Here is a 62,039-nt window from a genome sequence, read left to right on the forward strand (position 1 = left end):
TTGTGAGTTCCTTTAAAAGTCAAGCGTACACCTACCATACAATCCAGACACTCCACTCCCAGTTAATTACCGAGGAGAAAAGGAAATACATGTCCACACAAAGATTTGTACACTAAGATTCATAGCAGCTTTATGTGTAATAGCCAAAAACTGTAAACAACCCAAATGTCCACCAATGGGTGAATGGATAAACTGTGGTATATCCATGCAATGGAATGCAGCTCAATAATGAAAGGAATGAACCATGGATACACACAACACAAATGAATCTCAAAGTAACTATTCCCAGTGGAAGAAGCCAGGCAAAACCCTGGAAACTGTAATGAGGTGGATGGACCTAGAGTCTGTCCTACAGAGTGAAGTAAGTCTGAAAGAGAAAAACAAATACCATATGCTAACGTATATATATGGAATCTAAAAAAAAAAAAAAAAAAAGGTACTGATGAACCTAGCTGCAGGGCAGGGATAAAGAGGTAGACATAGAGAATGGATTTGAGGACATGGGGTGAGAGGGGGAAGCTGGGACGAGGTAGAGTAGCATCGACATATATACGCTACCGAATGAAAATAGTTGGCTGGTGGGAAGCAGCCGCATAGCACAAGGAGATGGGCTCGGTGCTCTGCGATGACCCAGATAGGGAGGGTGGGAGGGAGGCTCAAGAGGGAGGGGATATGGGGACGTGTGTGCACATGGCAGACTCGTTTGTTGTGCAACAGAAACTAACACAGTGTTGTGAAGCAGTTATACTCCAATAAAGATCTATTAAAAAAAAAAAAACCCTGGAAAATACAAACTAATCTTTAGTGACAGAAACCGGACTTTGGGAATAATGAAGCTTTTCACTGTCTTGATCATGGTGATGGTTTCACAGCCATAGGATATGTCAAAACTTATCAAACTGTACACTTAAATATGTACAGTTTATTGTATGTCAGTTACACCTCAAGAAAGCTGCTTTTAAAAAGATGCAGAATCTGATTCCACAGGTCCAAGGTGAGGCCTGAAATTCTGTACTTCTAAATAACTCCCCAGTGAGGCCAATGCTGCTGGTCACACTTGCGGAGTATCAGATGTAGAGGAAGAGAATTAGTGAGCTGGTAGAAAGTACTGGATGCTCTTTTGATCAGGTGGGTGGTGACCTTGGCCTCAGGCACACGGCGCAGGACCACTGGAGAATAAAATGGAACAGGAGCTGAGGGAATTTTGTGCCCGCTTCTCCCTGCATTGCCTGGAGGCTACCAGGGCCTGGCTGGTCTCACTCTCACAGCCACTCCGGGAGCCTCAAGAGTGAAATCAGGGCCAGCAGGAGCCCTGAGTATGAGACACACTAAGAAAAACTGAGGGGAACGAACAAATCCCCAGCGGTCCTTCTGCAGCCTCCCCACCGTCACCCCCACTCCACCCGCACCTCCCCCACAAAAGACCCAGGGCTGGGAATTACAGTCTTAGGCCTGTCGGTTGCACACCCTGACCCACCAAGTTGTTCCAGGGTTTCTCATGCCCGGGGCGCTCCATCCGGGGTTCATCCACCCACCCGCCAAGCCCACTGGCCTCCCCCCACTATGGGAAGCCTGGCAGAGTATCTGATACCCCCCAGGGGAAATTGAGCACAAAGAGAAAGACATCCAGACACTTGAAGAACATGACTTTTCTAAAGGAAACCCACAGCCTGTGCTACAGATTCTACCAAAAACAAATTAGGAAAGATGGATCTAGAGTTTGAAATTAGTAACTACACTTAGCAAATGAGATAAAGGGAGAGATTAGCAATGCAAAATAATAATTGGAAAACATTTTTTTAAAGAGCCAAGCAGGGCTTCCGTCGTGGTGCAGTGGTTGTGAGTCCGCCTGCCGATGCAGGGGACATGGGTTCGTGCCCCGGTCCGGGAGGATCCCACATGCCGCAGAGCAGCTGGGCCCGTGAGCCATGGCCGCTGAGCTTGCGCGTCCGGAGCCTGTGCTCCGCAACGGGAGAGGCCACAACAGTGAGAGGCCCGCGTACCGCAAAAAAATAAATAAATAAAGAGCCAAGCAGAGATTAGGTATGAAAAACAGAGTTGAAATTAAGAACAAAATAAATGGAATGAAGAGCAGACCAGGTACAGCTGAGGAGCAAATCAGCAGATGGTAAGATCAGATGCAGGAAAGTTCCTAGGAGGAAGAAGGAATAGGAATAGGAAGAGAGAAATGGTGGGTACACACAGAACTGCTGACACTGGAACAGAGGAGATCCAAAAGGAGACAGAGATAAATATCTGAAAGAGTAAGGGAGGTAAATTATTTAAAGAAATAAATAAAACACCTGACATTGAAGACTCAGAGAGGGTCACAGGCCCACACCCAAAGACTTCCCTGGTGGCGCAGTGGTTAAGAATCCACCTGCCAATGCAGGGGACACGGGTTTCAGCCCTGGTTCGGGAAGATTCCACATGCCACGGAGCAACTAAGCCCGTGCACCACAACTACTGAACCTGTGCTCTAGAACCCACGAGCCACAACTACTGAGCCTGTGTGCCACAACTACTGAAGCCCGCACACCTAGAGCACAAAGAACAAATAGCCAAGACTATTCCAATAAATATGGGAAAATATATACTTATAGCAATGCAAAAGTAAAAGGCAGTCGTGATGAATTTGAGAGGAATCAAGGTTTTGGGGAGACCGAAGGATGTGAAGGATGTGAGTAGCTGGTCTGTCCTTGTCTGTTTAGGGCAGCACACAGAGATCGATCCCAAAAAGCCGAAAGAACTAAAAAGAATACAGAAAGGGATTTCCCTGGTGGTCCAGTGGGTGAGACTCCATGCTCCCAATGCAGAAGGTCTAGGTTCGATCCCTGGTCGGGGAACTAGATCCCACATGCCGCAACTAAGAGTTCACATGTGGCAACGAAGATCCCACATGCCGCGACTAAGACCCAGCATAGCCAAAATAAATAAATAAATAAATAAGTATTTTTTTTAAAAAAAGAATACAGAAAAACTGATCAAACTGATTAAAATGGTAGAAACTGGCCCCAATATATCAATAATTACAGTAATAAAAAATTGACTAAACCTATCAATCAGAAGGACAGGCACAGGGACTTCCCTGGTGGTCCAGTGGTAAAGAATCCACCTTCAAAAATAGGAAAGGTGGGTTAGATCCCTGGCGGGGAAACGAAGATCCCACATGCCACGGGGCAGCTAAGCCCGCATGCCACAAATACTGAGCTCGTGTGCCTCAACTAGAGAGCCCTCGTACAGCAGCTACAGAGCCCACAGACTCCGGAGCCTGCGCCACAACTAGAGAAGAGAAAACCTGTGCGCCACAACTAGAGAGAAGCCTGCAAACCACAGCAAAGATCCCGCAATGAAGATCCGCAACATCGGGTCTTTGTTGTGCCGTAACAAAGACCCGATGCAGCCAAATAAAGAAATAAATGGGGGCTTCCCTGGTGGCGCAGTGGTTGAGAATCTGCCTGCCGATGCAGGGGACATGGGTTCGAGCCCTGGTCTGGGAAGATCCCACATGCCACGGAGCAACTGAGCCCGTGAGCCACAACTACTGAGCCTGCGTGTCTGGAGCCTGTGCTATGCAACAAGAGTGTCCACAATAGTGAGAGGCCCGCGCACCGCGATGAAGAGTGGCCCCCACTTGCCGCAACTGGAGAAAGCCCTCACACAGAAACGAAGACACAACACAGCCAAATATAAATAAATAAATAAATAAATAAATAAAAAATTTTTAAAAAAAAGAAATAAATGAACAAATATTAAAAAAAAAAAAAAAGGACAGGCACTGACACACCGGTCTTTAAAAACATCAAGATAAATGCCGTTTGCCAAAGACACATAAAACCTAAGGGCGCACAAAGATTGAAAATGAAAGGTGGAGGTCAACACGTCAGGCAAATACTATCCAAAGAGCAGGTGTTAATATCAGATGACATAGACTTCAAGAAGAAGTTCTACTAGGAATAGGGATGGTCATTAAATAACGGAAAAAAGTTTCAAATCACCAAGACAGTAAAGTGATTTTAAACAAGTGTGTACCTGATAGCACAGCCTCAAGATCTCTGAAGTGAAGGCTGGGAGAACTTCAGAGAGAAATGGACGGAGCCAGCATCTTAGGGAGAGATTTCAACACATCCTTCAAATACTGATCCTTCAGATATTGGCAGAAAAGCAGCAAGGAGTTAAAAGGTCTGGACCAATGTACAATATGTAGAGAAAGAGAGGTTTGCAACCTGTAAAGAAAGAATGCACACAGGGACCCTTTATAAAAACCTGTCATGGGCTGCCATGTACCTGCCTGTCTTCTGCCTGCCCTACACAAGGTCCAGGGCGGCTTCAGAGTCCCTCACAGACCACAGGTCCTGGGGGTGGGGACAGCGGCCAGTTTGCCAGGATTTCCCAGAGCCAGACACTGGGGGAACGGTCACCCCGCACCCCGTGCCTTCCCCGTGTCCACCCTCCTGCCCCCTTGCCACGCCCTGACTAAGGCCTGTTTCCTCTTGTCACTGCTGTGGCCCCCTCCACATGTCCCTGCACAGGACACTGCTCCCCTGGGCCACCGCTCTGCTCGGAGCCTTCAAGAGCCCTCCCCTCCACTGGTTTCAGGCGCACACCTGCAGTCACACTTCAGGGGTGACACACCACTTCTTCCTCTCCCAGGAGCCCATGTCCTCCTTCTTCATTCTGAGCCTTTACACCAGCTGTTCCTTCTGCCTGGAAAGTCCCCCACTCTGTTCATCTGGCCCTTTCCTGCTCAGAATTTGGGGCTTCGTGCAACTGCTTCCCAAGCCAGCGCTCTGGACTCCCCTTTTCGCTGACTCATCAGGCTCACACTGGCCTCTTGTTTACATCCGTCCATGTGCTAATCTGTCCATACCCTGAGAGCAAGGACCACAGACATCTAGGTCATCGCTCTATCCCGGGGGCCTAGTACAAGGCCTGCACTTAGGAGGTGGCCGATAAATATCAATTACTTAATCAAAAGCAGTGACTACAACACAGCACACATGTCTCTCTTAGCCAGTGACCGCACCTTCCTTCCCAACACACTCTAAGACATGCCTGCAGCTGGCCGGGGCTACTCACATGCGTTCTAAATGCAGTCCCTGCTTTCACACCTCCACCTCCGCACATTTCCTGCTGCTCTTCACCACTCGGAGACAGATGCCAACACCCCTCCTTCTCCCTCCGCTGCTGGCACTCCTTTCCTGCCCACCCTGGCCCACAATGCACATTGCTTCTCTGAAGGCAAGGTATTCATGATTTACCAGTTGTCACGTCGCATCCTACATAGATAGTCAGTTTTCTTGGAGGCACGGGGTCTGGCACCGCATGCACGGGGGAGGCACTCAAGACGTGTTGCAGGATTAATGGGAGGCCAAAGCCACTAGAGGATATCCTTGAAAATTAGCATCAGACGCCGTCTTGGCCCGTTGCCCCTGCCTGACGCTTTCCTGAGGCGAAAAGCAGCTGGGGATGACTTTTTCACAGCTGTGTGAGCAGGAAGTGTGACCACGTGCCATTCCCTAAGGAGGCGACGGGGTCTCATCACTGACCCTGATACTCAGCACTCAGTAGCCGATGCGGCGGGACACTGCTCTGGGTGCCACAGCATCGCAGACGTCAATTGTAGCGTCCAATCACCAAGCGTCTGGCTGGAGAGCAACAGAGTATCCAAAAGAGGGTCAGAGGGACCTGCTGAGGGCACAAATGGAGCTGTGCTTCCCTTGGTCCCCTGCTAGCCCTTGGGAGGATGAAGCATGATTAACAGATCGTTTTGTTTCAAAGCCTAGGTCTCTCAAAGCAGCAAATTCTGTTGTTCAGGCTGGGAGGGTCATTGCCAATGGTGTTTCCCAAAAGAACAGCAGGAAGCTGCCAGGCAGATGTGGGGCTCCCTAAACAGGCCAAAACAGTCTATAAACAGGCCCCCAAACTAGGGCTCATCAAGGGGGAGGGGGGGACGCGGGTGTTCTCCAGGAGGCGCATGGCAAGAGCAAGACGGGGCGTCAGGGCAGAGAGAAGGCACACGATGTCACTGGAGGAAGATGTGGTGCCCAGGCCAGTCCAGGGGCAGCCGGGACCCTGAACTCAGGAGCACAGGCTCCATCCGAGGTGACCAAGCTCGACCGGCCAGGAAGCGACATCACGAGGTCACTTCGTTTGAAAGAGAAAGTGACCAAGGGCGGAGGCTGACTCCTGAAGGCACCCTGACCTGTGCTGGGACCGCCCTGGGGAATTCCAGCTGGGCAAGAGAAAGAGCCAGGAGTTCCTTAGTGGGAGGCCCGAGGTCCTGCAGGAGTCTCCACGGAGCCCCAAAAGTTTACAGAGCCCACCCTTCCCCTGCCCCGAGTCAAACCTCCACGCCACGAGCAAGTCAATACAATGAACACGGTGATACCGAGGACTCTGCCTCTTGAAGCAGAACATGAAAAAATGGCCTCCAGGACAGCCCTTTGGGCCCTGGGCATCCCCCCCCTGCACCGCACACCCGCCAGCCACGTGGTCAGACGCCATCTCTGCCTTCCCCCCGCGGTTCTGGGGTGGCTGCCCCACAAATCTTCCTTAACGAAGCCTGACCATAACAGTGGGTGTATTACTGCCCACACTCCAGGCACTGCGCCACCCGACTCCTAACCCAGCCCACGCGGGGAGCACCATGACTACCCTCTTCTCACTGCTGAGAAGCAGAGGCCCGAGGGGTTCCGTGGGCGCTGGGGTCACACATCAGTGAGCCGCAGAGCAGGGGTCAAACCCAAACCCTCCCAGCCTTCCGAGGCCCCGTGACGCCCAGCCCTCCACCCGCCCACCCGTCCTGCCGTCCTCCCTCCGGGTTCCTGGCTGTCTCTTCAGTCCCTGCTTCTCTTGGATGTCCTCCCTACCCCAGAGAGCCCTTCCAGGTTCTCCCCAGCCTGATGTGCCCTTGGCCCTTCAACTCCAAGCAGAGTATCTCGACCGTCTGTCACCACGACCCAGTTAGGGAAGAGTCTTACTTGACAGCGTGACACATGCACGTGTGCGTGTAATGAAACGAGTGATCTGTTCTACTTCCTTTCATTTTCTTTGAGATGCTCTTGTGTGTAGAATGTCCACCAAGAGTGAACCCCAAAGGAAACTGTGGACTTTGGGTGCTAATGATGTGTCAGTGGAGTTTCATCGACTGGAACAAATGTCCCACTTGGTGGGGGTGAGCACAGGGTGAGGGGAGAGGGGAGGGGGAGGCTTGCGTGTGGGAGGGGCATAGGGGAATTCTCTGTACTTTCTGCTCAATTTACTGTGAGCCTAAAACGGATCTAAATGATAAAAAGTAAACATTTAAACAAACGCTCTTCTCACCCCTCTACATTGCTTTTACTCCTGGCCACCACCTGCAGTGTGACCAACATGTCCTAGTGAACTTGATTGTTCTTTTGGCCCACTTTTTTTTATTCCACTTTATGTTATACCAAGTAATTTAGATAAAATGTGTGCCCCTCCCCAGGGTGACTAACTGTTGAGGTTGCCTGGGACCGAGGGATTCCCAGGATGAGGGACTTTCAGTGGGAAAACTGGGAAAGTCCTGAGCAAATTGGGACAAGTTGGTCCCTGGAGTTCCCCTCGCAGCCAAAGCTCTGTGGATTTTGACTTCTAACCCTCGGAAAGAACCTTGCTCAGAACCTGCAGGAGCTGAATAGATGTGGGCCACTGTTTTATGAAGATTACTCATGTCGATGGACCCCACAGGGCCTGACCATGGGGATGTTGCCATAGATGCTGACTGGCCTGCCCTGGGCCGGTGGTTTTAAATTCCATTGCTAAATAGGGGGTGTCCTGTGCAGCTCCTCAGGGCTCACCCCTCCCATGAGAGTACAGCTTCCCATGTTCTGGCTGAAGGTCACGTGGCACTCCTGAACATGGCCAGAGGCAGAGCAGGTGAATTGATCTGTACCCTGTCCAACAGGCCAAATCCAATGACCACACGTGAGGCCGTCCAGGCAAGGTCAGATGACACTCTTGACCTCTGAACACTTCTCCTGGAGAATCTCAGTTTGACAGTACTGCACTGTGATCTCCCTTGAGTGAGACAGATCGCAACCTCACCTGCCTTCAGGGGCCAGGGAGGGGCAGTGCGTGTGTGAAAGAGTCCTTAGTGGGAGAGTGGGGAGCATGCCAGACTCCCCAGAGCACACGATGACCTAAGGCATTTCATTCCCCTCCTCCCAAAAAATGGTAGCCAAACACGACACAGGTGCAGGGGCCATATTCATTCTAGGTCTGCCAGCTCATGCCCCTGGTTCAGAGTTTTCTAAAAATAATCTAAATTCTCACAGCAGATGTTAATAACCTGAGAGCCAGAAAAAAATCTATCTTTCTCTAGACATGTCAAATCTCACAGAAGGCCAGCAGAATCAGAGACATGAAAATGTCCACCAATGAATTCCTTTGGCATTTTAATCCAAAGAACTGAATACAAATAATTGCAATTTTAAAAGGCTAGTAGGCATATAGAAAGCACACCAAAATTTCTGCTGACGCTTGAGCGTTGGATTTTGTTGGGAAGTGGTAGCTGTTATTAAAATAGAAAAATACTAGGGGCTGACTTGATCTGGGCAGTAAGATGAAATTAAATACATTTACTTATGTTAAAATAAAGATTTGAATTCAAACTTGGAACGACACATTATCTGGGAAAAAAAAAAGTTTCTAGCCAGCAGTGAGGAAGAAGCCTGAAATGATTATCTAAGAAGTAGATTCTGGAGCAGTTCTTTCTAAAACAATCCATATCTTCAGTCATGATTTCCTCTTCTGAAAAATTAAGTGTTGGGACCAAAAGGCCTCCCATGTCCTCCCAGATCTAAAGAGTCTCTCACTCCAAAGCAGAAATTGCAAACTGGTGGCCCACAGGCTAGACACAACCCCTTCATGTTTTGTTTTGTCTGCATGAAGTTTTTGGTCCTGTTTTGTTTTCTTTTGTTTTTGTTTAATAATCTTTTAATTAATTTATTTATTTATTTATTTTTGGCTGCATTGGGTCTTGGTTGCTGTGCGCGGGCTTTCTCTAGTTTCAGCGGGAGCGGGGGCTACTCTGTTGCGGTGCACGAGCTTCTCATCGCGGTGGCTTCTCTTGTTGCAGAGCATGGGCTCTAGGCGCGTGGACTCAGTAGTTGCAGCACGGGGGCTCAGTAGTTGTGGTGCACGGGTTTAGTTGCTTTGCAGCATGTGGGATCTTCCCAGACCAGGGATCGAACCAGTGTCCCCTGCATTGGCAGGCAGATTCTTTTTTTTTTTTTTCAATATTTCTTTTTTAAAAATTTATTTATTTTTGGCTGCGTTGGGTCTTTGTTGCTGTGTGTGGGCTTTCTCTAGTTGCGGCGAGCAGGGGCTACTCTTCATTGCAGTGTGTGGGCTTCTGATTGCGGTGGCTTCTCTCGCTGCAGAGCAGGGGCTCTAGGTGTGCGGGCTTCAGTAGTTGTGGCACACAGGCTCAGTAGTTGTGGCTCACGGGCTTAGTTGCTCTGCAGCATGTGGGATCTTCCCAGACCAGGGCTTGAACCCATGTCCCCTGCATTGGCAGGCAGATTCTTAACCACTGTGCCACCAGAGAAGCCCCTGGCAGGCGGATTCTTAACCACTGCACCGCCAAGGAAGCCCCTGTTTTGTTTTTTAAATTGAGTGTGAATGCCTTTATACAAGAGATCTCCAGTTTGCCACAGTCCCTGCCGTTCCTTATTGCCTACTTCACACTATGCTATCACCTGCCAGGCCCTTGAAAGATTTAGGTTTACAACTCTTGCTCTATGGGACTGAGAATTTTCCAGAATTATTCTTGATTCCATTATACCTTAAACCCTACTGAGGGGTGATCTCAGTTTACTTTGGTTTCTACTTGTGTTGCAGAGTAAATTTCATGTCTTTAAATCTCCATCCCCCCTTGGTAGCCCTGTAGACTTAGCACTCCTAGTTTACAGGATAATAACAGCACGAAATGCTAAAAAGACTTGCACTAAGTCACAGAGTCAGTAAGTCAGAGAGCTAAAATTATTTGTATTTGCCAAGGAAGTTTTTAACTTAAAAAATGTAGAAAGGGCTTCCCTGGTGGTGCAGTGGTTGAGAATCCGCCTGCCGATGCAGGGGACACAGGTTCGTGACCCGGTCCGGGAAGATCCCACATGCCGCGGAGAGGCGGGGCCCATGAGCCATGGCCGCTGGGCCTGCGCGTCCGGAGCCTGTGCTCCGCAACGGGAGAGGCCACAACAGTGAGAGGCCCGCGTACCGCAAAAAAAAAAAAAAAAGTAGAAAAACACAAAACAGTAAACAAACTCTATAAAACTCTATGTGTGATTGTTAATAATATTTACAATGTATGTCATATTTAGTTGCAGGAATGGGAGTTTTAAAATATTTTGTATATATTTAGATATGTTATATATATATTATATATATTTAGAGTGGCTTAGGTTACTGTAGGGCTTTTTTCTTATTGTGGTAAAATATACATAACATAAAAGGTACCATTTTACCCACCTTTAAGTGTATCATTCAGTGGCATTAAGTAATATACATTGTGTGTAGCCATCGCCATCATCCATCTCCAGGACTTTTTCATCTTCCCAAACTGAAATTCTGTCCCTTTTATTTATTTATTTATTATTTATTTACTTTTAACGTCTTTATTGGAGTATAACTGCATTACGGTGTTATGTTAGTTTCTGCTGTATAACAAAATGAATCAGCTATATGTATACGTATATCCCCATATCCCCACCCTCTTGCGTCTCCCTCCCACCCTCCCTATCCCACCCCTCTAGGTGGTCACAAAGCACTGAGCTGATCTCCCTGTGCTATGCGGCTGCTTCCCACTAGCTATCTATTTTACATTTGGTAGTGTGTATATGTCAATGTTACTCTCTCACTTCGTCCCAGCTTACCCTTCCCCCTCCCCATGTCCTCAAGTCCATCCTCTGCATCTGTGTCTTTTTTCCTGCCCTTCCCCTAGGTTCATCAGAACCATTTTTGTTTTTAGATTCCATGTATATGTGTTGACATACGGTATTTGTTTTTCTCCTTCTGACTTACTTCACTCTGTATGACAGTCTCTAGGTCCATCCACCTCACTACAAAGAACTCAATTTCATTTCTTTTTATGACTGAGTAATATTCCATTGTATATATGTGCCACATCTTCTTTATCCATTCATCTGTTGATGGACACTTAGGTTGCTTCCATGTCCTGGCTATTGTAAATAGTGCTGCAATGGATTCTGTCCCTTACTAGACACTAACTCTCTACTACTCCTTCCCCTCAGACCCTGGCAACCACCCTTCTACTTTCTGTCCCCATGAATCTGCCTACTCTAAGGACGTAATGTAAGTGGACTTATACAGTATTTGTCCTTTTATGATGGGCTTATTTCACTTAGCATAATGGATGAAACTTGAAGACATTATGTTAAGTGAAATAGGCCAGTCATGGCTTTAAATTCGGACTGTGGTTTTAAGGTAGCAAAAGTGTGTGTTAAAAATAGCCATGAACTTTGTAAATACCTAGCAAGAGAGTATGGAATGTAAAGACCTAGCCCGAAAGACTTCTTTCTGCGTGAAATACCCAAACATACAAGCAGCCTTTATGAACTAAACTAAAAAAGGAACTGAGCACAGGCTCCTTTCACATAAAGCTCAGAATAGCTAAGCCTACTTACCAAGTATAACAGTACAAAATGTCATGCTGGGAATATTGAATGTGGGAGTTGATCACCAGAGGAAAAAAATCTCTCACCTAATTTAAGGAAACTCAAAATGAATCAATTCTTTCGTTCAGAACTCTGCATTGCAGAAGTCCCATCCGGTACTAACTATATGTACTTAGATAGATCAGTACCACAAGATAAAGGTTATTTAGAGCATACTGTTATAGCTTCTGAATGATTCTTCCATCTACGAGAGAATGCAACAGAGACACAGGAAATTGACACTAAATATGGACTAAATCTTGTTTAAATATAAGTGTAGAAACATCACTCTCTGGGTCAAGAAAGTAATCAGACCTTTTATACATCATGCAAACAGCCCCTGCAATTGCCCTGGGAAGTCCACAGAGCAGCAGGGCAGCCTGCTTCACCTCGCAGGGGGACTGTAAATGAGATAAGTACTAAGTTTCATGATGGTGGCCGAGATAAAGGCTAGCTTCAAACTGTCTGATGTCTGTATCACAAGAGGAAAAGCCTGATGGGGGAGGGAAAGTAGCTTGCTGAGCTTCACCCGCCCACTGGAACTCGCTGTTCTGTTTCCACACATGAGCTCTGCTCCCTTGGCGACTTTGACCACACAGTGTAACCTCTCTATGCCTCAATTTCCTCATCTACAGTGTAGAGTCACAACACAATCTACCTTGGAGGACTGTCTGAGGATTAGATGCATCAGTGTGTCTGAAACACAGAGACCACGGAGCCGTCTCACTGTACGTGCTCCAGAAAGGTTAAATTGTCACTGGGGTGCTTTGCTGACTTTTTAGGAGTCTTGTCTCCCCAAGTGGGTGATGAGCAAGGGCCATGTTGTAAATTTTGGATTGCTTGAGGGTTTTTTTTTTTAATGTCTGTAGTGAGTTGAATTGCATCCCCCCAAAAGAGATGTTGAAGTCCTAACCCTGAACAAGGTGAATGAGGCTTTATTTGGAGCTACTGTTTTTCAGATGTAATAGTTAAGATGAGTTCATACTGAACTGAGGAGTAGGGTGAGCCCTTAGTCCGTTACATCTGCTGTCCTAAGAAGAGAGGAGACACAGAGACAGGCACACATGGAGAGGAAATACCATGTGACGACAGAGACACTCGGGGGAAGAAAGTCACATGATGGAGGCAGAGACTGGAGGGATGCAGCTGCCAGCCAAGGAATGCCGAGGGCTGCTGGACACTACCAGAAGCTAGGAGAGAGGGCATGGCCCTGCCAACACCTCTGGCCTCCAGAACTATGAGAGATTAAACCTCTGCTGTTCAAGCCAAGCAGTTTGTGATACTTTGTTACAGCAGCCCTAGGAAACTACTGCAATGTCTTAAATGTTTAAATTCCCTAGAGCTGTCACATAGAGGGCATTTGATATATATTGGTTGAATGGATGAATAAATGAATAGGTGAGTGAAGACCAACAGAGGTGAGGCAGGCAATGGGAGTAACAGGACAGGTATAGGTGCAATGCACACCTGGATGGGGGAGGGGACAGTGGCTCTCATCCATGAACACTCAGAGCCCATCTTAGGCTCTGAATGACACAGACTTTGCTCCTGGAAAAGCTGCCACATGGGAATATGTTCCAGCATGCCAGGGCTTCCAACTTTCCAAAGAACCAGAAATCTGGATTTTTAGGTGAAATCTCCCAAGTTCTTAGGAGTCAGTTCACAAACAAAACAAGTGTACGAGCAGATACAGCATCTCCAGAAGCGCATCTGCATCTCTTATGTCTGAATCAGCCTTGGTCAGGAAGCACAGTGGTTGCCTGATGAAAATCAGTGGCATAAGATAGGTATCGTTCATAGCCTCGCAGAACTTTTGGGAACAGACAGGAACCTAAAGATAAGTGTGTCCTTCCTTTCTTCCTTCCTTCCTTCTTCCTATTGTCAACGAAAATAATCAATAAGCAACCTATAATAGGTATTAAAAAAGAGGTTTATTTGAGCCAGACTGAGGACTATAGCCCAGAAGCCAGTTTCCCAGATTACTCTGAGAAACTGCTCCAGAGAAGCATGGTTTTCAGCATAGTTTTATGTGTTGTCAGAACAAATAACATCAAACAAGTCAAAAATATCTTCCTTCAAGGTTTCAGAAAAACAGATCAGCACATACCCAGTGAGTCAGTATGGTCTTGGCACCTGGGGAGGGAGTCTTATCACTGAAAGAGTACAAGCACTGGTGTTCCAGAAAGGGAGGCAGTTAATCTTTGTTCTTAACATGGACGTTCTTTACTTCTGGCCAATGCACCCTTTTCTTTAATAGCTAAAGCAGATGTAGAAGTATGTTTGATAGGCCACAAACAGGCTGTTCTAGTCAGCATAAATTCAAGTTAACTCGTGTATAAGCCAGAATGACTTCCCCATATCTCAAAATGTAAAATTCTCTTTTATCATTTCTCCCATTTTGATTGTAAATCTTTCAATAGAAAGCACTGATTATCAAAATATTTGTCCCTGGACTTCCTGGTGGCACAGTGGTTGAGAGTCCGTCTGCCGATGCATGGGACACGGGTTCGTGCCCCGGTCGGGGAAGATCCCACATGCTGCGGAATGGCTGGACCCGTGAGCCATGACCTCTGAGCCTGCGCATCCAGAGCCTGTGCTCTGCAACGGGAGAGACCACAGCAGTGAGAGGCCTGCATACCGCAAAAAAAAAAAATTGTCCCTCAATGCCAGGGTGGCTGCTGCCTGCCCTGGGTCTATCATGTCCCTTGTTCCTAGGTCTACCTTTCCTTTATTTTTATTTATTTTTTTACAGGAATAGAGATGCCTAGTTATCCTCACTGCGGGGGGTGGTAATTGAGTGTAATGGATAAAAACAGAGCCATATATTGACATGGGAAGAATTTATAAGCTATACATATTACCAACCATATCGAATTGTCACACAAACATAGTACATGTGCTTTTATTTTTCTTTAATATTTTTTAATGTGGACCAAAAAAGACCTTTTAAAGTCTTTATTGAATCTGTTACAATATTGCTTCTGTTTTATACTTTGGCTTTTTGGCCATGAGGCACATGGGATCTCAGCTCCCTGACCAGGGATCGAACCAACACCCCCTGCACTGGAAGGTGAAATCTTAACCACTGAACAACCAGGGAAGTCCCTACATGTGCCTTTAGCAGTAGACTTAAAGCAAGCAGTGATACATGTCATGAGTAGCTGATAGTTAGGGAAAGAATGATAACATATATTATGAAAATAATAATCATTTGTAAAACAGAGTGAAAAAAATAGCTTATTCCTGAAGGGTGCCAATTAAACAGGTCACTTAAAGGGTCAGTTTTTCTTCCATCTTGTAACCACCTTGCCTTTGGGGAGGTTATTTCTAGGCACGTCTCAACTTCGCCAGTGGTATTGATATAATTACAACAAGTAGTATGAGTAATAGCAGAAACACCTCCTTGTTTAGCCAGTAGAACATCTATGGCAACCCTGTTATCTAACACAACTTTGGCTAAGGGATTTAGGGATGTCTGTTGTGTTGCAGTGTTTTTTGCAGTCTCTTCAGCTGTTTGATGAATGGTAGCTGATAGATTTCTAATCATCTCTTTGTTTACATATATTCCTGCATTAGGAACCAAAGGATCGTGCCACCAGATATCTTGGTATCTTGCTAACAGCGATCTCTTGCTTCTGTAATGAAGAGACAAAGGAGATTTATCTATTTCCTGATGTATAGACAATGAAGTAACATAATGTCCTAATAAACATAAACCTTCTATTTGTCAGCTATTAAGACATTTATGAACCCATCCTTGGGAAGGCAGGTCAGTTCCAATACCACATATGAAGACAAAACCTGGGTCCCTCCCAGAGTGCTATCATTGATAGCCTCATGAATTGGGAGTTTTGTCAACACAACTTTAAACTATGGATCACTTCTCTTGTAGGCTTTCCAAAAGTCAACTAAGTATTTGATATAAGGGCACTGCTGGCACAATTTACTCACATTTTTCTCTTTAAGACATTTTTCTTTTTTTTTTTTTAAGACACTTTTCAATTAAATAAGGAACAGAATGAGGGCATCCTGGGGTAAATTGTGTCCAGTCTCTAAGAACAGAGGGTAGTATCAGAAAAGGGATGGACACATTAATATGTTGAGGAATCTGAACCTGAAAGATTAGGTCAGAGGGAGGTTGGTCTGGGTGAGTGGTAACATTAGGAACATCTGAAAAGTCAGTGATAGATATTATGAGGGGATTATCCCAGTAGCTATACTTGATGAAAACTTTACTAAAGAATTTTCTTTCCATCATGAATACTGGGGCAAAAGTATAGCTAGAAGTAAAACAATAACTTTCAATTTTGATAGGGAGACAAATATTTGGTAAATAGTTCAATTAAACTAGTAGGATGGGTCTTACAGGTCTGGCCCAGATTCTTGGGTCAGCTGTCTACCACTGTTGTCATTTTCTTCTCATCCTGGTGAGGGTGCCATCTGATATTAGTTAGTTGAAACCAGGTGTCAGAAATAGGGGACAAAGTCCATTCAGGTGGAGAGGGCTTTTGTGTGTGTGTGTAAGTACAAAATTTGTCTTTTTAAATTGAAGTATAGTTGATTTACAATGTTGTTTTAGTTTCTGGTGTACAGCAAAGTGATTCAGTTATACATATATATATTTTTTAATTTTTCATACTCTTTTCCATTATGGTTTATTACAGGATATTGAATATAGTTCCCTGTGCTACACAGTAGGACCCTGTTGCTTATTCATCCTATATATAATTGTTTGCATCTGCTAACCCCAAACTCCCAATCCAACCCTCCCCCATCCCCCTCTCCCTTGACAACCACAAGTCTTCTCTATGCCTGTGAGTCTGCTTCTGTTTTGTAAATAAGTTCACGTTTGTCATATTTTAGATTCCACGTATAAGTGATATCGTATGATATTTGTCTTTCTCTTTCTGACTTACTTCACTTAATATGATAATCTCTGGGTCCATCCATGTTGCTGCAAATGGCATTATTTCATTTCTTATGGCTGAGTAACATTCCAGTGTACATATATATATGTACCACATCTTCTTTATCCATTCATCTGTCCATGGATATTCAGGTTGCTTTCATGTCTTGGCTATTGTAAATAGTGCTGCTATGAACATAGGGGTGCATGTGTCTTTTTGAAATAGAATTTTGTCCGCATATATACCCAGGAGTGGAATTGCTGGATCATATGACAACTCTGTTTTCAGGCTTTTAAGGAACCTTCATGCTGTTTTCTATAGTGGCTGCACCAATTTACATTCCCACCAACAGTGTAGGAGGGTTCCCTTTATTATTATTATTAATTATTATTATTATATAAATTTACTTTTTGGCTGTGTCAAGTCTTAGCTGCGACAAGTGGGATCTTCGTTTTGGCACACAGGCTTCTCTCTAGTTGTGATGTGTCAGTTTTTTGTGGGTTTTCTTTTCCCCTCTCTCTCTAGTTGTGGCGCATGGGCTTCAGGGCGCGAGGGCTCTGTACTTGTGGCGCGCAGGCTTAGTTGCCCTGAGGCATGCAGGATCTTAGTTCCCCAACCAGAGATTGAACCCTCGTCCCCTGCACTGGAAGGTGGATTCTTTACAACTGGGCCACCAGGGAAGTCCCCAGGAGGGTTCCCTTTTAGAGAGGGCTTTTTAAAATGAGAGATGTGAATCCCCGAATCTGTGCCTTCTACTTTGGTAGCACATGGATTAGTTAATAATACCTGGTAAGGTCCTTTTTAATGTGGCTGCAATGAATCTTTTTTTTTTTTTTTTTTTTTGCAGTACGTGGGCCTCTCACTGTTGCAGCCTCTCCCATTGCAGAGCACAGGCTCCGGACACGCAGGCTCAGCGGCCATGGCTCATGGGCCCAGCCGCTCCGCGGCATGTGGGATCTTCCCAGACTGGGGCACGAACCCACATCCCCTGCATTGGCAGGCGGACTCTTAACCACTGCGCCACCAGGGAAGCCCTGCAATGAATCTTTTATGTCTTTTCCAATAAACAAAATCTGCAGGCTGTAATCCATGATCCTTAAGGTCTTCATCTCCCAGGATCTCACTGTGAAAGAAGTTAGCTACTAATTTTTCATTTTCCTTAAGTGTTTTAATAAGACTTTGACAATACTGTAACGTAATATATTTCCTTGGAGTGAGGTTGGTTCATAATTCCCTCATCTAATCACATAGGCCATCTGTTATTTCAAAAGGACCAGCCAGTGTTTACCAAAAGGCATAGATCTAAGGTTGAGAAGCCCTAGAAGAAGAGCTTTTGGCCATGAGAGATGAAATGCTGCTGAACATTTTCCCAGTTGCATTTTGATAGCACCATTAGTCCTTTCTACCAATCCTGAAGATTAGGGATGATAAGCATAGTGAAAATGCCATATTGTTGGTCAAATGTCACAAACAGATTTAATTATTTGTCCAGTAAAATGAGTTCCTCAGTCACTGTGTAATTCAGAAGGAATTCCCCAAAGAGGAATTATCTTTTCTAATAACAATTTACCTACTGTTAAAGCCATTGCTCCCCTGCATGGAAAAGCTTCAACCCAGTGTGAAAACATGCAGATCATTACCAAGCTGTTTATTTCCTTGAGAGGGTGGCATTTGGACAAAATCCAATTGCCATGCCTCAAAGGGTCCCTTAGGAAGGGGAAAGTGGCCTTGTGACCCACGAAGTGACTTTCCAGGATTATATCTAGGACATATATTACAGCGAGCATATACATTAGGAACCATCATGGGAGAAAGTTTCCAAACGTACTGTTTTCCCCATAGAATCATTTTCTCAGGTGCCCAGTGAGTTAAAGAATGTATATGCTGGAGCAATGACAATGGGGCTCCAGCAGGTGCTATAGGTTTCTTATCAGGTCCAAGCCATATTTGTGTGACGGGGTTAAAAATTCCCCCTTTTTATTGCTATATCTGTTTCTCTTCTTCAGGGGCAATTTCTTGAGCCTGTAGAAGGAAATCCTTCTTTGAGTTGGCAGGGTTAACAGAGAGCAGTGGACATTCTCGAGACTGGACAGAATGATTATTTAGAGCTGCTTGCTTTGTGACGTCATCGGCAAGCTGATTTCCTTTAGCATCCATAGTCTTAGATTTGGAATGTTCTGGTGTTTTAATAATTGCTAACTCTTTTGGTAATTGTATAGCATTTAATAACTCTGCAATCTGTTTTCCTTTTTTTAAAAAATTTATTTATTTATTTTTGGCTGTGTTGGGTCTTCGTTTCTGTGCAAGGGCTTTCTCTAGCTGCGGCGAGCGGGGGCCACTCTTCATCGCGGTGCGCAGGCCTCTCACTGTTGCGGCCTTCTCTTGTTGCGGAGCACAGGCTCCAGACGCGCAGGCTCAGTAGCTGTGGTGCACGGGCTTAGTTGCTCCGCGGCACGTGGGATCTTCCCAAACCAGGGCTTGAACCCGTGTCCCCTGCATTGGCAGGCAGACTCTCAACCACTGCACCACCAGGGAAGCCCTGCTTTCCATTTTTTATAGGCTGTCTTGAAGAGGTTAAAAACCTCATTGTTGCCATAGCATCCCAGAGTCGTGTGCCACTCCAAAGGCATAACGACTGTCAGTACAAATATTTGCTATCTGGTCTTTAGCTACTTGACAAGCTCAAGTTAAAGCAATTAATGTGGCTAATTGTGCTGAGTTAATTTCTGGTAAATAAGAGCTTTCAATTACGTCCACTGTGGATGTTACTGCATATACAGCTCAGTTACGTCCTTGTTCATCTTTTAAGTAGGACCCATCTGTAAGCCAAGTTAGATCAGCATTGTCAATGGGAATTTCTTGTAAGTCATTACTAGAAGCAAGAAGATAATCCATCAGTAGAATGTAGTCATGGGTTTTTTTTGTTTGTTTTTTTTTTTTTGTAGTCATGGGTTTTTGATCAGCAGTCCTTTCTATAGACCAAGTCTAGTGCAGAGGCCCTTCTTAAGTAGAAGGTATAAATTTGAGTCAATTCCCCTCAGTTTTATTGTGCATGTGTTACTTAAGAGTATCTGAGAAGGGTCCTACCATCTAAGTTGGAGAAAGAGTCCTTTAAATGATGTATTTTCCAGTCTGCATAATCTCCCGGGTGCAGGTCATGGGGCATCTGATCTTCATCCAAGGATAGGTTACTGCGATCAGCTTCAGAAACAAGTTTAGAATATCCTCTTTAAAATTCAATTAAATACAAAACCTCAGTAGGTAGTATATATAAAACCTCAATACCCATAAAGATATGTTATTGAAACATAATTTTTTCTCTCTAAATTATCCTCTTTTTTACCAAATAGAGTCAAATTAAGACTAATTTGTTTAGTCTGGTTTCAATACACTTTGCCTGGTTATTTACATAAGTGTAATTGATTATATAGACTCTTTTAAATTTGGCTTTGTCGGAACTTTTCATAATTGATCTCAGATTGAGCTTATTTTTTGGCCACACCACACAGCTTACTTGCAGGATCTTAGTTCCCCAACCAGGGATCAAACCCGTGTCCCCCGCAGTGGAAGTATGGAGTCTTAACCACTGGACTGTCAGGGAAGCCCCACAGATTGAACTTTTAAAAGGTCTCACAAGGCCAGGAAAGTCATGCTAAGGATTTGCCACTAGATTCCACCTGCAATACCTACAGATTTAGGTGGGTCCCTCTCTTCTCAAGTTCCAAAATATCTTGAGGTTCTTTTTTATAAGCTTTTTAAATTTTTTCATTTATTTAATTTATTTATTTTTGGCTGTGTTGGGTCTTCGTTGCTGAGTGTGGACTTTCTCTAGTTGCAATGAGAGCGGGGGCTACTTTTCATCGCGTCGCGCAGGCTTCTCATTGTGGTGGCTTCTCTTTTTGCAGAGCACGAGCTCTAGGTGTGCAGGCTTCAGTAGTTGTGGCACAAGAGCTCAGTAGTTGTGGCACACAGGCTTAGTTGCTCAGCGGCATGTGGGGTCTTCCCGGACCAGGGCTCGAACCCATGTCCCTTGCATTGGCAGGCGGATTCTTAACCACTGTGCCACCAGGGAAGCCCTGTCTTGAGGTTCTTATATCTGCCAGGAGGTGGCCTTCCCTATTCACCTGGGAAGGCCACTGAGAACCTAAGAGTTTATAAATTCTGGAGGGATCAGGTAGAGAGAAAAGATAAATGCTTCAAATCTGTTTACAAATGTGTAATTTATCAAACTGACGTAGTTCATAATTAGCTTAAAGGGAAAGATTCCCTTATCTGGAAAATAAAGATGAAACGCCAGTAACACTTCAGATAAAACGTCATAGAAGTCATAGTCATGTTTATCAGTTCATTCAATTCTATGTAATTATTTTTTGTTCTGCTTGAGTCCAGTTTTTCCATCAGTTCTGTTGACCTTGCCTGATGGTTGAGGGTGATAGTGACGGTGATAATTTCAAGAAGTTTGTGAGGTTTTGGTTAAGGCTTGCATGATTCGCCCAGTGACGTGGGTGCCTTGATCACTGGAGATCGTGGAAAGTATACCCCAAGTGGAAAAGCACATTTTTCTCACAGTTTGTCATTGGAGGGCATCAGCCTTGCAGCAAGGGAAGGCTTTAACCCACCAAATGAAAAATAGTGCTTTCCAGGGAGCCAGGAAGAGCCAGGTGGCCGTCTTGGGTTTCCCATAGCCCCAACTATTTAATTCATAGCTATCGTTTACCATTTAATTTCTGATTTAGGAGCAGACTGTTGCCATGTTAAAAGCACATCAGGATGGCAAAGGCCTGACAAGGAGGGGTTAACTTTTTGTAGAAGCAGAACGGACTTTATCTACATGTGCTGCGATCTTTACAGATTCTGCGGTTGTTGCCATGGTGTGAAAGACAGCTAGGGCATTTCCCTAATACTTGGGTTCAGTCCCTTTAGTGGGAGCCTCAATTCTGATGACAGATAACATTTTATGTCAGGACATATAAGATTTCCAGGAATTTCATATAATTTCTGGAATACTTATAATACGTATACTTATATAGGTATAACATAAAGAAGGCTTAATGTCATCTCTTATTTGACAATGCTTCCCACATAATTTAGTCTACCAAATAATCCTAGTTAAATATTTTTCTGAGATGCCTCAGGGGCCCTCTGAAGCATCTCAAAGTTAGCTGGAGGTCAAAAGAACTTTAATTAGAATTTGATATTTTGAAAGTTTGTCAAAAATATCAAAAAGTTTCAAAACACTTGGTCAAACAGGATCATAGGTCACTGTGAAACAATACTTATTTACTTAACCAAAGTGACAAAAAAATTCAAATACAGAACACTTAAAGGCAAAGAAATTCATATAATCTGTTATCAAAAGCAGCATTCCAAGAAAACTTTGTTCTCTTAACAGAGAGAGGAAACCAAATCCAGTCTTGCTTAAGCGTACTTTTAATAACAAATTTTATTTATCTAATTAAATTCAATCTAATCTTAATTCTGACCATGTACAAAACTCTTTTCTCAAGTTTCCTTTTCCATAACCTTCCATCATTGTCTGTATCGATATTCTCTTGTTCCCCCCCTTTTTTTTCCATCCAGAATCAACCAGCTGTAGGACAAAATTATTCTCCTTTTTTTCTCTAAACAAAGATATTTACATTTTTATATCTTCTATCACTAACAGTATATAGCCTACTTTTTTATACCTGAAATGCTTACTTTATTATTTTAGTATCTTTAATTACATATATTGTAATTTTTAACCCTTAAAAAGTTTAATCTCTAGTGAATCAAGATATTACTCTGTCATATCAGTATTTCCTGATTAGCAAACTTAAGAACATGTTTCATAACCTTTAAAAACATACCTTTTCCTCATAGCATAATTTCTCTTTCTAATCCAAATATCTTCAGTTTTTTCTCTCATAAGAAGACAAAGTGGGGACTTCCCTGGTGGTCCAGTGGTTAAGAATCCTCCTTCCAATGCAGGGGACGCAGGTTTGATCCCTGGTTGGGGAATTAAGATCCCACATGCCGTGGGGCAACTAAGCCTGCGCGCTCTAGAGCCCACGTGCCACGCTCAGAGATCCCTCACGCTGCAACGAAGAGCCCATGTGCCGCAACTAAGACCTGATGCAGCCTAATTAATTAATTAATTAATTTAAAAAACAGAAGACAAAGTAGGTAAATTTAGACGTGTTTAGCAGTGAATGTTTCAGCATTTTTACCTTAATTGGAAATGATCTGGATATTCAATGAATTCCCATCATTTATCTCAATTGAACAAAACTCTAGAGTTTCAAATTACCTAAAATCTGGAGAAACTGTTTTTAGGTATGCATACTATTAAACATAACCATTCTTTAAGAGTTCACCTAATACTTTTATCCCATTTATCTCTACTTCATTACTTGTGAAAATATCATCATACCAAGTTAATTTTCTTGCTGACAAATTTTGTAACAGAGACAACATGAACTTACTGACTTTTAGTAAACCTAGGTACAATGAAAGTATTACATTTAATGTTGATGACCCTAAAAACATGTCTGTATTAATCAAACCAACAACTTAAACTTGTTTCCCTTTACTCAAGAGTAATCCTAGATCACATCATCCTTTAAGCATTGGATTAGTTTTTTCTACATTTAGAAATATTTGATTTTTAAGTGCTTACTTTTTTTAAATTGAGGTATTGTTGATTTACAACATTGTGTTAGTTTCTGATGTACAGAAAAGTGATTCAAAGATAGATAGATACAGAGTTACATAGATATAGGGATAAATAGATACATAGCTAGAGATATAGGTATATAGGTATAGATATATCATATATTCTTTTTCAGATTCTTTTCCATTATAGTTTATTACAAAATATGGAATATAGCTCCCTGTGCTATACAGTAGGACCTTGTTGTTTATCTGCTTTATATATAGTAATTTGTATCTGCTAATCCCAAACTCCTAATTTATCCCTCCCCCATTTCGCCCTTTGGTAACCATAAGTTTGTTTTCTATGTCTGTGAGTCTGTTTCTGTTTTGTATATAAGTTCATTTGTATCTTTTTTTAGATTCCACATATAAATGGTAACATATGATATTTGTCTTTCTCTGTCTGACTTATTTCAGCTGCACCAGATCTTAGTTGCAGCATATGGGATCTTCGTTGTGGCATGTTTTTAGTTGTGGCATGCAGGATCTTTAGTTGCGGCATGTGGACTTATTTGCAGCATGCGGACTCTAAGTTGCTGCATGCATGTGGGGTCTAGTTCTGCAAGCAGGGATCGAACCCAGGCCCCCTGCATTGGGAGGGCAGAGTCTTAGCCACTGTACCACCAGGGAAGTCCCGACCATCCTGCTTGAATTTTAAAAGGCTTTCCCCGCTCCTTTTCTTCCCCCCCCAACTTTGATTTTGGCTTCTACTAATTGAGCCAAGGCTGTAGTCTCAGGCAGTGTGGGCTGTGTTTGCATTTCAAGGACATGATGAGAGTTATAACTTTAAGCTTTCTCCTAGGAGTACTTATGTTCTCTCAGGGTTAGAATTTTGAAAAGATGTTTTATCAAGCTAGCTTTCTTTAATTGTGCATATAAAAATCAGTTTTGGAATGTCAGAAAAGTTTCCTCCTGGGCTTCCCTGGTGGCGCAGTGGTTGGGAGTCCGCCTGCCGATGCAGAGGACACGGGTTCGTGACCCGGTCCGGGAAGATCCCACATGCCGCGGAGCGGCTGGGCCCGTGAGCCATGGCCGCTGAGCCTGCGCGTCTGGAGCCCGTGCTCCGCAACTGGAGAGGCCATAACAGTGAGAGGCCCGCGTACCGCAAAAAAAAAAAAAAAAAAAAAAAGTTTCCTCCTGGCCATTTTAGGGTTAGAAAAGTACTTGCAAGTATTGGTTCCATACCAATTGTGGAAGCCAGCTGGAGTTCCAGTGGGTGGCTCCCTGTCTGGGAGCTGATAGGCTTTAGAAACACAATTTCCCCCTTTCTTTTAGATTCATTTTATTATAAAGTGCAAGTCTAAAATTAAATTTAAATTTCCAGTTTTAAGCCACATTAAAAAAAAAAAGTCAGCCAACACACTTCACTCCAAAATTCCTTCCAGGCCTTCCTGTATGGAAATTTCCTCTAGATCCCTTGCCTAGAAATTCCCTCTAGGTCTTCTTCATGTAGGTGATGTACTGGTACCCCCTTCAGACTCCAAGATGTGCAGTAGAGGCTAACACAACATTGTAAAGCAACCATACTCCAATAAAAATTAATTAGAAAAAAAAAGTTGTGGACCATCACTTAATACAAGGAGGTCCAGGGGACTTCCCTGATGGTCCAGTGGTTAAGACTGGGCACTTCCACTGCAGGGGGCACAGTTCGATCCCTGGTCGGGGAACTAGATCCCGCATGCCACATGGTGTGGCCAAAACAAACAAACAAACAAATACAAGGAGGTCCAGATATCAGGGAAAACTCACCAAATCACTTAAAGGGTGCTGTGAAGATGCAGGGGCTCAAGGGACCATGATTGTACCAAGTGCTGGTCCAAAGTAGACTCCAGGTGACCTCAGGTGCGTTTTTCTGATATCCTGCTGACTATGCCAAGTAACATTGACAAAAATAACCAATAAACAACCAGAGGCATAGAAAAGAGTTTCATTTGAGCCAAACTGGGGACCACAGCTCAGAAGCCAGCGTCCCAGATTATTCTGACAAACTGCTCTGGAGAAGCATGGTTTTCAGCACAGCTTTATGTCCTGTCAGAACAAAGAACGTCATACAAGTCAGGGATACATTCCTTCCAGCTTTCAAAAAAGACCAGATCAGCACGTACACAGTGAGTCAGCATGGCCTTGGCACCTGGGGAGGGAGTCATAATCACAAGTGGACCAGCATTGGCATCCAGGGAAGAGAGGCATTTCATCTTTATTTTTAACATGGACATTCATTACTTCTGGTCAGTGTACACTTTTCTTTAATGACTAAAGCAGATGTATAGTGTATGTTTGTTACGCCACAGACAGGCTGTTCTACTCAGCATACAATTCAAGTTAACTCAAGTATAAGCCAGAAGGACTTCTCATACCTCAATATGTGAAAATTTCTTTTCTTTCTTTTTCTTATTTTTTCTTTACTTAGCCCTGCACTGAGTATACAGCTGGTACCTAATAAGTACTTGCACAATAGAATCAAATATTTTTAAAATATTCAAAACTATAGAGAATGATACATTAAATATCAATGTATCCCCATGTAGAGTTAACATATTTCAATATCCTGTTGTCTTTGCTCCAGATCTTTTACATTACTCATGAAAGAACAAAGACAATATTCAGTTGAATCTTTTTTTTTTTTTTCTCAGCACGCGGGCCTCTCACTGTTGTGGCCTCTCCCATTGCGGAGAACAGGCTCCGGATGCGCAGGCTCAGCGGCCATGGCTCACGGGCCCAGCCGCTCCGCGGCATGTGGGATCTTCCCAGACTGGGGCACGAACCCGTGTCCCCTACATCGACAGGCGGACTCTCAACCACTGCACCACCAGGGAAGCCCAATTTTTTAATATGTAATGACATTGTTATCTTCTTCCTTAATCTCAAAGGCAGCCTCAATCATGGGTGTTATGTTTATTCTTCACACACATGTGTTATATTTAAATTAGACATTATGTATTTATTACATAATGTTTTGCATATATATATATATGCATTTTGTTTTTTATTCCCCATTATGTTTTTGAGAGATTTAGGCATATTTATATCATGTAAATTCTTTTAACTGCCATGTAATACTTCAATACATACACATACATCAATTTAATTAGCTCATACTGTATTGATGGATATTTTAGATTAGAAATTCATTTTTAGTTTTCTTTTATTTATTTAGTTAGTTATTTTTGGCTGCATTGGGTCTTCGTTGCTGCACACAGGCTTCCTCTAGTTGCGGCGAGCGGGGGCTACTCTTCGCTGTGGTGCACGGGCCCCTCATTGCGGTGACTTCTCTTGTTGCGGAGCACAGGCTCTAGGTGCACGGGCTTCAGTAGTTGTGGCACACAGGCTTAGTTGCTCCATGGCATGTGGGATCTTCCTGGACCAGGGCTCGAGCCTGTGTCCCCTGCATTGGCAGGCAGATTCTTAACAACTGTATCACCAGGGAAATCCCATTTTTAGTTTTAGAAACAATGAGACAATGAACTTTTTAAAAAATATTTATTTATTTATTTTATTTTTGGCTATGTCAGGTCTTAGTTGAAGCACATGAGATCTTCGTTGCTACACACAGGATCTTTCGTTGTGGCGCTCAGGCTTCTCTCTGGTTGTGGTGCGCAGGCTCCAGAGCACGTGGGCTCTGTAGTTGCGGCATGCAGGCTCTCAAGTTATGGCTCCCGTGCTCAGTAGTTGTGGCACACAGGTTTAGTTGCCCCGCAGCATGTGGGACCTTAGTTCCCCGACCAGGGATCAAGCCCGCATCCCCTGCATCGGAAGGCAGATTCTTAAACACTGGACCACCAGGGAAGTCCCACAATGAACTTTTTGTTCTGTACATTTGCCATATTTCTGGAATATATACCTAGAAATGGAATTTCTGGATTACAGGTAGATCATTGCTAGAATAATTTCCAATGTCATTCAGTAGATTTATACACTTATTGATGTCTTATAATAGTTTGTACTTTTCCATGATCTGGTCAACACCTGACAAAGCCAGAGTTTAAAATTGTTGATCGTTGGGCAAAGTGGACACTCCATTTTAGTAAGACTGAATATTTTCTCCTATTTTTATCAACCATTTAGATTTTTTCTCTTGTAAACCTACCGTTAGTATTCTCTGTCCATTTTTTAATTTGGTTGTTTGGCTTTTTCTTATTGATTTGTAGAAGATTCTTTGTATATTTTGAATACTAATCCTTTCCTATCTCTTTAGACTGTGTGTGTATGTGTGTGTGTGTTATTATGTGTGTGTAACAGTCCATTGTTTTTCTTTATTTTGTGTATGGTGACTTTTACTGAACAGAATTAAAAATTTTAATATAGTAAAAAGAAAAAAGAAAATGAGTGGCAAAAGGAAAATGTATCCTCAGCCCTCAGATCCCACCTCCTCACTGAAGTGTCTGAAGAAGAGCACTGGAGCCACTGAAATCCGACTAAATGAGGAGAAGCAAACTGCTAGAGTCTGGATACACCAAGCAGGATAAGTAGTCCCTACAATGTGGGAAAGGCCCTAAAGCTGGGAGTAGGGACACCTGACCCCAACCCTGGGGTAAATCTTCTCTCCAAGGCTCACTCTATCCAACCACCAGAGGAGGGGGTAACATGCATACTTGCCACCCCCCTGAGGTGTCAGGATGCCTATAAGAGAACTCGGGTGACAGGGCTCCGGCAGCAATGCTATGTCATTGGGACCATTATCATAATTCTAATGGGCGTGGTCAGTATAACGCAAAGTCTCCCGACAGCCAGTCCCATAACTTCACCATTAGGCCTAGTGACCACTGCTGCAATGCAGTCACGGGGCATTAAATTTGTTCTTCTTTACTTATTTTAATTCACAGACAGCCTGCCTGAATTACGGCATGTGGACTATCTCAAAAGAAAGCTACTGAGACTCTGGTGAGGGGAAAAGAGGTCCCTGGACTCCGAAGTCACATGGTCCCCTGGCTTTACGGCAAAGTGTTTCCTGGAACCAGTAGCACCTGCAGCCCCTGGGAATCTGATAGGAATCTAAATTCTGGGCCCACCCAGACCTACTGAATCCCAGTCTGGGAAGGGCCCAGCAATCTATGTTTTTCTAAGCCCTCCGGGGATTCTAATGCCCACCCACATTTGAGAACCACTGGTTTAGGAAAACCAGGCCATACACAGAGGAGCAGGATAGGCCTCCTGTAAGAAACACAGAGCCCAGAAGGTAACCATACATATTTGCTGTCAAAAACTAGACCTAGGGACTTCCCTGGCAGTCCAGTAGTTAAGACTCTGTGCTTCCACTGCAACGGGCACGGGTTCGATCCCTGTCCCGGGAACTAAGATCCCACATGCCACAGGGTGCGGCCAAAAAAACCCAGAAAACAAACAAAACAAAAACTAGACGTAGATGGCAAGTCTACCCAAAGTGGCAGCTGACTCAGCCGAGAATGTGCTTCCTTGGGGTGTGGGTCCAGTGCTTGATTACAAGGCCTAGGCCACGGCCCATCCGCACTCAGTGAGCTAACTGGCTGGCACTGTGCCAGACTCCCAGCTAAAGAGGACAGTGTGTGGCAGAGATGGGAACACGTTAAGATGTTCTCTCACAAAGGTTTGCAAATGGCTGTCAGGAATCAGAGCGGGAACCCAGGGTCTCAGCGGGAGAGCCAGCTGCAGGGCACTCCTGGGCCCCTTCCAGCCCTCTGAGCGCACACGCCTCGTAGGGCCACAACAGCACACTGCCACTAGAGTCATGCATGTGAGGGTCCAGTTCGGCACACACCCACCTTGCTTCCCTAAAGAAAGGACCTGCGGCGAGCCAGAAGCCACCAGTGTGGTCACTGTCCCATCCTGAGGTGTTGTGTGGCCAGGACACAACCAGTTCAAGAGCAGGGCCTGCTCTCCAAGTCACCCACGTTTTTCCATCCTCTACTGAATTGATACCACTTTGCACTTTTTTCTCTCTTTCAAGGAATGACACATGAGAGACGCTGGTCAGAGTTATCTACTTGGGAGGCAGAAGATGTCACATCTGTCCCCAGTGACACCTCCCCTGGATACCTCTTCTCCTCAGAGGCATCTGTCCCCTTTGCAACTGAAGGTCCCTAGTCCTCAGCCAAAGTTCAAATTCCTTGGTTCTCCTCAAGGATAAGTTTCCTGTCTGCCAGTTAGTTACCCTAATGAGGAAGATGGACAAGTGAAGTGGCAACTACAATGAAGCACCGTGAATGCCAGAGGTTCGGGGTGGGGGTGGTGCCAGGCACAAAGGCAGGGAGACCCCTGCCCAGAGGGTCAGCGATTCCACGGAGCGGGACAAGCTTCACTTGGGTGTCCACCAGGAAGATATTAGCCACCGCTTGTTGACACATGGTCTCCCTGGGCAGGGCCTGTGATGTAGGCAGAGCCTGTATCTTCGCAGCCTAGCAATTCAGAAATGTTTACTGATATGGTGCGTTAGATTACCATGGTTTAGTACACTAGTCCTCAACACAGCCAACACCCTTCACCACCTCTGTACTCACCAGATAAACTTCAGTTCCCTTCCAGCAGCTTCAAATGTCTGCCTATGCGTACACTTACAGGCTTGTGCTAGAAAGAGAACTGGGCATATCCCCTGTAGCCCATCCTCAAGTAGGGGAGACAGGAGCTTAACTAATAGCACACAGCTTTAAAAGTATGCTAGAGGGCTTCCCTGGTGGCACAGTGGTTGAGAGTCCGCCTGCCGAGGCAGGGGACACGGGTTCGTGCCCCGGTCCGGGAAGATCCCACATGCCACGGAGCGGCTGGGCCCGTGAGCCATGGCCGCTGAGCCTGCGCGTCCAGAGCCTGTGCTCCGCAACGGGAGAGGCCACGACAGTGAGAGGCCCGCGTACAGCAAAAAAAAAAAAAAAAAGTATGCTAGAGGTCAGAGAGAGATGAGAGAGGATGTCATAGAGGCAGGCCCATCACAGAGGGCAATGCCTTGGTCCCTTCAGTGGCCCTCAGCTCAGAAGCACAAGGTTCTCAGTCCACACAGACTTGATCTTGCTTACGGGGGCTAATTCATGCTAAAGAGACTCACAGACACCAGTAACTAAACAATCGTAAAGCCAATTTAATAACTTACCTTTTCAATAGCTATTCATATCTGCCATCCAGGACATTGCCTGGAATGCATTAATTCGGACACTCATTCGACAAGGATTTCACAAGCACCAAGTACCCATTATTTAGCAAACCGTGAGCACCTGGTTGGGGGGAAAACGCAGCCAAAGGTGGTGGAGACCCAGAAATGGGAGGTGCAATTGTGCAATGAGCTTGGCGTCAAGCTAGTGTTCAAACGCAGTCAACTATTTACTAGACAGGTGACTGGGAAAATTACTTAACCTTCCTGAGTCTCTTTCCTCACCTGTAAGATGGGCATAACAACACTCTCTCACATAATTGTTAAAGAATTAAATGGGATTACACATGCAAATTGCCTAGTTTTATTTATGGTTATATTCATCTGGAGAGGCTGTGTCATACAATGGTTAAGGGAACAGACTTTGGGATCAGACAGATCTGGGTTTAAATTCTAGACTAGTGTATGATCTTGGGCAAGTTGCTTTTTTCCGGTAAGCCTCAATTTGCTCATTTGTAAAATGGGAATAAAAATTCCTCATGGGCCAAAGAAGTAAATAAGATAGTGTATTCAAAGGACTTCGAAAATCCTAGGTTATGAGAAGCATTCAACAAATGGTTATGTTTGAGTTGTTTTTAAACGTTGTCCGTGATTAGACACAATGAATGGTACACATACTAAAAATTAAAGTTAAAATTAGTACAAGCTTCTTTAATGAAATTAAATATGGGGCCATCAAACATTACACAAAAAAGTGATCACTTGGTAGTTAGTTGTTAAAAAAAAAACTTTTCTGTGGAAGCAGGCCTCTAACCTCAGGTAGTTTCATGTCCACATTTTCAAGTTTCTAAAATAATGTCATTTGTCTGCAGCCATGCAAAAACTCAGTTTCAGTACTGCTAAGTCAAGCCCCAGGGAGAACCAGAGAAGCACATTTGGGATCTTTCTAGTTTGTCTGACGGGAACCCGGGTACCCATAAAGCATTATGCATTTGGTTTAACGATTACACACCAACGTACACACTGTGTGATTACAACAGAAGCCCCTGCAGCAATGAACAAATCACTTCTCTCAATTATGGATCATCCCTTTGATTAATTCTCCCCACTGACACTGTCAATTTTTTTTAATTAATTAATTTATTTTTGACTGCCTTGGGTCTTCGTTGCTGCATGCAGGCTTTCTCTAGTTGCGGCGAACGGGGGTTTCTCTTCGTTGCAGTGCCCGGGCTTCTCATTGCGGTGGCTTCTCTTGTTGCGGAGCACGGGCCCTAGGGCGCAGGCTCAGTAGTTGTGGCGCACGGGCTTAGTTGCTCCGCAGCATGTGGGACCTTCCCGGACCAGGGCTCGAACCCGTGTCCCCTGCGTTGGCAGGCGGATTCTTAACCACGGTGCCACCAGGGAAGCCGACACTGTCAATTTTTAAGTGGTTTACAAAGCTTATAAAACCATGTCAGAGTAATCTTCAACTTTGATAAAAATCAAAACATCTTTCAATTCTAACCTTGCAAATTCGAATGTTGTAAAACAAAGGTCAGCCCCTTATCCACCTCACCCTGTCCTCAGTAACATTGCTATTTCATCCAGATCCGGGAAACCACACTGCCGCCCAGGACACTGCTGCAACCGCTCAGTTATTTGGCTCTTGCTCTAGAATCAAGTATGTTTTCACATTTCAGAGTGGACTCGGTGCATTTTTACAGTCGCAACTGAAATTTTACACAAAATATAAGTATCTGAAAGAATTGGCGAGTTTCTGTAATCATATGGACAGAACTAAAATATGAGAGGCTCTTTGTAAATAGTAATCGTTTTCGAGCGAATACACTGGAACATCGTTAGGAACACCTGTTTTCGGCTTTCCTTTGCCGGGCAAGGAGGTCAATTTGTAAACACTGGAGAGGAGGATTCCACAAACGGTAACCTGATGTGAGGCTTATTTTCAGCAAAGTGACGCTGCAGCACGAGAACATGGAGGACCCCCTCCCCCCAGGCCCAGGATCGCTTCAGGAGGCCCCGGAGTTACGAACGAATTTGGTGTTTTCCTCTTTAGAAAACGGGTGGACGTGAGCGACCAGCCAAACTAGGCTTGCAGTCCGGGCGCCGCGAAGGGAGCGAGGCGGGCGGTTGAGTCACGATCGCCGCGGCCTCGCACACCTGAGCTTCGGAGGATAAAAGGCGGCACCTGGGACGAAACACCCAGGCCCTCCAACCTTCGCCCTCTGCCCAGGCCTAAGGGAGTGGGGAGGAAAAGCAACTTCTTTCTCAAGACTCGACGACGGGCGTCCCCAAGGAACGGAAGGGGCAGAGAGAAACCCCCGAGAGTTCCCCCGCCCGGAGCGGGAACTCGTGCGGGAACGCGGCCTCGGGAGCCGCAACGCCGCTGCCGAACAAGCGGGGGAGGGGGGCCAACCGCCATCTTCCTCGAGCGCCCAAACCGACAAAGCGCGAGACAGCGGCAGAGCTTCGCCGCCGCGGCCCGCCCACTCTCGCGAGCCCGCGAAGGCCTCTGGGAAAAGCGGGGGAGGGGAAAGCGAGAGAAGGAAGCCGGGATGCAGGGCTGGAGGCGGGCCGAGGCGGCGAGCGGAGCCTCAGGAAGCAGAAGGGGCGGGGAAAGACGCGACTGACGCGAAATGCTGGCCAATGACGAGCGAGCTCGGGTGGACGGCCAGCCAATGGGCTGTGCGGCCTGGCGCGGGGGGCGGGCGCTGGGGCCGAGGGTAGCTTGAGCGCGGCGGCGGCGTTGTTCAGTCACAGCGAGAACATTCCAGAGGTGAGTCCGGTGGAGGGGCGGAAGCCCCAGGCCAGGTCCCCCGTTCTCCCCGCACCCTCGACCTCCGCGGGCCGCTGGCTGGCGGAGAAGGCGCCCCGATGCCCGCGGCTCACTGCGCCTTCTCTCCGCGCCAGGTCGCCAGGCCCCGGGCGCTGAAGGGTGTGGACCCCGGACGTCGCTGGGACAGCCCCTCCCCGCTGCTCGGCGGCGCCTGGCCCGGCCGCTGCTCGCTGCGCTGCCTCCGCCGCCTCCACCGCCGCTCCTCGGACTCGGGTTCGCGCGCGCCTCACTTCATCCCAGTCCCGGGCGAGCAGCGTTGGGTTTATGTCTTTATTTGACGAAAACGGTGAGTCGGCGGGCCGGCGGGGAGATGGCGGCCGCACAAGATGGCGGCGCGCCGCGTGACCCGCGCGCGCGCCCGCGCTTGTGTGTGTGAGCGCGCGTGTGTGGCGCAGTTTGGGCGGGCGGGCGGCGGGGCCGGGCGCCGCGTCCCCTCCTGTCCTCACACCGCCCCCCGCCCCCGGCTGTACCCCACCCCCACCTGTACCCAACCCCGTCCTCGCGGGAGCGCGCCGCGCGGGCCCGCCGCCGCCCGGGGCTGACTCAGGCCTAATTGCTGCATTCCTGAGTCATCGCCGGGGCGGGGGCGGCCGGGCCGGCGGCCCTCGGCCGGATTCGCTTCCCCCGCCGGGCGGCGCACATGGCGGGGCTGCTGCGGGCGCCGGAGAAGCCGGCGACGTTGCGCCTCCGCCGCTCCCGCCTCGCGGGGGCCTCCGGCTCAGCCCTGACAGCCCTGGAGGGAACGACGGGCGCGGGGACGGGAGCGAAGGTTGCGGGTGCGTGTGCGTAGAGAAGAGGAAGGGACAGGAGGTCGCGGTCGGGGCCGGGCGTCCGCGCACGCTCCGCTGCGTCCCGCGAGGCCGTGTTCCGTGGGTGTAGTTGGGGACGGGTGGCTCTGGAGTAAGTAAGCCCTGGCTGCCGAAGGCGCCGCTTGAGCGTGAAGAACGTACAGAGTTTCGTCGTCGAGGGATGTATCACAAGTTTGTTGACAACACGGACTGGGTTGGGGAGAGGAGAGGCCTGTCTGTGTTCGTTCCTCGGCGGTCGTTAAAACACGGCTCCTCGGCCGAAGCCGACTGTTGTGACTGGTCGGATAAAAACCCAGAGCAGCTGAAGCGCCGTAGTTGGTTGTCGTTTTAGTCTGGTGTCTCCCAGAATCACATCTGCGTCCAAGTGGTTACCTTTTATGTTGCTGCAGGTGTCCCGTGTTACGTGAGTCTGAGAACTGGTTTTTGCGTAACACAGATGCTTTTAACGTTGGAGCCTTAGGCGTGATTAGAAAGGACAGGGAGGTGTCTTAATGCAGGAAGCGCGTTAAACGTGGGGGATTTGTTTGTTCTTCCTCCTCTTTTTCAGAGCTGTTGCGCAGCCATTGGTACCTGTATTGGGGAAACATAGCATACAAGCAAGAAGCTTACAGCCTCAGTGGCGAAAAATTTTTCATGTCAGAGACCGAGAACTCTTGCAGTCGTTTATGTCATCCCTTCTTCTCCAGACAGAGGATACCAAAAAGTTGCAATCAAAGATCTCTTCATCTTATTGATAAAGCCACTAATAAGCCAAAATGTCTGTCAACGTCAACCGCAGCGTGTCAGACCAGTTCTATCGCTACAAGATGCCCCGTCTGATTGCCAAGGTAACGTTCATCTTCATTTTAGTAGCAAGTCCTAAGTTTTTTTTCATAGATTATTGAAGATTGCTTCTCCCGGGGTAGACGCGCAAAATTAAACTTCTTACTTCCTTTAGGTTGAGGGCAAAGGAAATGGAATCAAGACAGTTATAGTCAACATGGTTGACGTAGCCAAAGCGCTTAATCGGCCTCCAACGTGTAAGTAATGCCTCTTGAAAGAAGTCTAAAGAGGCATTTTATTGACACAAACGTGATAATTTCTGGTCTGCAAAATCTTGCCTGAATTGTATGTTGGTTAACTTCTGGGTCGAGTGGAAATTTGGGCTTAAAACTCATTGATGTGTTAGTTGTTACTAGTATAAAAAACTATCTGGGCAACACATTTTTTGAACCTAGCAACTTAAAAATACAGAGTGTTATTTGTATAAATGAGGGTGAGCAGCCAAAGCTTAATTTAGTTAACTCTAATGAACAGATTTTCTTCCCCCAAATAGATCCCACCAAATATTTTGGTTGTGAACTGGGAGCACAGACCCAGTTTGATGTTAAGAATGACCGTTACATTGTCAATGGATCTCATGAGGCGAATAAGCTGCAAGACATGTTGGATGGATTCATTAAAAAATTTGTTCTCTGTCCTGAGTGTGAGAATCCTGAAACGGATCTGGTGAGTGCCTTTGAGGTTTTTGTCAGTAAAAGAAAAAACTGTATCTGTTTCTGTGATGTCAGCAAATTATGTTCCCGGGAAGGCAGAGCGAACATCATATTTTGCAGGTATTTCCATACTGATTTCATGTTAAAAAAAAGAAATTATTTTGATATTAGACTTGTGTTTTAGATGCCTCTTGATGGTTAGGTACTTTCATATTTTGTTCCTCACAGAATTTTCATCATATATTATGATTGACATAACTTATTCTTGCTTTTTTGGCAGCATGTCAATCCAAAGAAACAAACAATAGGTAATTCTTGTAAAGCCTGTGGCTATCGAGGCATGCTTGACACACATCATAAACTCTGCACATTCATTCTCAAAAACCCACCTGGTAAGTGCTTATGATAACTTCTAAAATCTTGGCATAAAGCACCTGATAGTTGGAAACAATGGAAGTTTCTTTACTGCTGTAAAACTGGAGTGAGGTTGACCTTTGAATACCTGCACAAGTGAAAATTTGCCTATAACAATAGGGTCAGCCTTCTACATCCAAGGTTCAACCAACCATGGATGGTGTGAAACTGTAGTGTGTATTTATTGAGGAAAAAAAAACTCCATGTAAATGGACCTGTGCGGTTTAAACCTGTGTTGTCCAAAGGTCAACTGTTTAAGAAATTTCTAGTCATTGTGCCATATTTTACTGAATTTTGAACTTTTTTGTTAAATGTACTGTATTATGTATTGTTAAAGGTGAAGTACAGGCTGCCAATTAAACTGTACCACATTCTCGATTTTCAAGACCTGTCTTAGGATGTATGAAATACTGTAAAGCAAATTGTAATGGGATCTTAGTAAAGGATCGACTTCTGGAAAACTTTTTGTAAATGTGGGTCTTTGCTCATTAAGCTAAAGTGGTTTTAGAGCATGCAAGCAACACTCTGTGGCAGATGATCAAAACTCTGACACAATTTGAGCTTGCTATAGCAAGAAAGTCTAACCTATTCCGGTGTTCTCTTCTCCGTGAGACAAGCCGTTATATGGGCTTAAACAGTGTTCCAGCTGTTGGCTAAAGTGCAGTTAAGAAATACCCTTATTTAAGTTCACGACGGATGGAAGGAGAGGGTCGTGAGTGCCACTTTACCTGGTCTTCTGAGGTATTACCACTCAGTGTTAATTTTACCCAATAGTTAATACCACTGATAGGTAGGGACATTCCATTCTCAGCTTGAGTTGCTTACCTGTGAAATACAGTGGATGAATTCATTTAGAATTATAGGTAGCATTCTGTGTGTGGTTTTCTGAGGGGAGGGTTTCTAAGCAAAAGGGCAAGTTTTAAATGTTCACGATGGGTGATGAGGTGTAATACAAGTTACGGTACTAAACTTTATTTCCTTTTTGTTCCTGTAGAGAATAGTGACAGTGGTACAGGAAAGAAAGAGAAGGAAAAGAAAAATAGAAAGGGCAAAGACAAGGAAAATGGTTCCATGTCCAGCAGTGAGACACCACCACCACCACCACCACCCAGTGAAATCAGTCCTCCGCATGCTGTGGTCAGTGCAAGGTTGATGGGTGTGGTGGGCACTAAGATTGTGTATAGTGTGACCTTTGGTTGAGGTGAGCAGAAATGAACTGCTGTTCAGTGAACAATACATCAGTATATTGGGTTCCAGGTGCTATTCGTTGACTAAACTAATGTGAACACAAGTTTAGTGGGAAGTTGTTGTTGACTAGAAATCTGGGATTTCTTTTTATTACCTATAAGGTCGTTTTTTTTGGCCAAGCAGTTTTGTTTTTAAAAACAGGAAGAAGAGGAAGATGATGATTGGGGGGAGGATACAACAGAGGAAGCTCAAAGGCGAAGAATGGACGAAATCAGTGACCACGCGAAAGTTTTAACCCTCAGTGATGATTTGGAAAGGACTGTTGAAGAGCGTGTCAATATCCTGTTTGATTTTGTTAAGGTGAAATGCTTGCTTCAAGAACAGTTAAACATTTCTTGATCATACTAAATCAGCTTCTACTCATCCCTGAGCTTTGTTAGATATTACTTAAGCTGGGTACTTGACAGGTAGTTTGTTGTGTTTTTCCATGCTTCCTTTTGAAATACTCAAATACAAGTCTCACCTTTACTTCTTCTATTTGTTCAGAAATTTTTTTGAGGGTGGTTCCAGGCATTGTCTTCGGCAGGTGTGTATTATTTAGAAGTCCTAGAACCTTCTTGAATTAGGTAGGGGAAGAGTTCGTAAGAGCAGGGACTGGTATCTCTAGAGCAAAATGTGCTTCCATCTCACTGAATTGCTTCCTTTTATTTGCAGAAAAAGAAAGAAGAGGGTGTTATTGACTCATCTGACAAAGAAATTGTAGCTGAAGCAGAAAGACTGGATGTAAAAGCCATGGGCCCTCTTGTTTTGACTGAAGTTCTTTTTAATGAGAAAATTAGAGAGCAAATTAAGAAATACAGGCGCCATTTCTTACGAGTAAGCAAATCATTCTAGATTCATAAGATTTTACAGCTGTGTGACCTTGGAAATACTGATTTAACCTTGTTTATTTGTACTGTCATCCTGAAAATGGAGATAATTGACCTACCTTAACAGGAATGGGAGTACCTGGAAATTGGTGCATGTAGTCCCTTATACGTAAAGTAAGTTAGAGATCTTTAAGCGTTGAACTCTCTGAACGACTGCTGTAGCGCCATGGCTTAAAAGAACAATTTCTAAGGCAATAAGTTTATTTAGAACATATATTAGAATTGTCAACTTAGAACATCTAAGAAAGCTTGTTAATGCTGAGATATTTATTTGCAGTTTTGTCACAACAACAAAAAAGCTCAACGGTACCTTCTTCATGGCTTGGAGTGTGTGGTAGCAATGCATCAAGCTCAGCTCATCTCCAAGATTCCACACATCTTGAAGGAGATGTATGATGCAGACCTTTTGGAGGAAGAAGTCATCATCAGCTGGTCAGAAAAGGTGGGGAATATTTAAATGGCTCTTTAAGATTAGAAGTATTGGGGCTTTTTTGGAAGAAGTAGTTAACTACTAATACCTAGTCTGTACATGCTTGACTGGTGTAACCTGTAGGGTGATTCTCATCATGGTAGCTTTCTAGTAAGGTTTCTAGAAAACCTTGTGCTGAATACATTTATTCTGCTGAGGGGTCAAGATTAGGATGTGGCCCAGTCCCCTCAAAGAGATGTATTTGGGCAATTATATAAATGACTCGCATTATTTTAAATTCCTTGAAGTAAGAAAATTATACTGAACACTTTTTAGGCCTCTAAGAAATATGTCTCAAAAGAACTTGCCAAAGAGATTCGTGTCAAAGCGGAACCTTTTATAAAATGGTTGAAGGAAGCAGAGGAAGAATCTTCCGGTGGTGAAGATGATGATGAAGATGAGAACATTGAGGTAAACGCTGGGGAAGTCGTTAAATACAGTGTTAGTGGTGGGTGTTGGAGAATTATAAAATGCCAGTATTGGGTAATACAGGCTCTTAATTTGGAAAGTAATCACATTAATAGAAAAGGTGCTGGAAATCTCTCCTACCCCCAGACATTGATTCCAAATAACAGTCTGAATTTCCAAAGGGAGAGTTTATTTAACGTAAGTATAGGGTTGATCGTCCATAAAAATAAGGTACTGTTAGGCTGCAGAGGGTTAACTTACTTTTTACGTACACACAAATTTTCATGAAGAATAATGGCTTTCTCTAGGTAGTTTTTGTCCTTTGTTGACCATTGACTTCTTAGTGGTTTTATTTTACAAGGGTTTACTGGGATAAAGGTTTACAATCAAAAATCTTCATTTTATCAGGTGGTGTATTCAAAGACTGCCAGTGTACCGAAAGTTGAAGCTGTAAAGTCTGACAACAAGGACGATGACATTGATATTGATGCCATTTAAAGGGGTGGGTGCAGCCCAGCTTAACAGTATAATGCTGAGAATCTTTCTGCATCATCAGCCAGAAGTGCAACATGTATGTGCAAAAGCTAAAATGGCTTAACGTCATGCTACACTTTCTACTAAAAATGTATTGCTGTGAGTGGTCTGTATTTAAACCCAACAAGACATCTAGGGAGTCCATACACATATCAGTGAGCAGAGTAGTTTGCTTATTTACAGCATGTTTCTTTTTGAAAATTTAGTGGTGGACACATTTGGGTCACATTTATACAGTTATAAAAGTAAAGATTTTGGTCGTTCTTCAGATTTTTGGCTCGGAATGACTTACGTAAGCTGAAATAACTGGCTCCTTCAAAAGCTGTTGCACCATCATCTAATCTGATAGGATTATTGGAGCCTGTTAGTACTTCTGAGTTATTTCTCGTCCCTCAGATTGGCATCTGGTAATGTACATTCTTGCCATGCCAAGATGGACTGATAATCAAGTGACAGTGCAACACCTTTAACTTACTGAGATGTTAAAGTGACCTGGGTGTCCTCTAAATAATTGTAAGAACAGGTTTTGAAACTTGAATTGTGTATTTTTTTTTTTCATTTTTTCTATACTTGCCCCAAATTGTAGTCTTTGAAGTCATGTGCATTGCACGTTGGATGAGCCAGGGGAATTACTACATTAACATAAACATTTTATTATGTGTATGTAGCTCTTGCTTTATATTGAGAGAAAACTGAAACTTTGGGGAGTGATAAGTAAGCTCTACGATTTTATTGGGGGGAAGCAGGAAAAGGTACACTTAATCTCTAGCAAAAACTGAGCAAAATTTTTCAATCAATTTTACTCTTGATTCAAATTACAACTTCAAAATATTTAGACATACTGTATCTTGTGTTCATTGTGGATTTTTCCCCTGATAAACTGGTTCTTTGATGACTTCTGCATTTGGATACATAGCTTATACTTTCTTGGTTTTTGTTGCTATCTTGCCAAAACAAGTGTTAACTATATCTCAGATTCCCCCCACCCCCCAAAATGTCTTATTTTTAAAAAAAGCTAAAAGCATACTTCTAAGAGCCTATATTTTGGTGTAAGACTTGGGGTGTTTTTTATTTTCACAATGAATAGTGTGAGATACCCGGGAAGTCTGTGATGATGGCAACTGAAAGCAGGTGACTAGGGCCTGACCCAGCCTATCCTGGGCTTTAGGTTTGGAAATAACTTCTTGTGATTTGCTTGCCCAATTTGCTGATGTAAACTCACTTGATAGAAGGGCTTATGACTACATCTGAGAAATCATCTTGAGGATGCAAATTTACACAAAAAGTACACTGGGAATCAAAATGCGTGGAGAGCACTGGCTTATATCATTCACCTCTTTGTTTGTGATCCATCTCACAGATTACAATGAGACCTTAACAAATGTATGTAAGTTTTTTTCACATTGAAATTATATGAACATTTGGTATAATAAAACCTTGTTAGCTTGGTATTTTAAGAAATTAAACCCTGGCAATCTTACTGGAGAGGTACAAATTGGTCTCCAGCTGCCTTTCTTGATAGATTTTGATGAGATTGAAGGAGAGCCATATACCTGCCTGGAGGGGAATGTGCTTTGTCGCACCAAAGAGAAGAGGTTTTTGCAAATTCATGTCTCACCTAGGTTTTAAATTTTTGCCATTATCTGGAATTGTTCTGGGGGGATCAAGTCGCATTCAGCATACCCATTATCAAGCTAATGAGGTTCTGTTATAGAGGGTTTTTTTCCCCTTTTTCTTCCTCCCCCACCCCCTTAAATCTGAAGGAAAACTTACAAGGCTTCTAAACACTAAAGAGAAAATTTTGGCTTAGACCACTCTTCAGTCTAGTGCCAAACTTTCAGTGGAATTCAAATCCACAGAGTAAGGAGTTTATTCATAGCAGCTATCCTAATAGAGTGATCTTTCACTTTGCTGTATTCAACTGTCTTAAAACTTCCTGTTTGAAACAGCTATGTTATGTGATTAAAACAACGTTAAAATTATTTTTTGTCTCTGCTTTAATATTAACCTAAATTTTTGTTTTTAAAATTGAAGCATTGAAATCTCCCCTTTTTTGTAGCTGTTGCTTCAGATTTGTGTTGGATGTTTCCTTCTGCAGTTGCCCCCTACTCAGAAACAGATGTTGCTCATTACAGTGGCTTTCCTTAGATCTTGTGTTCTTATTCTGTAACTCAAGTTGATTACAAACCAGAAAGGTCTGCTTTCATCTGGTTTCTTAAAATCTTGCCTGGGTGTTGATGAGGGACTTGAGGTGTGTTTGGTATATAGTTAAATAACTGGCTATAGCATTTAGCCTTAGTTAAGAAAGGAATGTTTTTAAAGTTATGAGGTTAATGAACTTGAAAGGTACTATTTGGGCTCCTAAAGGTTTGAGAGGGAATGGGTGTTCATCTAATGAATTGCTACAGCTTCACCGGCCAGTATTAAGAGCAACCCTAAAATGCAAAAATTTTGCCCAACCCTTGTATTGTCAGTTCTGATGGTTTTTCAGATTTCAGCTTATCTGACCACTCCAAAGCTTCAAAGCGCTATCGGTACCAGGAGCAGTATTGCACTTGAATCTCTGCCCTCTGCAACTATCGTGTGGTTTGTGTGCTATCTTTCCTGAATGGACAGTCATGTTTACATCTTCTCTGTCCCCGGTACTCTGGATAGATCTTTACTCCTCCAAGAATGACACTCCATAAGACTTGCCAAAGGTGTTGTGTCTGACCTGTGCACAGTCTCCAGAATTTGTCCCTTTGAGCCTTTGTAGGAGGTTGGGAGCTCAGGCATTGTGGCCACCTGCCTCAGGGTTCTATATTCCAGCCCTAGCCCAACAAAGAGGTCTTCAGAAAGATTGCTAGTTCTTCACAGCCGGAAAATTGAACCATTCCTATGTGCTAGCGTATGGAAATAACACGGAGAGGTTCTTTCCTCAGAACCCAAACCAGGACTTGTACATTGTTCTCAATGACTGGTATTCGGTTATGCGTTCTGAGTTTAAGGGGCATATTCACCTGGGCTCTGGAGTCATCTAGGTTTTGGCAGGCCCTCTGTAAAACTAGAAGCCCATCTTCCTGTGTCTAATGGGGATGGTAATGCCTGTGTACAGCAATTAGAATACAGCAAGCAGGAGAGGTAATGCGTGAGTGGGGCAGCTAGGAAAAACTGCCCTCAGGAAGAGAGACAGAAGGGAAGAAGAGCTCATGCCGGTACCTGCAGACATTCAGAACAGGGGTTACAGCAGATTGAGAGCAGTGGGTAGTTGAAAGGGCTGTTATTTTTGGCTGGAGCAGTTTCAGAGTGGTACAGTTTTTGCCTCAAGCAGCCTTTAATGTGCAGTGATGTTCAGACCAGTCTAGAGCAGAGGCTGAGGGCAGGCCATGGCCCCACCTGGGGCCCATAACATAATGTAAATAGCAGCATGAACCAGAAGCCAGCCCAGCCTGAGATAAGGATTGACAGGTGCAGGGCCAGTGTATGAGGCTGGGTTGAGTCTGGTCCCAGTGGTCCTCTAACATTCAGGGAAAGAATCCTTCCAAAGTACCCAGTGAGGTTGGTGGCATAAACATTAGGTAATGTGTACTTCACAAGGAAGGAACAGGTCCTGAGGAGGAGATTGGCTGAAGGTTCCACAGCACACAGCCCAGACCCCATGGCTTTTGCTGTGTGAGCTTCCACCTTGTCCCACCCTACAGTTCTCAGGTCCTGTAAACTGGGAAGCACCTAGGGCAAGGATAAGGAGTAACTTTTTGGTCCGTAGGGTGGTGGTTGGAGGGAGGGCCAGGTAGCAGCTCTCAGGGTCCAGGCTTGACTTGGGTGAAGCTCCAGACAGAATCTGAGGCAGGGTGCCAACCTCATGCACCCCATCTGTACCCCTGGCCCGCATCTCACACTTGCTTCAGCCTTGCCCCACCTTAAAGGAGCTCGCAGACCAAAGCAGACACAGGACAGAGGGGTGGAACTTCGGAGGAGGGAGGAAATGATTGGGGACTTCGAGGAATGTCTTAGAGAAGAGGTAGCATTTCAAAGGAATTTACCCTGGAGGAAGAAGTAGGGGAGCATGTCTGGAAAGTAGAAGCTACTCCCTTTAGTTGAGTGCAGTGTGTGGGATGAGGCTGGAGGAGGTGGCAGTACTCATCTACAAACTGAACCCTGGAGAACTGAGTCTTCATAAGCTGCAGGAATGGAATTACATTTGTATCCTTCTGCCAGGAATGCTGAGCCACTGTGGGAATCGAGGAGGGCTATTAATCCCATGGCTGACAAAGCCAGCAGCTGCCATGAGGGTGGACTGGTCAGACAAGGATGCACTTTGGCCTGGGAATGTCAGGGTCCCCTGGCTGTCCTGAGGGTACAATGTCAGATTGGAAGGATTAACAAGCCCAAATTCCTATCTCACAGGCAGCAGAATCTGAGCACCCAGGAGTGCTGGAACCTTCCCTGCAGACCAAGAGCTCCCGTCTGGGGTTAGGGCAGCACCCTGGAGGGGATTCCAGGAGGTTCAGGGCCTGAGTGAACACAGGGCTTTTCTGTTATGACTTGCAAGCTAGGAACAGCCCCTCTGTAGTTGCAGGGTTGGATTCCTCAAAGAGCAAAGAAAAGCATTCTCAAATGTGATCACAGGTATTATGTGATAAAGTTCTTTTGGTGACAGATAACTCATGGAGTCAGTTGGGAACAGTTTCCCAAGGATTCACATTATGACGGAATCACTGGGAGCCCCAGTGCACAAACCTGGCCTTGCAAGGACCCAAGAGACACCAGCAGGTCCAGCCTTGTGGACACAGATTGTACCAACTAGGACTCCAGGTCCCTGGGCAAGAAAGAACATTTCTCCAGGGCGCTTGCCCACATGTCTACTTCCCTCTGGGTTTCTCTAGTTCTCCATCCAATACTCATGAAATTTCTGGCCCTGTAAAGCTACACGGAACCTCCTCATGACTTGGTTTTCTCATGGCCCCCTGTGACCATCAAGCTTCTGTTCCTGCTGGTTAATGCTCAGTTCTCCAGACTTACTAGTTGAGATTCCTAAGAAGGCATGTCTGATAGTCTCACACTGGTCTTGCAACATTTCTATCAGGTTGATTTCTTTTCACTTCCAGCACCATGAGCTCCAGTGGCAGCTCCAGTCAAATGTGGCCAAAGGTGGGGGAGGGGCGCAGGGGGTGCAGAGTGTTACAAGGGATTTGAAACATGGCTGTCAAAGGCTACCTCGCAATAGGGATTTGTGATTGGAGCAAGGGAAACTGGCGCTTGGAAACATCCAGGACAGGGTGTTTTCGCTGGAACCTATTTCCTGTGTAAAGGACATCTGCACAGCAGCCTCCTTGTATAACCAGGCAGTCAAACAGCAAGTGGACTCTGCTCTTCTGTGAGCGCCCAGCACTTCAGTTACCCTGTGTGGGAGGCAAGAGGAGAGGACATGGGCCCTGATGAAGAGACCTTAGGGTCAAATAGGGGAGGCACAGTTTGCCTTCAGGAAGCTACTGGGGGTTACCTGATAAAGAGGTGACCTTGCACAGTTGTGGTTAGAATATGTGCGAAAGGCTGTTAGTGAAGGTTTCCTGGGAGGATGCAGAGTGGACGAGTTCCTGAGTTAAATAATATCCTCTGGGCCACAGGGAGACCCAACTGGTGGAGCCAGATGCAGACTCAGAGGAGCATTTTGTGTGAAAGAAAAATCAGACTGTGGTTACCAGGCTATAGATAACACAAGGGACATCAAGGAACTAAAGATGTGGAGAAAGTCAAGATGATGATGTCTGAACAAAATGTAAATGTCAATAAAGAGAAAACCTAAAAAAAACCCAAAAATTATGGAGTTGAAAAGGACAATAACAAATGAAAAATCCACTAGAGGGATTCAAAGGCAGCCTTTGAGCACACAGAAGAATCAGTGAACTTAAAGATAGGACAAGGGAAGAACAAGAAAAACAGATGGAACAAAAATGAACAGAACCTGAGTGACCTGTGGAACACCATGAAGAGGAACAACATATACATTGTGGGAGTCTCGGAGAGAGAGAGGGAGAGAAAAGGGCAGGGAGAATATTTGAAGAAATAATGGCTGAAAATGTCCCAAAGTAAATGAATGAAGCTCCATGAACATCCAAGAGGCTTCAAGTTCCAAGTAAAATAAACACAAAGAGATCCACCAGAGACGCATAATCAAACTTTCAAAAGGTAAAGAGAACTTGAAATCATCAAGAGAAGCAACTCATAACAGTGACCTGATAGCATAGCAGGTTTCTCATCAGAAACCTTGGAGGTCCTGCAAGAAATGTTCAAGGGACTCCTGCAGGGTGAAATGAACACTAGACAATAACTCAAAGCCATAAGAAAAAATAAAGATTTCAATAAAGGTAAATACATGGAAAATGATAAAAGGTAGTATTATTGTAACAGTGGTTTGTAACTCAGTTTTCTATGTGATTTAAGAGAGTAATACATTAAAAATCTAAGAGCTAGTAGTATAGTTTCTGTGTTATCTTTTGGGGCACTGCACTGTATAAAGATGTAATTCTGTGACAACAGATACGGGTAGGGATAGAGCTGTAAAGGAGCTTATGTTAGTAGAGAGTGTATAAGTTCAAGTCAGAGTGTTATAACTTTAGGATGTTAAATGTAGTGCCCATGATGACTACAAAGAAAACAGCTCTAGAATATATACAAAAGGAAATGAGGGCTTCCCTGGCATTCCAGTGGTTGACTCCATGCTTCCAACGCAGCGGGTACTGGTTCGATCCCTGGTCGGGAAACTAAGATCCCACATGCCACACCATGCGGCCAAAAAAATTTTTTTTTAAATGGAAATGAGGAAAGAATGAAAGCATTTAACCTCAAAAAAAAAAATCCACTAAATGCGAAAGACAACAGTAATGCGGGAAATGAAAGACAAAAACCTATGAGGCATACGGAAAGAAACAGCACAATGACAGAAGTCCCTACTTGCCAGTAATATTTTAAATGTAAATGGATTAAACTGCCCAATCAAAAGACAGAAATTGGCAGAATGGATAAAAACACGTGACCCAACAACAAGCTGTCTACAGGAGACTCACTTGAGATTCAAACACAAATAGATTGAAAGTGAAAGGATGGAAAAAGATATTCCATGCAAATAGTAACCAGTAGAGATAGGGGTGGCTATACTAATATCAGACAAAATAGAGTTTAACTCAAAAGAGTTCATACAAGAGACAAAGACAATATGTTAATAAAAGTTTAAATGCATCAAGAAGATGATAATTATAAATAGTTACACACCTAATAACAGACCAGCAAAATATATGAAGGAAAACCTGGCAGAATTGAAAGGAGAAATAGATGGTTCTACTGTAGTAGTTGGAGATTTTAATACCCCACTCTCAATAATGGATAAAACAACCAGACGGAAGGTAAGTAAGGAAATCGAGGACTTAATACAATAAACCAACGAGGTATAACAAATATACATAGCACCCTGCCCAGCAACAGCTATACACATTTTTCTCAAGTGCACATGGAACATTTTCCCCAGTAAACCATATGTTGGGACACAAATGAAGTCTTACTATATTTTAAAAGATATACAGGGCTTCCCTGGTGGCGCAGTGGTTGAGAGTCCGCCTGCCGATGCAGGGGACACGGGTTCGTGCCCCGGTCCGGGAAGATCCCACATGCTGCGGAGCGGCTGGGCCCGTGAGCCATGGCCGCTGAGCCTGCACGTCCGGAGCCTGTGCTCCGCAATGGGAGAGGCCACAACAGTGAGAGGCCCGCGAACCGCAAAAAAAAAAAGATACCATACGAAGTTATCTTCTCTGACCACAATGGAATGAAGTTAGAAATCAACAACAGATGTAAAATTAGGAGGCAAAACTTGTAGAAATTAAGCAAAATGCTCTTACACAATTGATGGATCAAAGAAGAAATCAAGGGAAATTAGAAAATGCTTAGAGATGAATAATAATTTAAAAAAACAGGAATTCCCTGGTGGTCTAATGGTTAGGGTTCTGCGCTTTCACTGCAGGGGGGCATGGGTTCGGTCCCTGGTCGGGGAGCTAAGATCCTGCATGCCGCATGGCGTGGCCAAAATAAACCACACGTCGTACCAAAACTTAAGAGACACAGTAAAAGCAGTGCTAAGAAGGAAATTTATAGCTATACATGCTTATGTTAAAAAAAACCACACAACCTAACGACAATTTAAGGGACTATAAAAAGAACAAACTAAAAGCTAGTGGAAGGGAGGAAATAACAAAGACTAGAGCAAAGATAAAATAGAGAATAGGAAAATAATAGAAAAAATAAATGAAGCCAAAAGTTGGTTCTTTGAAAAGATCAACAAAACTGACAGACTTTTAGCTGGATGGAGTAAGAAAAAAAAAGTCTCAAATTACTAAAATCAGAAATGAAAATGGGGAGATTACTATTGAGTCCGTAGAAATAAAAAGGGTCATAAGTGCAGTATGCACAACTCTACACCCACAAATTGGATAACCTGGATGAAAGGGACATTCCTAGAAACACACCCTGCCCAGACCAAGGCACCAAGAAATAAAAGCTAGTATGGCTAGTAAGGAGATTGAATCAGAAATATAAAATCTCCAGACGATAAAAGCCACAGACCTGATGGCTCTACTGGTTAACTACCAAATATTTAAATAAGAATACAATTCTTCTCAAACTTTTCCAAGAATATCGAAGAGGGAACACTGCCTAACTCATTCTATGAGGCCACCATAACCCTGCTACCAAAGGCAGACAAAGACACTACAAGAAAACTATCCCTTATGTACATTGAAGCTGAAGTCCCCAATAAAGTACTAACAAACTAAGTTAGAAACATATTGAAAGGATTATACGTCAGGCCTACGTGAGATTTCTTCCTGGTATGAAATGATGCATCAACACAAAAATTGGTCGGTGTAATATACGATATTAACAGAATGAAGGAAAAATCTACATGATACATCCTGACTAATGCAGAAAAAGCATTTGACAAAATTTAGTACTTTTTCATGATAAAAACATGCAAACAACTTGGAATAGAAGGAAACTACCTCAACGTAATAAAAGCTGTAAATGAAAAGCTCACAGGGAACATCATACTCAATGGGGAAAGACGGAAAGGTTTTCCTCAAAGATCGTGAGCAAGGCAAGGAAGTCTGCTTTCAACACTTCTATTCATCATAATACTGGAAGTTCTAGCCAGAGCATTTAGGTAAGAAAAAGAAAAGTATCCAAATAAGAAAGGAAGAAGTAAAACTATCTCTTTGTGCAGATGATCTGATCTTACATGTAGAAAACCGTAAGAATTCCACAAAAAAACCCAAAAAACTAAAACCAAAAGGGCTTCCCTGGTGGCGCAGTGGTTAAGAATCTGCCTGCTAATGCAGGGGATGTGGGGTCACGCCCTGGTTGAGGAAGATCCCACATGCCGTGGAGCAGCTAAGCCCGTGTGCCACAACTACTGAGCCTGTGCTCTAGAGCCCGTGAACCACAACTACTGAGCCCATATGCCACAACTACTGAAGCCCACACACCTAGAGCCCATGCTCTGCAACTGCAACAAGACACTGAAATGAGAAGCCTGCTCACTGCAATGAAGAATAGCCCCCTGGGCTTCCCTGGTGGCGCAGTGGTTGAGAGTCCGCCTGCCGATGCAGGAGACACGGGTTCGTGCCCCGGTCCAGGAAGATCCCACATGCCGCGGAGCGGCTGGGCCCGTGAGCCATGGCCGCTGAGCCTGTGCGTCCGGAGCCTGTGCTCCGCAACGGGAGAGGCCACAACAGTGAGAGGACCGCATACCGCAAAAAAAAAAAAAAAAAAAAAAGAATAGCCCCTGCTCGCCTCAGCTAGAGAAAGCCCGCGAACAGCAACAAAGACCCAACACAGCCAAAAATAAATAAATAAATTTTTAACAAAACAAAAAAACTATTAGAACAAAGTAGCAGACTACAAAGGCAAAGCACAAAAATCTGTTGCATTTCTATGCACTAACAATGAACAATCTGAAAAGGAAATAAAGAACAATTCCATTTACGGTATCATCAAAAAAAACAAACTTAGGAATTAACCAAAGAGATGAAAGACTTGTACAATGAAAACTACAAGGCATTGCTGAAAGTAATTAAAGAATACACGAATAAATGGAAACACATCCCATGTTCATGGATTGGAAGACTTAATGTTGTTAAAATGTCAGTACTTGGGCTTTCCTGGTGGCGCAGTGGTTGAGAGTCCACCTGCCGATGCAGGGGACATGGGTTCATGCCCCGGTCCGGGAAGATCCCACATGCCACGGAGCGGCTGGGCCCGTGAGCCATGGCCGCTGAGCCTGCGCGTCCGGAGCCTGTGCTCCACAACGGGAGAGGCCACAACAGTGAGAAGCCTGCGTACCACACACACACACAAAAAAAAGTCAGTACTACCCAAAACAATTAGGGATATTTAGGTTGCATCCCAAAGTTAAAAAACTCATTCAAATTTATACCATTTTAATTTCAATAGCATCCTCTACTCCTATCAAGCTTTTTTTACCACCCCTTTCATTACTGCTGTTAGAAATTATATCTTTATGCATTGTGTGTCCAAAAACAGGTTAACAATTGTGCATTAGCTTTTAAAATCACATGGAAGATAAAAAGTGGAGTTACAAACCAAAATTCCAACAATACTATATGTTTTTATAATTGCCTGTGCATTACCTTTACCAGAGATCTTTATTTCTTCATATGGTTATGAGGTACTGTCTAGTGTCCTTTCATTTCAGCCAGAAGGACTTCCTTTAACATTTCTTGGAAGGCTGATCTAGTGGTGATGAACTCTTTCAGCTTTTGTTTATCTAGGAATATCTTAATAACGCCCTCTTTTTTTTTTTTTTTTTTTTTTTTTGCCTCACAGCATGTGGGGTCTTTGTTCCCCAATCAGAGATCAAACCCACGCCCCCTGCATTGGAAGCACAGAGTCTTAACCACTGAACTGCCAGGGAAGTCCCCACCCTCATTTTTGAAGGATAATTTTCCCAGATACAGGATTCTCCTTTGACTGTGTGTTTTTTTTTCTTTCATCACTTTGGATATATCAACCCACTGCCTTCTGGCTTCTGAGGTTTCTGATGAGAAATCTTAGTGGGCATTCCTATATGTGATGACTTGCCTCTCTTGCTGCTTTCAAGATTCTTTTTGTGTTTGTGTTTGGAAATTTTGAAAATAATATGTCTTGGTGAGGGTCTTCTTGAGTGTTTCCAATCATGTTTGTCATCAAAGTTGAGAAGTTTTCAGCCATTATTTCTTCAATTAATCCCTCTGCCCCCTTTTCTCTCTTTTTTTCCTTCTGAGACACCCACGATGCGTATTTTGATCCCTTAGGCTCCATTTACTCTTCTCCAATCTTTTTCTTTTTGTTCCTCAGACTCAATAATTTCCATTTTCATATCTTCAGGGGTGCTGATTCTTTCTGCTGCCTGCTGAAATTCACTTTTGAAATCCTCTAGTGAATTCTTCATTTCAGTTATTGTACTTTTCATATACAGAATTTCCTTTTGGTTCCTTTTTATGCTTTCTGTCTCTTTATTGATATTTTCCTTTTGTTCAAGTAGTAGTATTTTCTTGATTGTGTCCTTGTCTTCCTTTATCTCTTTGAATATTTTTAAGACAATTGTTTTAAAGTCTTTTCTAGAAACTCCACCATGTGCTCTTTCTTAGACAAAGTTTCTGTCAGTTTATATTTTCCTTTGAATGGGCCAGATTTTCCTGTATCTTTATATGTCTTATGATTTGTTATTTTTGTTGAAAACCAGACATTTGAGTTTTGTAATGCAGTAACTCTCAAAATCAGACACCCCCCCCTTCCCCAGAGCTTCCTTCCTTCCTTCTTTCACTCCTTCTTTCCTTTTTTTTTTCTCTTTTTCTTTTTCTTTTTAAATAATTGTTGTAGGGTGTCTCTGTGCTGGGTATCAGCCTGAGGTACAAGCTTAAGCTCTTCTCAGGTTTTTTCTGAGACTATGTCTTTTCCTGGGCATGTGCAGTGACTTTCTAGATTCCCCTGTATATGTGGTTGCTTTCAAATGTCCCCATCCTTAGGAATTCCCTGGTGGTCCAGTGGTTAGGACTCAGCACTTTCACTGCCGAGGGCCTGGGTTCAATCCCTGGTCAGGGAACTAGTATCCCATAAGGTGTGGGGCACAGCCAAAAAACAACACAAAAAAATCAAATGTTCCCTTTCTTAATTGTCTGGCTTTCAAAAGGAGAAAAGGGAAAAACAAAAGGGGGTGGGGGACAACAGACTCTGTCTCTTTAGATTCTCTGGAAGCCACTTCAGCCAGTGGCTATAATATGACTATAATGATGACTGCCTGCCTCTGTATCTGCAGGTCTGTGATCAGAAGAAGCAATCAGCAATCAGTACACAGATCCCTGGTATTCAGAGAACTGGGTCCTTTTTACTTACCTACCCTGGCTCCCATAAGCCATTCCAGCAACATGGGCACAGCTTCCTGCTGTTGGGCTGAGGGGACTGGGGAATGGGTACCTGCTACCATGTATGCTAAGAGATAAATTGCCTGGAATTAACCAGGGCTTACCATCTAAGCCCTCCCTGGAAACTGAAAGCTTTCCTGTAGACTCCAGTGTTCCAAAATAGTTAACTTCAGTCAAATTCTGCCAGTACAATTGTTGTCTAGGTGGGAAGACAGATTCCTGGCACTTCCTACTCCATCATCTTCCCTGATGTCACTGCTATATAAGGAACTCTTATATAAAATTAAATAACCCAGTTTATAAATCACAAAGACAAATATCCCAATTAAAAATTGGGCAAAGGATCTCTATAGACATTTCTCCAAAGAAAATGTACAGGTGGCTAATAAACACATGAAAAGATGCTCAGCACGATTAGCCATCAGGAAAATTCAAATTGAAACCACGATAAGATACAACGTCACACCCACTGGGATGGTGTGCTAGATCAGAAAATGGCATCTCAAAAGATAGCCGTATCAAATCCCTGTAACCTGTAAATGCCATCTTATGTGGCAAAAGATGTGATTAAGCTCTCCCTTGAGAGGGAAAGCTTACCCTGCATTATTTGAGCTGACAGTAAATGCAATCACATGCATTCTTATAAGAAAGAGACAGGGAGTTTTGAGAGAGACACACACAATAGAGAAGGATATGTAAGGACAGAAACAAAGATTGGAATGATGCAGCCACAAGCCTAGGAATGTCAACAGCCACCAGAAGCTGGAGGAGACAAGGAACAGAACCTCCACTAGAAACTTCAGAGAAAGCACAGCCCTGCTGACACCTTGATTTCAAACTTCTGGCCTTTAGAACTGCGAAAAAATAAATGTCTGTTGTTTTAAACCACCAACTTTGTGGTAATTTGTTATGGCAGTCCCAGGACACAAATGCAGATGGCTATAATAAAAAAGACAGATAATAAATGTTGGTGAGGATGTAGAGATATTGGAACTCTCACACACATGGACTGCTGGTGGGAATGTAAAATGGTCCAGCAACTTTGGAAAATAGGCTTGCAGTTCCTCAAAATATAGAGTTACCATATGATCTAGCAGTTCCGCTCAGGTATAAACTCGAGAGAAATGAAAACATGTTCGCACAAAACCTTGTCCATGAATATTATAGCAGTATTATTCATGAGTCAAAAAGTGGAAACCATCCAAATACCCATCAACTGATGAATGGATCAATAAAATGTGGTATACACATACAGTGGATTATTATTTTGCATTGTACTGTTTGCTTTGCTTAGTGCCTTACAGGAATCCCTTATGTATTCAAGATCTAATCTTTTTGTTGATAATGTGCATGAAAATACCTTCTCCAAGTTTGTAGCACGTCTTTTCCTTTCTTGATATTTTAATGTAAAGTGGATTTAACTTGTATTTTCCTGATTGCTGACAAAATTATCTTTTTTTTAATAAATTTTATTTGTTTATGGTTGCGTTGGGTCTTCATTGCTGCACGTGAGCTTTCTCTAGTTGAGGCAAGCGGGGGCTACTCTTCGTTGCAGTGTGCGGGCTTCTCATTGTGGTGGCTTCTCTTGTGGAGCACGGGCTCTAGGCACGTGGGCTTCAGTAGTTGTGGCACATGGGCTCAGTAGTTGTGGCGCACGGGCTTAGTTGCTCCGTGGCATGCGGGATCTTCCAGAACCAGGGCTCGAACCCTTGTCCCCTGAAATGGCAGGCGGATTCTTAACCACTGCGCCACCAGGGAAGTCCCAAATTAAGTATCTTTATGTATGTTTACTGCCCATTTGCCAGCCTATTTGTGAAGTGCCTTTTCAAGTCTTTTGCCTATTCTTCTACTGGGTTGTTTGGCTATTTCTTAAGGATTTGTAGAAGTTCTTTATATATTCTGAATATGAGCCTTTGTCAGTTATATGTGTTACAAATATTTTCTCAAAGGTATTTGCTTGATTTTGCTTGTTTACTCCTTGAATGATGTACTTTAGTGAACAGAAGTTCTTAATTTTACTGTAATCAAATTTATCAGTCTTCCCTACCTGAAATTCCTGAAGATATTATATTATCTATATTGTATTCTACAAACTATATTTTGTCTCTCATATTTAGACCTACAATTAATTTTTGTGTATGGTGTGAAGGCGGAATCACGTGTTTCGTTTTGTTTTTCTCATATGGGAATATCCACTTGTTCGGAACCATTTACTTAAAAGACTGTTCTTCCCCCACCACTCTACAATCCCCACTTTGTTGTAAATCAGGTGGCCATTTATGTGTTGGTCAGCTGCTGAGTTTTCTTTGCTATTCCACTGAAGTATTTTTGTATTTATACACTAATACCACAGTGCCTCAATTACTAGACCTTATAATAAGCCTTGATCCCCAGTGACACCATCCTCCTACCCTGCTCTTCTGACCTGAAAGCGTTTTGGATATTCTTGGTCCTTTGCATTTCCATATAAATTTAGAATCAGCTTGCCAAGTTACATACACACGTACACACACACACACATACACACAACCTTTCTGGCATGTCTTTTGAGATGGCACTGAATGTGTAGATTAATTTCATCCAAGAGTTAATGTGCTTATAATAATGAGTCTTCTGATATGTAAAAATAGTACTATTCCACCTTTTATTTAGATATTCTTTAATTTCTCTCAATTCTCTCATTTTCTATGCAGATGCCTTGTGTACCCTTTATATAATAGTATATCTATTTATTTTTTATTTACTTATTTTTTGGCTGCATGGGGGCTTAGTTGCAGCACGGGCTCTTTGTTGTGGCACGTGGGCTTTAGTTGTGGTGTGCAGGTTTTTTCTCTCTCTAGTTGAGGCATGCGAGCTCAGTAGTTGTGGCACACAGCCTTAGTTGTGCCATGGCATGTGGGATCTTAGTTCCCCGACCAGCGATCGAACCCATGTGCCCTGCAATGGAAGGCAGATTCTTTACCACTGGACCACCAGGGAAGTCCCTATATAATAGTATATCTTTTCACAAAAATTCATTCTCTAGCTCTTTGTGACTACTTTATAGAAATACAATTTCTTTTCATATTTTGATCTTTTTTTATTAATTATTTTATTTATTTTTGGCTACGTTGGGTTTTCGTTGCTGTGCGCAAGCTTTCTCTAGTTGCGGCGAGCGGGGGCTACTCTTCATTGTGGTGCGCAGGCTTCTCGTGGCAGTGGCTTCTCTTGTTTGTTGCAGAGCAAGGGCTCTAGGTACATGGGTTTCAGTAGTTGTGGCACGTGGGCTCAGTAGTTGTGGCTCGTGGGCTCTAGAGCACAGACTCAGTAGTTGCGGTGCACGGGCTTAGTTGCTCCGCGGCACATAGGATCTTCCCGGACCAGGGCTCGAATCCATATCCCCTGCATTGGCAGGTGGATTCTTAACCACTGCACCACCAGGGAAGCCCCTATATTTTGATCTTATATCCAGCAGCCTTACTAAAGTCATTTATTAATTCTAATAATTTACCCACGTATTATTTTAGATTTTCTATGTACATATTCTGTCATCTGCAAATAACGACAGTTTTATTTGTCCCTTTCCAATCCTTTTATCTCTTTTTTCTCTATTTTTCCTGCACTTACTAGGAGCTCCAATGCAGTCTTGAGTTAAAGCAGCCCTTGTGTTTTCTTGACGACAAGGGTAAAGCTGGGAACATTTCAACCTTAGGGATGATAATGTTTGCTGCAGATCTTCGTTTAGACTTTTTTTAGCTTATTTTATTTTATTTTTAACATCTTTATTGGAGTATAATTGCCTTACAATGGTGTGTTAGTTTCTGTTTAGATATTTTTAACAGATCAAGGAAGTCCCAATCTATTCCTAGTTTGCTAGGGATATTTAAACAATTGTTTTTCTGCATGTATTGGGATGTTCATATGATTTTTTTTCTCCTTTATTCTACTATTTTGGTGAATTACATTGACTGATTTTTTAATGTTAAACCAAACTTGCCTTCCTAGAATAAACCCAACTTTGTTGTGACATACTATGTTTTCAATAATCACTGGACTTGGCTTATTAATATTTTATTTAGAATTTCTTTTATCCATGTTCCTAAACAATGTAACATTGGCATGTAATTCTCTTTTCTCATAATGTCCTCATCAGATTTAGGAAAAAGGCTACAATGTCCAACTAAAACAAACTTGTGAGTGTCTCCTTTCTTTTTAAAAAAAAATTATTTTACTCAAGTACAGTTGATTTACAACGTTGTGTTAATTTCTGCTGTACAGTATCCTCTCTTTCTTTTCTTTGGAAGAGTTTGTGTGAGATTAGTGTTACTTCTTTTCAAAAGTTTGGTAGGACAGGGAATTCCATGGTGGTCAAGTGGTTAGGACTCCGCGCTCTTGCTGCTGAGGGCCTGGATTCCATCCCTGGTCGGGGAACTAAGACCCCGCAAGCCGTGTGGTGTGGCCAAAAAACAAAGAAAAGTTGGTAGGACACCTAGTAAAGTCATCAGGGCCTAGAATTTTCTTTGTGGGAAGGTTTTGAGTTGCAAGTTTAATTTCTTTGTTATAGGACTATTTAGATTCTCTATTTATTCTCACGCAGTTTGGTAAGGTGTATTTTTCTAGAAATTTGTCCATAGTTTCTGCATTTCTAAATGTATTGTTTTAGGGACTTCCCTGGGGGCGCAGCGGTTAAGAATCCGCCTGCCAATGCAGGGGACACGGGTTCAAGCCCTGGTCTGGGAAGATCCCACATGCTGTGGAGCAACTAAGCCCGTGCGCCACAACTACTGAAGCCTGAGCGCCTAGAGCCCGTGCTCTGCAACAAGAGAAGCCACCCAATGAGAAGCCTGACACCGCAATGAAGAGTAGCCCCCGCTCGCGGCAACTAGAGAAAGCCCGCGTGCAGCAACGAGAACCCAACGTAGCCAAAAATAAATAAATAAATTTATTTTAAAATATATAAACAAATAAAGATTGTAACATAAATAAATAAATAAATGTATTGTTATAAAGTTCATAATACCCTCTTATTGCCACTTTAATGTTTGAAGGAGCTCTAATAATGTCTTCTTTTTTTACTCTTGACGTTGTTATCTGTGCTACTCTCTTTTACCGTGTTCAGTCTCACCAGAGCTGAGACTTGTAGCTTCATTCATTCTTTCTATTGTTTGTTTTCTCCTCTGTGTTATTTCCTTTCTTCTACTTTCTTTGAGTTTAGTTCACTGTTTCTTTTAAAGCTTCTTGAGATGCTTGCTTAGGTTATAGATTTTCAGTCTTTCTTCTTCTTGTCTGAAATAATGTATATAAAGCTGAAATAATGTGCTCTTTTGACCATTTGGTACAACCTACATGTAAAACTGTTTGGGCTTGCTTCAATTTCTTTAATAGTTATAGAGCTATTCATTTTCTCTTTCTTCTTCAGTAGTCATGATGTTTTAGTTTTCTAGCAATTAATTTCTTTCATATAAGCTTTAGAATTATTGACACAATTTGTTGATAGTGGTCCCTTAATTTTTTTAAATAAATTTATTTATCTACCTATTTATTTATTTTTGGCTGAGTTGGGTCTTTGTTGCTGTGCGCTGGCTTTTCTCTAATTGCAGTGAGCGGGGGCTACTCTTTGTTGCGGTGTGCCCTTAATTTCTTTTAGTATTTATTTTTTTTTTTTTTTAGGCTGTGCCGGGTCTTATTTGCAGCACATGGCATCTTCACTGCAGCATGCAGGATTTTTAGTTACAGCATGTGGACTCAGTTGCGGCATGCATGCGAAATCTAGTTCCCTGACCAGGGATGGGACCTGGGCCCCCTGCGTTGCAAGTGTAGAGTCTTATCACTGGACCACCAGGCAGGTCCCAGTAGTCCCTTAATTTTTTAATCCGTGCAACACTCGTGGTCATATCCTCCTTTATATTTTCTAATGTGCTATTCATGCTTTCTCTCCTTTATTCTTAGCTAACCAGGCTAGAGTTTTGCCTTTTTTCCTAGTTTTTTCAAAGAACTATTTCTTGGTTTTGTCAATTTCATTTTACCTTTGTTCTCTATTTCAGTAATTTCTGCTTTTCATTATGATCGTTTTACTTTCTCTGGGTATACTGTGTTATTTTTCTAACTACGTAATATTAACACATAGCTCATTAATTTTTAGCTCTTCCTCTTTTCTTATTTAAGCATATAAAGCTACAATTTTCTCTCTAAATGCCTCTTTTGTTGTATCCCACAAGTCTTGATGTGTAAAATTTTCATAATCATTCAATTCTACTGTTTTCTCTTGATTTCTTTGAACTATAAATTATCCCTGTGTATGTAAGTGTGTGTAGGTTTCTGTGTTTAGGGGAGTTTTAGGAAGTTTGGGGTTTTGTTGTTTATGTTTGTTTGCCTGCCTTAGGTCTAGACTCAAGAGTTTACTTTAACGGAATCTCTTTTTGGGCTTCCCTGGCCACAGAAACCCGTTCCTACTTATTAATATTCAAGCACATCTATTATTCATCTGAGCTTGGACACATGACACACTCCGAGTCATCCGTGCTTCTGCCCTCTTTGTGAAAGGAGGCTTTGAGTCTGGTGGTCCCACAGGGAGGGCGTGTAGGTGGGACTCAGGGCTGACTCAGAAGCCCAGCCCTGGACAGCTCATGTCTGAGGTCGCACGAGCCGGAACAGAATTTTGTCTAACAGCTTGGCGGGCTCCAAGCTGCCTCGCCATACCCAGCTCCTGAGCTGTCCGTGTGAAGTCAGGGAGTTATCAAGATGAAACGCTAGACCTTTGAGGGTTTCACTCCTTCAGTTCTGCCCTTGTTTTTGACCTGGAATCATACTGACGGCAAATATTTTCCAAATGCAATAGTGACAACTGCTTTCCCAGCTGACATGGGCTGAGGAATATGATGAACCGTCAGAATCGCTGTGATCAGCAGATGGGGAAACAGAAGTGAGGGAGGGCAGGAAGGGTCTCAGGCAGGGCCCCTCACCAGTCAGGTGCAAGGGTGGGGTGAACTTCGTCTCGTGACAGCTACTGTCTGTCAGCTTCCCACATCGAATCCATAATGAGGGACGGAAAGTTGGTCAGTCAAGCATTAATTATGCCCTCGTGCACTGACTTCAAGACGAAGTTAAATCCATTACCAGCAAGTGAAGAATTACCTTCCTTTCTTTCAAAACCACAAAAACAGTCAATATAAACTGCCTGCATATTTTAGCCACACTTTCTTGGTCATTTTGTCACTTCAAGTTGGTGACCTTGGGCAAGTTAGTTAGTCCCACTAAGCCCGAGTACAGTAGGCTTAGTACTGGCCCTCAAAATGTCAGGTCCTGGTCTTTCCTGGTGGTGCAGTGGTTAAGAATCCGCCTGCCAATGCAGGGGATGCAGGTTTGATCCCTGGTCGGTAAACTAAGACCCCACATGCGGGGGAGAGGGGAGGTGTCAACTAAGCCCGCACGCCACAACTACTGAGCTCCCACGCCACAACGAGAGAGCCCACGCGCCGCAAACTACAGAGCCTACGCACCCTGGAGCCCGTGCCACAACTACAGAGAGAGAAAACCCGCATGCTGCAACTAGAGAGAAGCCCGCGCACCACAACGAAAAATCCCTTGTGCCTCAACGAAGATCCTGCGTGCTGCAACCGAGACCCGACACAGCCAAAAAAGAAAGAAGGAAAGAAAGAAGAAAGGAAGGAAGGAAGGGAGGGAGGGAAGGAGGGAGGGAAAGAAAGAAAGAAAGAAAAAAAAACAAAGGAAACAAAGATACTAAAGATTCAAATCACACAGATATAAAAAGCGTTAAAATAAATAAACAAATAATAAGCATTTATTTAGCTCAGGGATGCGTAGGTAAGCTGGGTCCCTCTGCTGATCTAGGTGGGTCTAGTTGATCTCAGCTGGGTCCATCCACTCATGCACCTGCAGTCAGATGTGGACTGTCTGAGGGCTCCCTAGTTTAGCATGGCCTCAGCTGTGACAAGTGTCCTTTTAAGAGAAAAGCAGTGGGACATTAGACACACAGAGAGAAGAGGAGATGGCACTGTGGCTAGAGACTGAAGTGATGTATCCACAAGGCAAGGAGCCAGCCGCCACCAGAAGCTGGAAGAGGCCAGGAAGAGATTCTCCCCTAAAGCCCCCAGAGGGAGCGTGGCCCTGCCAACACCTTGATTTGGGTCTTCTGGCCTCCAGAACTGTAAGAGAATAAAGGCATGTTGTTTCAAGCCACTGTCTGTGGTCATAGGAAACTGACATGCCGAGACCAGGGAGACCAGGGAGGATGCCATGTGGGGCACTGTGGAGATGCTGTGGGTGCTGTACGCTGGTCCCCAGGGGAATCCACTGTCCTGCTCGGTGGATGTGGGCCGCTGGGGTTTTCTCCTGTCCAGACCCAGCTGATGCTCCTTCCTGCACCAGAGTGAGCCCAGGCCTGGCGGGCCCCAGGCAGCCCCTGGGAGGTCAGAGGTAGAAGAGCTGCCATCTCTCCAGCACCTCTCACTGGCGAGTCCCTGGCGAGTCCCTGGTGAGTCCCTGGCTTCTGCTTCCTCCTGGTCCGCTGAGGGGTTAACCACGCGAGCAAACTCAGGCTCCTTCCTCTGAGCTCTGATGAATAAGTCAACTACTCATTACTCAATTTCATTTTCATTTTCTCACTGCCCAAATTCAGGGGCCCCAGATCCTTAAGTCTGTAAAAGTCCACTGGAGCCCAGGGCTGACTGCTGCTGGGGGTGTAATCTGGGGCAGGAGACCCACCTCCAAGTGAGCTCAGACACTCTCCAGGTCCCACGCAGACTCCAGGGCACAGATGGAGTCGAGTTCTGGTATCAGCGTTTACCAGCTGGGGGAGCTCGGCAAACTGCTTAACCTTTAGGAGTATCAGTTTCCTCGTCTGTAAAATGGGAATTCATTCGCTGCAGGAAAGGCCAGGAAGATAAGAGGGAAGGCAGGCAGGTTGATGGGCATTCCCAGATACCACAGACAGTTGATGGAGGGTGAGGTTGGGAATACCTGTAGGATGGGGCAACCTGGGAGTCACTGGGGCCTTGTGTGGAGATGGTTGGGACAGTCTGACCTCAGCAACAATGCAAGAGAAGGGAACCAAAGGCTGGGGGCAGGGAACAAACAAGGGTCCCCTGTTTTATTTTATTTTATTTTAAAAATATTTTTTGCCGCATGTGGGATCTTCATTGCGGCATGCGGGATCTTTAGTTGCGGCATGTGGGCTCTTAGTTGAGGCATGCAGGATCTAGTTCCCTAACCAGGGATCGAACCGAGACCCCCTACATTGGGAGCGTGGAGTCTTAACCACTGGACCACCAGGGAAGTCCCAAGGGTCCCCTGTTTTAGAACATGGAGAAAGGCATCGGTTGGTGCCTGAGGGGAAGGGTCTGTAGGGAGGGAGAGGGTACAGAGGAAAGAGGGGCTGAGGATCCAGGGAGGGTCCAAGGAAGGTTTGAGGGGGCCGGAAGGATTTAAGCCCAGACTCCCCAGATATGCAGGGAAGTAGAAGAAAAAGGTGGCCCTCCATAGGGCCCAGGGCGATCTGTGAGGTCTCCCAGCCATGAGGCATTAAACAGGTGTACGGTGCAGGCTGGTGGGTGGGTTGTTGCTGCTTCTCTGACCCTCAGTATCCTCTGGGGCAGACACGGCTCACCCCAGTATTTGCCCTTCCCCTACTGGCCCAAGGAGCTCCAACCCAGAAAGGGGAGGAGGTGTGCCAAGACCAGGGGCCACCCCCTTCCTCCTCTGGTGGCTCACCAGCCGCATGGGGTGGGGTGAATCCCACCCTTACAACGAGTTCAATCTGGCAGCCTTAAACTGGGCCAGACTTTCAACAACTGAAAATGTCCAGAAAGTTAGGAATTCAACAGTACTCTGCTGAAAAGAGGGAGCAGAGAAAAACAGATTTATAGTCATGCCTCCTACTGAGTTTATATTCCTGAATAAATGTAGTTACAATAATAACAAATTCCCTGGCGGTCCAGTGGTTAGGACTCGGTGCTTTCACTGCCCGGGGCCCGGGTTCAGTCCCTGGTCAGGGAACTAAGATCCCGAGAAAAAAACAACCAACCAAAACGTAGTTACAATAATAATAATGTTGCAAGAGGTATTATGTCTTTCTTCCCCACACTCCATTTTTATTAGATGGAAATTATGACACAAAATAGGTCCCGGGTTATTGCATTTGATGTCTGACAGCGATCTTAGAAGTAACGTGTCCAAAACTGAAC

At 44.1% G+C, this 62,039-nt stretch overlaps 1 protein-coding gene and 1 non-coding gene across 6 annotated transcripts; both read left to right on the forward strand.

Moving 5' to 3' along the window:
* The first annotated feature begins 32,887 nt into the window (after positions 1–32,887).
* EIF5 (eukaryotic translation initiation factor 5) lies at positions 32,888–41,394 on the forward strand. Of its 5 annotated transcripts, none has more exons than XM_032621920.1 (12): positions 32,888–33,126; positions 33,261–33,472; positions 34,543–34,822; positions 34,933–35,014; positions 35,311–35,483; positions 35,751–35,862; positions 36,879–37,021; positions 37,274–37,432; positions 37,787–37,948; positions 38,279–38,443; positions 38,747–38,881; positions 39,287–41,394. In XM_032621920.1, exons 3-12 carry the CDS (start codon positions 34,751–34,753, stop codon positions 39,374–39,376), a joined length of 1,293 nt encoding a protein of 430 aa, XP_032477811.1. In that variant the 5' UTR covers positions 32,888–33,126; positions 33,261–33,472; positions 34,543–34,750; the 3' UTR covers positions 39,377–41,394. The 5 variants fall into 5 exon arrangements, with proteins under 5 accessions (XP_032477811.1, XP_032477814.1, XP_032477813.1 ...); XM_032621923.1 differs by having other exon boundaries at positions 33,012–33,126; positions 34,682–34,822; XM_032621922.1 differs by lacking the exon at positions 33,261–33,472 and having other exon boundaries at positions 33,060–33,126.
* LOC116750248 lies at positions 36,400–36,523 on the forward strand. Its single transcript, XR_004348946.1, has one exon. It is a non-coding gene; the product is annotated as a small nucleolar RNA SNORA28 (small nucleolar RNA).
* Positions 41,395–62,039: the final 20,645 nt, after the last annotated feature.

The sequence above is a fragment of the Phocoena sinus genome, chromosome 2, assembly GCF_008692025.1.
Source record: "Phocoena sinus isolate mPhoSin1 chromosome 2, mPhoSin1.pri, whole genome shotgun sequence".
Lineage (NCBI taxonomy): Eukaryota > Metazoa > Chordata > Mammalia > Artiodactyla > Phocoenidae > Phocoena > Phocoena sinus.

Coding starts and splice junctions, on each gene's coding strand:
- EIF5 (XM_032621920.1), top strand. CDS start 34,751: ATGTCTGTCAACGTCAACCGCAGCGTGTCAGACCAGTTCTATCGCTAC. Junction 37,433..37,786: donor TCCTGTTTGATTTTGTTAAG/GTGAAATGCTTG, acceptor TTTTATTTGCAG/AAAAAGAAAGAAGAGGGTGT. Junction 38,444..38,746: donor TCATCAGCTGGTCAGAAAAG/GTGGGGAATATT, acceptor AACACTTTTTAG/GCCTCTAAGAAATATGTCTC.